The sequence below is a fragment of the Leptopilina heterotoma genome, unplaced genomic scaffold (genome assembly GCF_015476425.1).
Source record: "Leptopilina heterotoma isolate Lh14 unplaced genomic scaffold, ASM1547642v1 Lhet_108, whole genome shotgun sequence".
NCBI classification, from domain to species: Eukaryota; Metazoa; Arthropoda; class Insecta; order Hymenoptera; family Figitidae; genus Leptopilina; species Leptopilina heterotoma.
In genome coordinates, this window is record NW_025110825.1 from 1525576 (window position 1) to 1587891 (window position 62316).

Below are 62316 nucleotides of genomic sequence, written 5' to 3' on the forward strand. Positions count from 1 at the left end.
AAAAGCGATTTTTTATTTGTTAAAATTTTAAGTCAAATTAAATTTTCGGCTATTTTCCGGTTAGTAGCTTCTCAATTTTGATATCCTTTGGAAAACTCTGATATTATTTACTTGATAAAAAAATAATTAAAAAAATTAAATTATTATTCTTTGAAAAGTTATGCATCGATAGTTTTAATACTTTTAGCAGCAATTTTTAATTTTGTAAATTTTTCATTCGCGTGTATAGGAAATAAAATATCAAAAGTACTGTAAATTTGATAATGAAATATTTATATAATATACAAAATATATAACATTGTTTTATATATATACATGTGAAAAATATGATTGAGAGCCTCTTTTGATCATAAATATTTGAAAAGCCCGTGTATATTTTTATTGGTCGATAAAAAGTTGAGCACGCGAAGCCATCCGGGTTCGTTATTCGTCGATTCTTCTTTTTTCATTTTTATATATATATGTCTATATAAAGAAATATGAAAAAAATGTGTGTAATTTCTCCAAAAGCGTATTTTAGTCTGTTTCTTTTTCAATTATTGATGATAAACAATATGATAAATTTCTTATTACGTATCGGAGGAAACGCTTTAATAGACCGATTAAGTCATTTAAAATTCCAGGGAAGAAGAAGGATCTTGGAATCCTTGTCAGAAAAGTGAAAACCGAGAGAGGGATATATAGATATATATGTATATACATGTGGTTTGCACGTGTCCTGGGTCTTGTCCATATAGTCTCCATGGGATTCGACCTCCACAAAAACTTGAATGCCTCCACTCGTTTCTCATGCTATCTTTCTTCACATCTCTCTTGTCCCTATAACCATGTTCTTCTCCTTGCTTCTCTCAATAACACCATGTGCTTTGAATCCTCAAATAACGTTCTATATAATTACTGTACAATCTCTCTCTCCTTCTCTCTCCTTTTTTTTTCTCTCTCTCTCTCTCTCTCTCTTGTTGGACCCTATTTCCAGGAGTTTTTAAAACACATTTTGGTCCCACATTTTCACATTATTTTTACGTTTGCACATTTTTCGTATTTTTCACCTATATAAGGCGCATATATTTAAAATTATGTTTACGCATATTTATCACAAATTTTTCGGTTATACATGTTGTTCGCATTTAAGCATGGACCATATTTTAGGAATTCTTCACACTTTCACAAGTGTTTTTTCTTTCCCCTCCTCTGCTTTTGTTTATATACTTTATGGTAATCGAAAATCTGGAAAATTTACAATGTCATGAATATAGTTTTTAAGAGGTCAGGGAAAAAAGTAGCATTTAGGGGAGGAAGAATTTTTTGTGAAAGAAAAAATGTGGGAGCTACTTATGTGAGAGATTTAATGCTTCCTAAATTTGGATCAGTTGAAAATTGATTTAGCAAAACCTTACAGCTGACTTTTTGCTTTACTAATTATTGAAAAAATAACCGAAAATTGGAAAATGAACTCTAAATTTTGAATTAGTAAACTCGAAAGTATCAAATTGCATTGATACCAAAAATGTTGATCAAATTCTAATTTGATACAAATTTTTGGATTGCAGGACATAAAATCCAATCCAAAAAATCTAGACCGAAAAATTCAAGAAAAAAAGTACAAAGTACAAAAAAGAAAAAATAAATAATAAAATATGTGAAAAAGCCACATTTCTACTTTTTACGCTATAAAATCGGAATTAAAAATGTTAATATTAAAATCGCAGAATTTTAATTATTTACATAAATAATAAAATTCTTCACAAAAATTCAATTACTTTCATGAAAAAAAAAATTTCTAGAAAAATTCAATTATTTTCGTAAATAAAAAAATTTCCAAAAAAATTTCAGGCAATTTTGATAAAATTCTTTAAAAAAGATTCAATGATCTTTCTTAAATATAATTATTAAATATAATTATTTTCAAGAATTTTTAACTAAAATTCTTCTTTAAATCAACAATTTTTAATACTTTCCGAAAAAGTTCTTTGACAATTTTCAAATCCATTTATATTGTAATATGTATTCAATTTTACGAAATTTCAATTATTCGTAAATTGTTCAATTAAATATATATTAGAAAATAAAAACTTGAAATAATATAAAAAATTTCAATTAAACTTTCTCAAAAAAATGAATTTCATTTTGTTAATTTGTTAATATTCAAATGCTGAATGATTATAGTTAAATTGAAAATAAAAATTTTGTTTCAAGATAATATTAACTTTGCAGAATAAAAATTTAATTTAATGGAAAATTAATAGATTTTGTAGAATAAAAATTTTGTCTCATGAAAAATTAATGAATTTTAATTTAATTAATTAATTTTTAAAAAATATTTAATAATTAGTTGAATTGAAAATAAAAATTTTGTTTCAGGATAAAAATCAGAATAAAAATTTAGTTTTATGCAAAATTAATTAATTTTAGAGAAAAAATATTTAATTTTCACTGAATTATAAAAAAATCATAGTAATTTATAGAAATTTTGTTAATTTGTTAATATTTAAATATTTAATAATTAGTTGAATTGAAAATAAAAATTTTGTTTCAAGATAAAGTTAATTTTGCAAAATAAAAATTTAATTTCATGAAAAATTAATGGATTTTGCAGAAAAAAATATTTAATTTTCAATTAATTATAAAAAAAATTGTAGAAATTTATAGAAATTTTGTTAACTTGTTAATATTCAAATGCTCAATGATTATAGTTAAATTGAAAATAAAAATTTTGTTTCAAGATAATATTAACTTTGCAGAATAAAAATTTAATTTGATGGAAAATTAATAGATTTTGTAGAATAAAAATTTTGTCTCATGAAAAATTAATGAATTTTAATTTAATTAATTAATTTTAAAAAAATATTTAATAATTAGTTGAATTGATAATAAAAATTTTGTTTCAAGATAAAAATAATTTTGCAGAATAAAAATTTTGTTTCATGGAAAATTAATGCATTTTGCAGAAAAAATATTTAATTTTCACTGAATTATAAAAAAAAATCATAGCAATTTATAGAAATTTTGTTAATTTGTTAATATTTAAATATTTAATAATTAGTTGAATTGAAAATAAAATATTCAATTATTATCTAAAATTTAATTGAAATTCATTTTTAATTCAAATTTTTATTTATTTTATCAAAAATAAATAATTTATTGAATAATTGAATGTTTCTTAAATTATACTCTTGAAAATAATTGAATTTCTGCAATGAGTTTTATTATATTTATGATAATAATTGAATTCCTAAAAAGAATTTTATTATTTACGAAAATAATTGAATCCCTGTAAAAAATTTTATTATTTATGAAAATAATTGGATGATTGCGAAAAAATTTATAAAAAATTTGTAAAATAATTAAATTCCCTGTAAAATCATTAAATTGAGGAAAATTTTTGAAAATAATTGAAATTTTGTCAAGAATTTTATTGAAATTTATTTAAATAATTGAATTTATGTGAAGAGTTTAATTATTTCTTATAAGATAATTGAAATTTGGAAGAGATCTTAAAAAAATTTTTGAAAATAATTGAATTTCTGCAAAGAATTTTATTGTTAAAAAAATACTTTACATAGAAAAAATGACTAACACTGAAGTAAATTTTTTTGCAATTCGAGAAGTCTTCTTGGTACCGTATATAGAACAAGTTGCATCAAAGTAAGAATCTGCTGAAAAGGAGATTACACTTTTTAGCTGTATATAATTACGAACGTGACCCATTTTATTGTCAGGTGACAGATTAATTTTTATTTATTTATTTTATTTATTTAGTAATTTATTAAATTTATTTACTCAATTTATCAAATAGTAAATTTTAAAATATAGTTCCAATTATTCAACAAGTAAATTATCGTTAGATTTTTTCAAGCGCAGATGTTCTTTTAATACTTCTTTTTTCCGTATATGAAGAATATACAATTTTTTTTTGTATAAAATACAAAAAAGTCTTTCAAATGAATGGTGGAAAATTAATTATAAAGTCAAACTGATTCCTCAGTCAATTTGTTGTTAAAATGAACACATATAATTTTTTCCGTTTTTTATTAAATTGCATACTACTACTACTGGTTTGAACACGTTCACGATTTTTATATTTTATATGCTGACATTACACTCGACGAGAGAAGTTGGTTCAATTTATCTATATAAGTGAGTGTTTAATCAAAGAATGATAATATATTAAGATACTAAAATTGCAGGAAATGATACTGTCAAAGTTATATTAGTTAGAGTGATTTGCATTTGAAGTATATAAAATATTCACATTGCGCTTCTCTTCACTTTTATTTACAAAAAAAAAAGAAGGAAATTAATTGCAACTGCAATTTTAATGCAATATAGAGAATATTAATTATATATAGCAATATAATAATAAATATAGAAAAATAAATAAATTATGTAATTCAATGCCAAAATTTACCTGGGGGAAAAATTTAGAAAATCAATAAAAAAAAATCCTAAATTTAAATTATTATTATTTACTTCCTAGCCTAAAATAATTACTACAATATAAAAATTCCATAAACAAATTTCATTACACGGAAAAAAAAACTTTTACTTATAATGGCAATAATTTTCCTTAGAATAGTGAAAAATTTAATTTCATCAACTAAATATTTATAAATATAAATTTTATTTAATATCAATATTTATTACAATATTATATGAAGTATATTATATAATGTTATATAAATATTTATTTGTAATTTTATATATAAATTTTATAGTTTTTCCTTGGTGGACATTTTTTTTTTATATTTATTATCAATATTTATTACATTTATATTTATTTATATCTCATTCAGCTAATTAATTTTTTCCCCTCTATTTATAACAATATTATGTCAATCTAATTACCTCCCGGAGTTTTCATTATTATAAATTGATATATGCAAATTATATATTAATTTTTTTCTTTGTTTTTTCTACATATATCTAGTTCAAAAGAAATCGACATATAAATATATTACAATGATTGACTGACCATAATAACGAATTCGCGCTGTTTATGTTGATAAAAAAAAATGGAGGAGAAAAAAATATAGAAATAATTATAACAGGAGAATATTGCAGAGGAAAATATATATTTATTTTCATTTGATGAGATGTTGGTCAGCAGAAAAATACTATAAAGCAGGTGCTAATTAAACTATACTTGGTAACACGGTTACTCGGCTTTATATATATATAGCACTAATATATAGAAAATTGTGTATATATAGTTTATATATGCACAAAATAAGTTATGCACATATTGTATATATATATAAACTCTTTTCGTGTGTAGAATCGAGGCGAGATCATTACGCTTTTTCTTTAATTAGTAATAATAATTTATCAAACTCGCGTGATCTTCTGATAAGACCCGTCACACATTTTCCCTGTATATTTATATATATATAGTATTTAAATATATATAGTAAGAAAAATATAAATAATAAATTATTATATTAATATATTTAATATTAAATATAAAAAAAATATTTGAAAATTTTTTTATCAAAATGAAATATTTGTCACGTGTGTTCAAATGGAGTTGTGCCATACACTCCTAAAAAAACATCCATTTTAGTGAAAAATGTCCCAAGAATCGAATTTTACGGTAGATATTTTGCTCCCCTTTTTCCGAGATTAAAAGAAAAGATACCATGTGAGTGCTTGCTACTTTTTTTTTAGTTTCGTAATTCATACCGTACAAGACTCTAGCAGGAACAATTGCGTGTTTTTTTATCCGAGAACTTTCAAACTATGTATATCAATCGAATATATCGATTAAAATTATAATTATTCCCTTTTTTACGTTTACCATCTTTTTTTTGTTATTATTATTATTATTATTATTATTATTATTATTATTATTATTATTATTATTATTATTATTATTATTATTATTATTATTATTATTATTATTATTATTATTATTATTATTATTAATATATAAAGCAATAGTTTGAATTAAATTTATTTCATTTATTATTTATTTGTTTCATTATTATTTTTACTAGCAACAATTTGCGCGGCTATCTTTTTAGGATAAAATTAGAAATTTAAAAAATAATAGAATTTAAAAATTTGTAATTCAAATTTTTGTTGAAAATACTAAAAAAAATTCAATTTTGGAAAAATTACAAATAATTGCAGAAAATCAATTATTTTCAATAGTGATAAAATTCTTCTCATAAAATTCAATTATCTTTCAAATTTAAAAAAAATTCTCGTCAAAAATCACAATTATCTTTATAAATAACAAAATTCTTCCCCAAAGTTCAATTATTTTTCAAATCAATTTCAAATTTCCAAAAATAGTACGCAAACATTTAATTATTTTCATAAATAATAAAAAAATTTCTCTAGATTTCAATTATTTTCAAATTTTTTTATAAATTTCTTCGCAATAATTCAATTATTTCTATAAATAATAAAAATGTTCTCAGGAATTTAATTATTCTCATAAATAATAAAATTCATAGCAGGATTTTAATTATTTTTCATACAATTTTAATCAAATTCCTCGAAAAAATTAATTATTCTTAAAATTTTTATTAAAAGTCGTTAGAAAAATTCAATTACTTAAAAATTTGTTGATAAAATTCTTTATGAAAATTCAATTTTAACAAACATTCAATTATTCAATAAATTATTTTATTTTAAATTTAAATAATTGAATTTTCGTATAATTTTCTAAGAAAAGTTAATTAAAAATTTTCAAATCAATTTTAAATTCCCAAAAATAGTACGCAAACATTTAATTATTTTCATAAATAATAAAAATTTCTCAGAAATTCAATTATTTATAAATTTTTTTATAAATTCCTTCGCAATAATTCAATTATTTTTATAAATAATAAAAACTTTTTTTAAGGAATTCAATTATTTTCTTAAAAAATAATTACAAATTGTAGAAAATAATAATTGATTTGAAATGATGAAAATAATTTTGAAAAATTTACTGATCACTCCGAGTCTTCGACTCGAAGCAATCGCTATCTTCATGTTTTATAAAAATATTCGTATAAGTTATTGAATTTAAAAAGATTTGAATTTGAATGTTTTGAAAAATTTTAATTCCTACGGAAAAATAATATTTAAATATTTATTAAAAAAAAAGTTATTGATGTTTTCGAATAATTTTACAATTAAAGAAATTCGTAAATAAATGTAACAGAACATTTTTTTGAGTAAAATTTTTCCCTTTATTTTCTAAAAATTTAAAAAGTTTCAATTTAATTTTCAATTAAAATTTGTAATTGACAAATAGAATAGAATATGTAATGTTTCTTTTCCAAAAGAACAGAATTAGTTTCTGAACAATATTGTTATTAAGAAATATAAATTATGCATAAAATATTTCCTATTTCCTAATTATAATTTTTTAACAATTAACAATTTTCTCATATTTTTTATAAATAAAAAGGAGAAAAATTTGCATAATTTGATAATTTGATCAGTCAAACCAAATTTTGTTATAAAAAAAGCATATAATAAACAAAATTTATTTGTTAATCATAATTTTTTTATATTTTCTAATTTTAAATATTGTTTTATTATAAATCATGAAAAAATATCTGCATATTTTCGATCTGTCAAACAATATTTTTTAAAGAAAAAAAAACAAAAGAAAAAATTGATACATAATAATAAAACTTAACATTTTAAATTTCTCGAAATTAAATTAATCGAGTAATTTGATTGGAATTATATTGAAAAAAATAATTTAATTTTTGTAAAGAATTTTATAAAAAATTGTCGAAAATAATTGTGTTTCTTGGAATAGTTATTTTAAAAATTTTATAGAATTATTGAAATTTTTCTAGAAATTTTTTTATTTATGAAAATAAATGAATTTTTGTATAGAATTTTTTTTATGTAAATTTGTATATAATTTATGTAAATAATTAAAATAATGCGATTTTAACATTAACATTAATGTTTGTATTTATTTTGTATTTTTTGACTTTGGATATTTTTATTTTTTCTTTTTTGCACTTTGGACTTATTTTCTTGGATTTTTCGGTCTGGATGTTTTGAATTGGATTTTTTGTCCTGTAATTATTTTTATTATAGTAAATAAATAATTATAAATATATGGAACAAAAGTTTAAACAGTATTTAAGTATTTTTTACTTAATTTTTTATTTAATGCTAACTAACAATAAAATGAAATTCTTGTAAATTTTGTCATGTTTTTTGTTGTATAAAAAATTATTTTTTATATTGAAAAATTGATTCTCAACTATAAGTGAATATTTAATTTTAATTATTTTTATTTGTGCAGTAATTTTGACAAATATTTAAGTAGAAAAAAATGTTCGTTTATTTAAAAGTTCAAAACTGTAGGAAAATTATTTTTGATATTTTTCTGATACCAAAATAGTGTCAGACATATATAAAATCTAGAGAGTTTGACAATTAATATAGAATTTCAGTTTTTGATTCGTTTTAATTTGTCGAATTCTTAGGTTTATTTTTAGTCTTGGAACTCTTGGAGTTAATTTATTTGATTATTTAATTTTGACCCATCTGCCTAAATCTGAATTATTAGTGAAAATTGATCCTCTAATTCACATTAAGAAAAATATTTCACTAATTTTCAGAATAAAAAATTAAGTAGTTACAAATTTGGTTGTAGTTAAAAATTCTTATTATGAATGAGCGGCTCAATTTTCACTAACTTAGATTTGTATAATTACTAATTTTTTTTTCACCGAGCGAAAAACTTTATTTGAATTCGCAAATAAAATTTATTTGTAAGAAGTAAAATTTATTTGAACCAAATAAAATTTACTTGTTGCAAGTAAAATTTATCTAAGCCAAATAAAATTTATTTCTAAATCCTTACGTAACAAAAATATTTGATAAAAAAAATTACAAATAAAAGAAAAGCTCTCCGGACTCTTATTGTTGAATTCCTAATTCGGTTAATGCAAAGTAAATGTAGGGCAAAGTGAAAAAATTTTGACGCACAGTTTCACACTTCTTGTCACTTCTGGTATAATAATAATGGTGGTAATAATAATTGTAAAAATAATATTTATGAAATTTGAGGTATAACAAATGACTGTCTCGATTCTCTCGCTTATACATGTACAATGATATATTCTATTATAACTAATGTCAGCAATTTGAAGGTACAACTCAGAATTTCTTGAAGCGCATAATTTTTGCAAAATATCCGCGCATAAATAAATAGGAATTGAGTTGTATTTTTCCGGTATTGTTAAATCGGCAATGATTTCATATATAATGCTATAAATAAACTTTGTTCGGTATGCGCGTGGGTAGAAATGCTTGGGTGCGTGAAAACAAATACCCAGGACTGTTTCTAATCTCCTTAGAACCTGAGGTTATAAATATACACGTAGAAAATTAATATTAATTAATATTACTCATTATTAATTCATTTTAATTAATATCAACTAATATTACTCAGTTTTAACTAATATCAACTAATATTTCTCAATTTAAATTAATATTAATTAATATTGCTCAATATTAATTAATTTTCATTAATATTTATTAATTATTAATTAATAAAATTAATAAATGAAAAATTACTTTGTCAATATAATAATAATAATAATAATAATAATTATCGCAGTGAACTTGTGTAACAAAATTTTGAGATTTTCTTTCTCTATTTGATATATAATATTTTATCTTAGACTTGTCTATTGATTTATTTCTTATCATCATTATATATTTGAAAGAAAACGACTACTCTAATTTCTTAGACCAAAAATTTGATTAATGACACTTTATAAATACTGTGTGCAAAAATTTATCTCGGTGAGAAAAAAAAATTTCCATCATCATCTTTCACGTTATGCTATCACGAATGCTTTAATAAAGTTCCTAATTAAAAATGGAAATGAAGGAAAAAACATATATTGTATAAAAAAAAAATATTCACAGATAGGGAAATCTCTGTTTGGCGAATCGAAACCCGTAAGTTTTGAGGTCAATGAAGATAACGTCTTTAACTTAAATAATAAATTCTCAAAGAAGAAATTTTTATTCCTATGGGCTTTTTGAAATATTCTCAATATCAATCTTTTTTTAATTAGTTTACTATTAATTATTTATTATAAATTGTTCACAAGTTCTGAACCTTCAAATCAACGAATTTTTTTCTAATAATAATAAATTTTGGAAATTTTTCAATTCTATTGTTTCAAAATAAATGAATTTTTACAAACAAATAATTGAAAATTTTTTAAATAATTAAAATTTCTTTACATTTTATTAAAAATAATAAAATTCTTTTAAAGAATTTTATTTAAATTTTTCGAAAATAATCAAGAGAAGTTAGTCGCCATAATTATAATTTTATTTTTAAAAATTTCTTCACAATATATTCAATTATTTTCATAAATAGTAAAGCTCATTGCAGAATTTCAATTATTTTTAATATATTTTTAATCGAATTTCTCGAAAAATGTTATTATTCTTAAAAATTTTATTAAAATTCGTCGAAAAAATTTAATTATTTTTAGAAACTGAAAAAAAATCTTCTCAAGAATTCAATTATTTCGATAAATAGCAAAATTCTTCAAATTTACTAAATTCTTTTAAATATTATTTAAATAATAAATTCTTCACAAGAATTCAATTATTTTCAAAAATTTTCATGCAATTCTAAAGAAGAATTTAATTATTTTCAAAAGTAATAAAATTCATCGCAGAAATTCAATTATGTTAAAAATTTTTTTTAAATTCTCCTCAAAATTTCAATTATCTTTATAAATAATTAAATTATTGTTCTCCACAATTAAATTATTTTCAAAACTTTTAATAAAATTCATTGCAAAATTCAATTATTTTTATAAATAACAATATTCTTCACAATTTAATTATTTTTAAAATTAAAAAAATTCGTCGCAGAAATTCAATTATTTTCTAAAAATCTAAAAAAATCGTCAACACTTCAATTATCTTTATAAATTAATAGCAAAATTCTTCGACAAAATTCAATTATTGTCAGGAATTTTAATAAAATTCTAAAAAGCAATTTAATTATTTTCAAAAGTACAGTAAAATTCTTCGCAGAAATTCAATTATGTTCAAAAATTTGTTTTAATTCTCCTCAAAATTGCAATTATCTTTAGAAATAATTAAATTGTTATCCACAATTCAATTATTTTCAAAAATTTTAATAAAATTCTACACAAACATTATAAATAGTAAAATTTTTTGCAGAAATTCAATTAGTATCAATACATTTTAATAAAATTGAATTAATCAAATTTTCAATTATAATTCTGAACAGAAAAAATTATTTAAAAAAATTGAAAAAATTCTTTGTTTAATTTAATTATTTTCCAAATTTTTAATTAAAATTATTGAAAAAAAATAATTTTAAAAAATTTAAATAAAATTATTATTTTTTTTATTTTTTTTATTTATATTATTATTTAATTATTATTTTCAAAAAATTTAAAGAAACTCGTCAAAAGAATTTAATTACGAAAATAGTAGACACCCTGGACTAACATTAACATTTTAATTTGGAGAAGAAATAAATAAATTTCGATCATTTGAACGTACAGAAATTTAGGGACATTATTATAATAAAAAATTTAACTCAAATTTAAAAATTAAGAAATTAAGGAATTCAAGTAAACATTTACTGGTAATAGGAAAGTAATTGGTAATTTGAATCAAATAAACTTTTTCACAGTGTAAAAAAATTAGTAAAGAGAAAAATATACAGAGAGAAATTTTTTTCCTTTTTTCTTTCTTTTTAAAAAAAATTTCTTTCTCTCTATCTTATAGAGGAGAAAAATAAAATACTTAAAATGTTTTCAAATAATCACTAAAATTCGTATTTAGTATGAAATATTAATTTTTTAAATTAAGAATAAAATAAAATTTTTATTTATTATAATTTACTTGAATCAAAATTTTTCTAAGGATATCAAAATTGAGACGAAAAAACGAGTCAAAAGTTGCGAAGTAACACTTTTGATTTGTTTTTTCGTCTCAATTTGATATCCTTAGAAAAACAGTGAAGGAAAAAATCTTTATTTCTCGAAAAATAATTTTCGAAATTGTCTAAAAATAGAAGGTAAATGTTAAAAAAAAATAAATAAATGCATTGAAAATTTTAAATTTATGCAAAAATGTAGAAAACGAATTTTCAAAAGTGATTTGCATATCGAATTGAAGAAAGTATTATTGTATATATTATAATATTATCTCTTAGTTGAAAAACATAAAATGATATTCATACGCAGCCCCCAATGGTTAATTGACAGAGAATACGTCTATTGATATTAAATAGTGAGAGGGAAGAATATGAATAAGGTCTGAATGGCTTTTAATGTCATGTAATTAGCTCTGTGCTTGAAAATGTTTGAAGAGCAACTCAACTATACAATGGCTAAAAGGGAAAGAAGAGATGTATAAATACAAATGTAAAAATTATGAGAAGTCTCAAACTACAATAGAGAGCCGGAATTGATAATAAAGAGAAAAGAAAACGTCAAATTTGCTAACAAAAAAAAAATAGAAAAGTTAAAAAGAAAAATATTCTTTTTGTTAAACAAGAAAATTTTAGTTTTAGAAAAAAGAAAAACCCTTAGATACAGAATATTTGGGTATCCGAATATTTTTTCTTTCTAATGATAATTGTATTCTAATTTTTGTAACTAAATTTCGGGACTAAATTTGTTTTGTATTTTTTGTTTCAGAATTGAATATAGTTCGTTATAACTTCAAAGTTTTTTGAATAGAATCTACTGAAGTAAAAGTGAAAAATCAATATAATGAAGAAAGGAAAAATAGACGCAGACGAAATGTTTATGTGTTGCGTATGTGAAAAGGAAGAGAGAAGTAAAATTGAAATAAAGAAGGGAAGAAGAAAGGATGATGACGAGGATGGAGAACAGTGTGAAGTAAATGAAATAGACGAGGAGAGAAACAATCCAGGACGAGATCTGACAGGATGCGTTGCAGCTGCCTCGTTATTTTCAGGACTTTATGTCTACAGCATGACACCACTGATGTTCTCGGCTGCGGAATCTTTATTGCCGCCTTATTTGCAGAAGGACCGGATTCGTCTCTGAAATCGCACACCGCTATATATGCAAAGGTATTTACAGAAAACCGTTATTATTATTATAGTGGTATATATAAGACTTCTCTTCTAGCCTAGAGAAAATTCTTGTCTACCGTATATATACACGTATATATTTATTTATACATGTATTTATGTATATACATATTTAGATATATACACAATATCTATAAGACCCAACAATTTTTGGTCGCTATCATTAAAAAGATAAGAAAAACCACCAAAGCACTTCACTAAACACAACTCTTCAGAAACGACATGGTTTCACAAACAGAGATAAATGTTCGGTATCCATCTAAATCTTCTAAAAATGTTCTTTTGCTTTTTTTTCCCCTCTTATCTACTCTTGAGACAGCAAAAAAATATTACGGGCCACAAAAGTAACCTTTGATCCTGATGTGCTGCTCGAGAAAACGATTATCAAAATTATATAACGGGAAGATGAAGCAGCTTGTGAAATGATTTGATAGCGAAAATTTAGTTTGGTTTGGAAAGAGGGGAAAATTTTTTTGCTGGTATTGTTGGATGGGGTGTTAAAATAGTGATGGAACTTGTAAATTGTTTGTAATTCTTTATTTCGAAAATATTACAAAAGATTTCGTAAATTTTAGAGATGTTTTGCCTTCTGTTTCTTTGATATCTGCATATAGATGATTTTGATTTTTATGGATATTTTCGCTGATGCTTCTATGAATATTTTAGATGATTTTGTAAATTTTACGGATGATTGTCTCAATTTTACGGATTCAGATATCTTTTTTTTTAAATAAAAGATTTAAAAAAATAAAAGATGTTTCTGTCAATATTACAGACACATTTGCAAAATTTATGGAAGTTGCTGTAAATTTCACAAATAAGCTTCTGTGAAATCTACTGATGTTTATTCAAAATTTATATGTCCTCTTAAACATTTTGCTGATGATATTGTAAATTTTTCAGATGCTTTTGTAAATGTTTTAAATGATTTTATAAATTCTACAAATGATTTTGTAAATACTGCAAAAGTTTGTATAAATTCTGCAAATGATTTTGCAAATGTTGCAAAAGAATTTGTAAAATTTGCACATGATTTTGTAAATGTTGCAAAAGATTTTGTAAATTTTCTAAATCATACAAATATTTTCATAAAGTTTCAAGATGTTCCTGTAAATGTTGCAAATGATTTTTTTAATGTTGCAGATGCTTTTGTAAATGTTGCAAATATTTTTGAAAATGTTACAAATGATTTTGTAAATGTTGCAAAAGAATTTGTAAATTTTGCAGATGCTTTTGTAAATGTTGTAAATGATTTTCTAAATTCTGCAAATGATGTAAATGTTGTAAATGATTTTCTAAATTCTGCAAATGATTTTGTTAATGTTGCATTTGCTTTTGTAAATGTTGTAAATGATTTTGTGAATTCTGCAAAAGATTGTGTAAATTCTGCAACTGATTTTGCAAATGTTACAAAAGAATTTGTAAAATCTCCACATATGATTTTTCAAATGTTACAAAAAATGTTGTAAATTTTGTAAGTTTCATAAAGTTTCAAGATGTTCCTGTGAATGTTGCAAATGATTTTGTTAATGTTGCAGATGCTTTTGTGAATGTTGCAAATAATTTTGAAAATGTTACAAATGATATTAAAAATGTTGCAAAAGAATTTGTAAAATCTGCAGAAGCTTTTGTAAATGTTGTAAATGATTTTGTAAATACTGCAAAAGTTTGTGTAAATTCTGCAAATGATTTTGTTAATGTTGAAGTTGCTTTTGTAAATGTTGTAAATGATTTTGTAAATTCTGCAAATGATTTTGAAAATGTTGCAAAAGAATTTGTAAAATCTGCACATGATTTTGTAAATGTTGCAAAAAAATTTAGTAAATTTTAGAAATGTTTCTTTTTGATATCTCTAGATGATTTTGTAAATTTTACAGATATTTAACTCATCTTTGTAAGAATATTTTAGATATTTTTGTAAATTTTACAAATGTCTGTTCCAATTTTATAGATTCTGATATAATTTTAGCAGATGTTTCTGTGAATATTAGAGATACAATTGCAAATTTTATAGAAGTTGCTATAAATTTTACAAATAAACTTCTGCGAAATCTACTGATGTTTGTTCAAAATTTATTAGATTCTTCTATAAATTTTGCAGATGTTCTTGTGAAAGCTACAGATGTTCTTGTCAGTGTTGCAAATGATTTTGTAAATGTTTCAAATGATTTTGTAAATGTTGACAACTATTTTGTAAATGCTGCAAATGATTTTGTAAATGTTGCAAATGATTCTGAAAATTTTACAGATGTTTCTCAAATTTTCCCAGATGTTAAGAATAATCAGTAGCTGCTGCTCTGCATTGAAATAGGATAATGTAAATTTTCTAAATCATACAAATATTTTCATAAAGTTTCAAAATATTCCTGTGAATGCTGCAAATGATTTTGTTAATGTTGCAGATTCTTTTATGAATGTTGTAGATGCTTTTGTGAATGTTGCGAATAATTTTGAAAATGTTACAAATGATTTTGAAAATTTTACAAATGTTTCTCGAATTTTTACAGATGTTAAGCATTATTAGTAGATGCTGCTTTGCATATGTATTAAAGATGATTATGTAAATTTTCTAAATCATGCAGATCCTTTTATAAATTTTCAAGATGTTCCTACGAATTTTGCAGATGATTTTCTTGATGTTGCAGATGATCTTGTAAATTTTATAAAAATTGCTGTAAATTTTTCGAGTGTTTCTGTAAATCTAACAGATCTTTTTCTAAATTTTTTCACTGCTTTCTTAATTTAACAGAAGCTTTTGCAAATTTCACAAACATTTCTATATTTAAATACTGCAGATATTTTTGTAAAATTTACAAATATTTTTTTTTGAGAATTTTACAGATGTTTTAAATTTAATATAACAGATGTTCTAAAAAAGTTGCTTTTTTCTTTCTTGGAATGTTTCTGTAACTAATAGAAAACTATCAGAACTATTAAAAATTTCTTAAACTTGAATACAAAAAACAGTTCACGAAAGATGATTTTCTCTCACTATTTTAATTCCTCGATTTAAACAATACAGCAATTATTTCTATCTAAAAATTTTGTTTCCACTCTTTAGTGATAAAGATTCTTTAAATAGTTCTTTAATTTTCCATTAAAATTCTTTTCCGTTCTTCTTTTCTCCAAAGTGCTACAGAATCGACTACAATAAAGTAATAAAAAAAATAGGAAATGCAGTAAAAATACAAAAAAAATAAAAGAAGTGGTTAATTTTCGGTTTTCTCGGTATTTTTTTAAAAGGTAGTATAAAAAAAGGCGATGCAATCAAAGAAACCCCACGTATTTAAAATTTTCTCACTCTCTAAATTTTCCTATGCAACCAAATTTAAATAATATACCAACGCCAAGTGTTGAACTGCGATAATCGCACGTAGATATTCAAAAGGAAAACGAGCCATAAACTTGGAAGCAAGAGCCATAAAGGTTATTTGATTTATTTATGAGTATACTGTTGAGCATGAAAATTTGTCTTGTAAAACATATTTTTGAAAAATTAATTCTCTAACAATGCGCGTTATTGTCCTAAATTTTTAATCAAATATGAAAATTATCTTTTTTTTTTGAAATTTATATAGTTATACACACATAAAGTAGTGTTTTTTTCCCTCTCCAAAAGATAGAAATAATTCTCGCAGTTAAAGAAAGGGAAGCGAATTTTATTAAAAATAGGATGAAGACTTAAAATTAAAATCGTTAGCAGAAGTTAGAAAGATAACAATACTTATAAAAAGGCGCAACTTATCAATTATTCGCCAAAACAGGAATGGACTTGTGTCAGTAATGTCATAAGTCCATTCCGGTGCGATAAGATACAATTTTTATCTCGCACGAGTAAGCAGACATTTACCAACATATATAGCAATCCTACGCATTTTTTTTTTATATTAAAATAATACAGTAATACCTCTGTCAAAATTATTTGGTTTTTAATCCTTAGTTTCTCATGCTGAAAAAAAATGTTTCCTGTAAAAAAATATTTTGTGAAAATTTATATGATTTTTTTTTTGTGAAACTAAGTTTTTTTGCGCAAATATAAAAATAGAAGTTTTCGCTTATTATTCTGCGACTAAGAAACGTAACAGATGTAAAATTTCGTTGGATTTTTTTTTAGCAGAAAATAAGATTTAGAGAAAGAGGAGTTTAAAATAGAAATTACGAGGAATTAAAAGAAAAATTCCCATAGAAATTTTGGAACACTTAGGTATTGCAATTAATACAATTTATTTAAAATTTATTACTATTTTTTTTTTTTTTTTTTTGAGGAAAACACAAAATTTTAGTGGAAAAATGATTGTTTGAAAGTAATTATAACGTAAAATTACGGTTTTCTTGTAAGAATAGGAAGATAATTAGGAAGTAGATAAATCATTTTAATTTTCTATTGAAATAAAAAAAGAAAAAAATGGCGAAGAAAATCTTCCTGGGCGATCCGGCCTCTTTAGCGCGTATCGTGCTTTTTTACTCAACCGTAGAACTAGAGTTAATTATAGATAGTCATCCCACCCGAGTGGGATGGAAGAACGAGAAAGAGGAGAAAAAGATGAAATCTTGGCGCGAGGGATTGGAATGGAACATGGCGAATGGCTTTAGAGCAGATGACGAAGAAAGAATGGGGAGAAAATTATAAGAGAAAAAATTCAACGCGAAGAAATACAATAAAAAAAGAAAAAAGGAAATGAAAATTAGTTTGTACAGTTTAACAATTGTTCAAAAATGACACCCATTTTTCTTCAAAATTCAAAATTATTTAATTACGACTGACATTATTTAATTTTGTTTATAAAATTATTTAATTACGGCTAAAATTATTTAATTTTACTAACAAAATTATTTAGTTTTAATTATTTAATTTTTAAAATTTATTTACTTTTAATTATTTAATTTTTTAATTTATTTATTCTATTTTTAATTTTATTTAATTTAAATTTGTGACGTGCTTCGAGGAAAGGTAGCAAAGAAGCAAAAAATTGTAGGTTATGTTTGTAATTTTTTTTAATGAAAATGCACAAAGGAGATCAACTCTCAATATAATTCTCTGGTGTTTAAATTTTTATTACACCTAAAAGAATTAATAAAAATTTATTTTTGTTCTAAATAATTAAGCAGAAACTTTTAATTAAGTTAAGATAACGCAAACATAACCTTCAAATGGTTTGCTGCTCTTCGGAGCGCGTCAAATTTAAGTTGAAAAAAATTTATTTTAATTAAAATAAATAAAATTTTTAAAAAATCTATTTCAAATAAAATACACAAAATGAACAAAATTAAAACAAAAATTCTTTTACTTAAAAATAAATAAAATAAAAAAACAATTTATTTGCATTAAAATACACTCAAAAAAATATTTTATCTGAAACAACTACAAATTTTATTTATATTAGCGAAATTTTTAGTTGTTTCAGTTAAGACTTTCGCTATTCTAGAGAAAATTATCGCTGTTCCAGATGAAATATTTTTTCCGTATAGATAAAATTGTGAAAAAATTATTTTTTAACAATTATTTTTGAAGTACATAAAACTGTGAAAAAATTATTTTTTAACAATTACTTTTTAAGTAAATAAAACTCGAAAAATATTGTATTTTAATGAGAATAAAATTTAATTTCACCTGTTTAGATTCTAAATAAATTAAAATTTAAAACAATAAATAAAATTTAAATACATAACAAAAAATTACTTTCGGATAAAAAAATGTTTCTTCTCGTAAATAAGAATTAAAAAATAAGAATTAAATATTTTCTACTAAAAAAAGAATTCCCGATTGTTGAGCGAATAGAGAAGTGGGGAAAATGAAATAAAACAATAAAGACAATAATGATTAACTGAAAGTAAAGTCCGAGTGACTATTAATAACATCCCTCGGCACGTCCATTAAAATACACTCAAAGAATATTGAAATGAAATTGTTTGCACGAGTCGATTAATAAATGATATATATATATATATATATATATATATATATATATATATTTTTTTTATTTTTTCTCTACAGCCAAGTGAACGCGATTTTCTTTTTAAATAATAATCCGTGACGCTACGAAAAAAAAATTTTTTTTTTCTTCTTCTTTATACTAAATCTATAATAGGTACATGTAGCAATTTAACACTCAATTTTTTTAAGCGACAAACCTTGATCATTTTTGCAGAGGGATTACATGTGTAAATGGACTTATATTCTATACACATATATATATGTATAACGACACAGCAGATCTCGTGTCATTAAATCAACAAGGAATTCAAATGAGATCTGTAATATAGGCTTTACTAGCATGTTGTTATCTTAATAGGTGTGCGTTGGATTTGCTTTAAAAAAAAATGTCTGGCACTAAGCTGTTAATTCCAATCGATCAACTTTAAATAGAAAATTCTATATATATTATTAACAGTTTTTAATTATCGAAAAAATTTTATGTCCCAAGTGGTTATCAAATACGTTCCTTTTATTATTTTTGTTACAATTATTATTATTTCTTCTTCTTTTGCTATTCTTTTTTTTTCTTTTACTATTTTTATTTTTTTCTTCTTTTACTATTCTTATTTTTTCTTCTTCTTTTATTATTTTTCTTTTTTATTCTTCTTCATTTATTATACTTTTTATTATTATTCTTTTTATTTTTCTCTATTTATTATTATTCCTCTTCTTTTATTATTTATCTGGTGTTCTGAAAAGAAAACAGTTATCGTTAAACTGTTTTTTTTTTCTTGTAACTTTCTTTATAAAATCTTGAGTTACTTCTCTTTATTCTGAAAGAGTGAAATTAATTACAGTGTTCCCTTCAGTGGTTCTAAGAAACAATACAATTAATAGTAGTAGCACATGCAGGTGGTTTCAATTAGCAAAAACTAGATTCAATAATAATTGTAAGTAGATTGTAATTTTAAGTAATTCCAGGTGCAATGTACTTACTGCAGTGTGCTTGCTGCAATTAGCGAGCAATTATTTGTTAAAGTTCAAATTTAGTGTTCTTGAACTTCAAAAATTTAGTTTTCGTTCATTATAAATTTCAAAAGTATTTCAGTGAAAAAATTTTCAGTTGGTTTGAATTTTATTTAAATTTCTTTCCATGGACCTAAATATAGGATTAAATTTAAGGATCAGGTCAAATAATAATTCGACGAAATAAAGATAAATAAATAAAAAATTAGCTTAAATAAAGTTTGGGTCAAAAAAGAATAAGTTTGCGAACTATAAGCTATAATGAAGAATTAGGACAAATAAGTGCCTAACGATAATGCCAATTATAAATTAGGTTAAAGAAAGATCAAGAGTAAAAAATAGGCAAAATAAGTACTAGGCCAAGTATCGATTAGGTCAAATAAAGAATAAACTATTGGAAAGTTAGGTCAAATATAAATTAAACCAAAGAAAAATGAGGATAAATGTTCCAAATTTAGGTCAAGTTGGTATTTTCATAAAATTTAAAATTAGAAATTAAAATCGACATTAAAATTACAGTTTTTCTGCAAATATCAAATTGAGACAAAAAATGTATCAAAATCGGTACGATTTTGATACATTTTTTTTTCTCAATTTGATATTTCTCTTTAGCTGTAATTTTTATTTTCGGGATCAAAAATAAAACCCAAAAGATTAAAAATATGGTGTTTGTTAAAGGGGGGAAATTGAGGAAAGATAAAGTGTGATGATACAGGGTTCGGATCCTATAAGATGAGAAAAAGAGCAAAGAAAGAAAGGAAGAGAGAGAGAGAGAGACCATAAAACTCGATGCCGCCGAGTTACCCGCTGAGTGAAGAAGAACTCTACCCGACCGTTTAACAATTTACGATCTACCGATAGTTCACTAACTCTATACCGAGCTAATAAGCCACTATTTCCTCCACCAATAATGTCTCAATGTATTGACTTTTCTGCGTGTATAAAAACGTTCATAAAAATTTTTTTACAGTACCTTCCTTTTATCTTTATTCTCCAAGTAATTGTGCTTTTTTTTTAACGGTATTGCAATTCAACAGATTATATAGAAGTGGAAGTAATCGTTAAAAACGTCGTTTCTTTATTATCATTACTATCATTTATATGGTGACAAATTCTTTTTTTCTTCATTAAAATTTCTTATCAGGTTTTCTTTAATTATATATTGATTAATGGAGAAGTTTTATTTTTCAAATCGAACAGAGAAGCATTCAGCGTGTTTTAGAATTCAATAGAGTCGAAGCTCATAGTTCATTCTTTGGAAATGAGTTCAAGAACAGCGTAGAAAAATGGTTTACTATCTATGATAATGCAAATTATTTTGCATATTTATTGCAATAACTTGAGAGAAATAGTTGTTTTTTTAAAAAAAAATGAAGGTTGTAGAAATATTCAAGTGGATTCGACTTAGAAAATGGGGGAAATTTTTTGTTTGTTTCTTTTCTGGAAAAGTTGGATGGTTGGTGAATTTTTTCTTAGTTCTTCGAAATTTTTCATTTGCTAAACATCTTGAAAACAGGGTTGAAAACAATTTGAAAATAACAGATTAGATGATGTTGTTTGTTAGAAGATGATTCTAATTTTTGGGGAATTCAGAAAGAAACATTTTCTTTTTAGGTCGTATTCTCTTTTACAGCATAAAGAATCTTTGCATCTTTTGCAACAGGAAGAATCTTTGCATCTTTTGTAGCAAGAAAGATCTTTGCATCTTTACATCTTTTGCTTCAAGAAACTTCTTTGCAACTTATGCTGCAAGAAAAATCTCTGCTTCTTTTGCTGCAAGAAAGATCTTTGTATCTTTAGCTACAAGAAAAATATTTACATCTTTAGTTCTAATATAGCAAAAGATGATCCGTTTTGGAAGATTTCCTTTTTTGCGAGAAATTAAGAGATCAAGACAAAATAAAACATTAGTACAATTCAGAACATCTATAATAAGATGATAGTCTAAAAATAATCTAGCATAGAGGGAAGTAAGAGCAAACAATTAGGTGAAAAACCGAATAATCCAGGAATAATTAGGTCAAATGAAAGCATAGACCCAAATAAAAATCAGTCATCTGCAATGTTGCACAAAGATTGTAGCATCATAAGAACTAAATGAAGGAGAGAAGAAGAATAAGATCGAATTCTTTTGGCAAATGATTTTTTGTATAATCAGCGTGAAACTGAAATGAGAAAAAGAAAAAATGAAGATCTGAATTGTTTTGCCATTAACGCCATCATATGGGTATACCTCTTTAATGTCCAATTACAATCGATTGTGTGGAATTGAGAGAGCGCCCTTCCTATAAATAATACTCTCGTATATAATCAGCATAACATGTTTTTAACATAAATTGCCCTTACGGGACTTGGTCTCGGGACGCAATAAATGTTACATCTATCCTGTGTGATGTATCTCGTTCCTTTTTCATGAGATTGTAATTGGCCCTGGAGGCCACCTATCCACAACGAACCAATACGAACTTTGTCGAGTTCTCTCTCTCTCTCTCTCTTTCTCTCTATTACTCACTCGCTCTCTATTACTAATTCTTTTTCTTTCTTTCTCTCTCACAAGTGGACTTTCTCAAAGGAGCGTTTCCCATTCGTTTCGGTAGCCGTACAATGACGCCATCCGATGGATTTTATATTTAGAAGGCATGCAGTTAACGCGTTCATAAATCAGCGACATGCTGTAGCAAAAGATAAGGTCGAGTTCTCGTCCCTACCCCAAAGAGTGAGGCTCGCAAGTGCTTTCTTCCACTGTCTCAAGTCTCTCTCTCTCTCTCTCTTTCGCTCTCTGAATTCTGATCTGAATAACAGTGTTGCCAAATCGTCTCAATACAATTTTATCTGATCTATCTTTCGCTTCAATCATTCTCAATTGTTTTTCTCTTTATCCTCTTCTTCCGAACAAATATCTTAATCGCTAAAAACATGATTTGAAATTCTGGTTCTAATCTCTAAATTTTATTTCAAATTTTAGTTCTAATCTCTAAATTTTATTTGGAACTTTAGTTCTAATCTCTGAATTTTACTTGGAATTTTAGTTCTAATCTCTAAATTTTATTTCTAATCTCTTAAATTTTAAATTTTGAATTAGTGATGAAGATATCTTACTTTAGACAAAATTTGGAAGAAAGTGTCTCTAACGGAAAGTAAAATTAAATGGACCTTCTGTTAATTAATATCAATAGCATTAAAGACCAAAAAAGTTAAAATCAAATACAGAAATGTTTATGAAAACAAGAAAAGAAAAGCCCGATTTCTCTAACAATGCATGACCCAACTGTTTCTCATCCATTTGATTAATTGTTACTTAAAAAAAAAACATTAATTTCTCTGTTAAAAGCCCCATAAACACACGCGCACCATATCTAATTTTATATGGGGGGATTTTTCAAAAAATGTTTTCACATATTGTCTGCTTGTGATCTTACATAATTTCTTGTTCCAAATGCCCGTAAAATACTTTTATTTCATGAAACAGTCTGCGGAGAGCAATAAAATTGTTTTTAAAAGAGAATTCTCTCTTAAGGACCATTAAATTTTTAAGAAAAGTCCAGGTTCTGCTTTTGAGAAAAAAAGAGGAAGAAGAAGAAGAAGAAGAACATAAACATACCGACTTCCAAAAACGGTTGTAAAGTGAAGCCAAGTAGGGGCAAAAGCTAAATAAGATAAATGTTTTGCTTTTTGGGGGCAACGACGAAAGATTCTCTAAGCAGAAAAAAGCAGGACCTCTCTTGTCCCGAGGGACTTTTAAGAGTTTCAGAGCGCAAGAGAATGAGAGAAAGAGAGTGAGAGAAAGACCCACGCATAGTGTATACGTATGCTTTTACGATCCGCATGGCATTCCTGACGCGCCTACTCACTCCCTGAGACATACAATTTTAATTTTGTTATCCAGATGCCTTCCATTGCGCTAGGCGCGCTGTCATACATACAACACTACACAATACACTTGACATTTGCATTCATGTCAACAGTTCGGACCATTTAGGCAACATGTTAAAAAAATTCAATTTGGCCTCGGCTCAAGGCACCGAAAAAAAAAAATTACCAGTCATTTCTCTGATCAAAATTCGACAGAGTTTTTAATTCGCTTCCTGTTTGAAGTTCGCTCATTTCGTCATCGTTGTCGACAAAAAAAATGTACCAAAAAGGAAGTACTTCTCTTCTTCAGTCTTCTTCAAACTGAATTCTGAATTGAAAATTTTGACTGACTGAACTGTCACAATAACTTGTGGGGCATTTCTAGCAACTTTTACTATCTTTTGAATAAATTTTGCTTGCTTTGAACTTAGTAAAAATTGCTAGAAATGTGCAAAAGTTGTTGACTTTTTGTAGTAAAAGATACTTTTTCGTTGTTGCTGTGCAAAAATTTTGAACCAGAATTTCTAATAGTTTTAAAACAGTTTTTTCTAACAGAAGTAACGGATTTAAATTCTAGTTAGAATAACTAGAGTTCTGTTACTTTAACATAGAGTTCTAGTTACCTTAACTAGACTTGTCGAATTGTGTCAAGTTGTAACAGAAGTTGGCAAACCCACATCATTTAATCCGAAGAAAAAAACAAGATGGCAATTTTCAACTTCTTGTTGGTAAAATAAAGTTTTGATAAGATAATTAATCATCAGATAAGAAGGTATATCAACTGTTACATCTGCAATTGCTCAACATTTATTGTTCTGAAAAAAATAAATTTTCCCCTGACGCCTGTAGAGTGATGAATTCGGAATCCTGACGACATCTTTACCTGACAGTATTAGAGGGTTCAAATTCAATCTAATGCTGCCCGGTAAGATGTGAACAGATAATCCGCTCGATGACGTTATCTTCTTCCCGGTTGTGAAATCTCTTCTTCTTCTTCTTGTTTTTCTTCGTTTTCTTCTTCGTCAATTCCTGTTTTCCCCCCTGAAAAACTGATTAATAATCAGTTGGTAAAAGAAAAAAAAAATTGTTCGCTATATTTATATAGTCTGTAGAAGTATTTTAGATGAATAGATGTGACAGTTAACAGGGTCCATTGCGGTTGGAGATAAGATCCCGTCTGAGAGGCGTGGAGAGGGGTTTTTAACTGGAATCAGATGAGGGGGGAATTAAAAGTGAGGGAGAGGGCAAAACAACTTGTAGTGCTGAGGAAATGAGGAGGTAAGCAAGTTTTATGTAATCACCCCAAGACACCGACTCCTCTTCTCGGGGGCTTGGTATTAATACCGGCAATAAATAAACTCGCAGAGAGCTAAAGGAAGGTAATATAAGAGAAAAGAAAAGATTCGATACTTTAGCATCTCTCTCTCGCTCTCACTCTACCGTTCGTGTATTTTAACTTCCAATTTGCCCTCTTCAAAATCCACCTAAAAAAAATAATAAGCAACTCTTTAATTTCGTTTCGAAAATATCTTACAAGCTGAAGTCGCGATTCGGGATTTTGGAATTTTAAAACTGGACCTGATTTAAAAAAAATTCCTTATCTTGATTCCGAATTAGCTAGAAAAGGACGGAGACATGTCTATCCTTTTCGTACCAATGGAATTTTTGGAAGCTCTTCCGGATCTAGATGAAATTTTAGCTACAAAACCTCGACTTATTTTTCAGCTTATGTTCAAAAATAGCAGGTTTTCAAAAACAGCAAGTTTTAAGTAACTTCACGAACTTTTTAGTGAAAAAACAAGAACTAGAATGAATGAAGAAAAAACGAATGAATAAAGAATGAATTATTACGACAAAAGGAATAATTTAGGACACATCATAAGAATTACTTCTATGTAACCAAATCCGCACTAATTACAAACTTTTAGGCTACAATTCAGCAATAATTTAGCTTTTACACTACAATATTAGCTAGTGTTAATAATTAACAAGAAGCATATATACAGTTTCATTAAGTAACCCATCTAAAAGAGAAGCAAGTTTCACCTTTTGAAATTAACGGTATAAATGAAAATATTACAAAAATTGTGTGAGTTTAAAGTAATGAATGAAAGATGGAAGTGAGAAATAAGGCGGGAATAAGAAATGATTCGCCAGTTGAACGAGTCTTCCGTGCGTCCTTATCGCGGGAACTCCGCCTTTATGCAAATTTCTCAAGCCTAATATCCATAATGAACATTTAATCTGTTGTCTAAAGATGGCCGCTGCCTGATCCCGTTGGTCGAGGACAACCACCACTGACTTGTGCATTATTTTTCTGTTTTTTTTCTCTCTCTTTCTCTCCTTTTTTTTACAACTTGTTTCGAACTACATTAACTAATCCATTTAGATTCACCGCGAGATAAATTATTATCGCTTTCCACAAAAATTGTGAATTGCAAAAATTTCTTACATATATCTTAATTACAAATTCAATTCATGGAATGAAACAAGAGAAAATTATAGTTTCACTCATTTTTTTCACTTTTGAAAAATAATCAAATTTTTCCCCTTAAAAATCTAATTAATTAATTTAATCTAATAATCAAAAATTAAATTTGTTTCGGTTCTTTTTGGATCTTTCTTATGGTAAGTTTACAACAGTAAAAGAAAATTGAGTTTGAAAAAAACCGCGAGTTCCTACGACCACTACAGCAAAAGTTATGCTAACAAGTGTAAACTCAAAAATATTTTGAGTTTCATTTTTTTATTTTTGATTCCCTGTAACTCGGAAAGAAATTGGTCGATTCTTCTAAAATTTTATGGGTGTTATCACATCGACTGCAAGATAAGTTTCTGATAATTTAAAATAAAAAACGAAATAATTCGAATTCTGTTAAATTTTGTCTTTTACAATAAACGAAATATTTTTCAAAATGCGATTTATAATAAAAAAAGAATCAGAATTATATTTAAACTTTGAGTGAATGAGCGAGAAGAAGCATAGATGTAAAAATAATAAATATGCTATCTGAAGATTTTAAAATCTGTCTCAGGTTTTCGAATTCCATTTGCAAAAATAAAATTAGCATCCATCGCGTGAGCAGAATAGCGAAATGATGATCGGGAGGGAAATATTTTTCTCCGGCTGACTGCAAAATGCTAACAGACGCGCGGGTTTCTGCTGCTCTCTGGCATTTATATATATAATGCTAACGTTTTTTTAACGAGTTGCCGGTAAAAAAAAGAAGAAAAAAAAGAAAAAAGATCGTTATACATAAGCGAGTAGCAGCGAAAACTGGCAACGCACGTGTGTGTCTACCAGTCTGCAGACGAGCCGAGTCTTTTGCCTCGCTTGTGGGAGAGAGGGTTCAGGGCCGAAACCATGATCCTAAAGTAAGGAAAAAAGTTTTAGAATAAAATGAATAAATAATATCGTTTCATTTCTCTCCATAAGAATCTCAAAGTGACGTGATTTTTTTATTCTTCTTTTTATTCTTCTCTTAGGTAATTCTCGCAATATTTATACTTTTTCTTGCATTGTCAATTTTTCATAAAACTGTCAATCACTTTTTCATTTATTTTTAACTACTTTTTTTGTCTACTATTTCATTGGAAAATATATTTATTTATTCAACGAGTATATGGGACAAGTGTATTACATTTATGACTAGGTAAAAAGGCAAAAAAAATTTTTAGGTTATGTTTGTAATGTTTTGAATGAAAATACAGAAACAGAATCAACTCTCAATTATTTTATTTCTGTTCAAGTCTTTATTACATCAAAAATAATTAATAAAATCTGATTTTAGTTTTACATTAAAGATGAAAACCTTTTAATTAAGTTAAAAATAACGCAAACATAACCTTAAAATTCTTTGCTTCTTAGGTAGAGTCAGAGCGTTGCGTATTTATAAAATGAATTTGAAAAACATATTTGCAAAATGTGTTTGAAAAATATATTTAGAAAATGAATTTGTAAAGTATATTTGCAAAAAATATTTGTTTATATTTTAATAACAATTGTTTGTAGTACTTGAAAATTAAAACTGAAAAATTCATTTTTAAAAGTTATTTCAACAATATGATTGTGTTTATAATTATATTTAATTCCTTTTTTAAATTTGCAAAATAACATAATAATTTAAGTTACTTAATGAAAGTAAAATATTCTCAAAGAAAAATATAAGTGAAGTCCTATAGTAAACATAGCTGTCTGCAATGGTTTAAAAGGTAAATAGGTGCTTAACGCCCGTTTTCTCGTTAAAATTGATTTATGCATTGAAGCACCATCAAGACTATGCAATTTTTTTTCCCTCCGTTAAATAAAAATTATTTTCCAATGAATTTTTAATTTCTATTTACATTGCTCATGCGGTAATATTAAAATGAATATTTTACGTGCAGTTAAAAAAAAATTGACAAACGCAAAAAAAAATCCTTGCGACACTAATGAGAAATATTTATCATCGAATCAGATGCAAGAAAACAATAATGTAATTAATTGTTGTCCTCTGTAGGAGATTTAATAAATTTTCGTTCACTAAATAAAGTTAATAAATTTTTATTCATTAAATAAATTTAATGAACCTTCATTCATTAAATAAAATGAAAAATAGTCTGATGAATCCAAATTCATTAAACTATCTTTTAAATTGAATCAAATTTGTGAATATTTCAATGGAGAAAAATAATTTAATGAATGAAAAGAAGAAGGAGAAGAAAAAAATGTCACTTGCGGTCCTGAGAAGTGAAGAGAAATGTAAAAGCCTGTTTATTATTATTACACTTGGCAACGAAACGGTACAAGTGAGAAAGGGGCTTCTGCTATCCATTACGCACCTACACATGAATAAAAATAATGTCCGGAACATGTAGGTACCAGTATCTCAACAGGCTGCCAACTTAGTGACAAAGACAGCCAAAGCCAAATAGTTTAGTCTCACTTGAAGAAACAATGAAACCTTGATTAAAGGCCATCATTTGTCCAGAAACGTTTAACTAATTGTCAGTTGGTTGAAAATTAAAATTAAATTCATACACCCCCAAAAATACGCAATTTTTTTCTTTTATGTTCCGCCTAAATATTATATTTAGGCAAACATTTTTTTTGCTCTTTTTGAACACTTTAAAAAAGTATTTTTTTTTACTATCCGATCTAAGGAATAAGAATGAATGATGTACCTATTGGAGTGGGTTGAAATCGATTAAAGAAAATTGCAGTGTAAACTTTGACCCTCAACTAAAGAGATGGGATCAAACTGATACCCTTGTTTCTGATGAAATTTCATTTAATCGCCTAATAGCTTGGTACAATATTTATGGGGAAACTTGTTAAGTATTTCCTGGTTTCAATATCGGGGATATATTGATTCTTTCTTCACATTCGAAATTCAGAATGAAAAAAGGTTTTCTGCCCCGATCCTCCAAGTTAGGTAGTTTCGTACTACAGAAAAATTGTTTTTGGAGAAAAATTTTCTCCAAACACAATTTTTCTATAGTACGAAACGATTCTACTCTGAATTCTATTAACGTAGAAAAAAGTCCCATATCTCTAGGACTTTTTGAGCAGAAGTTATGCTCGAAAACGTAAACTCAAAATAATTTTGAGTTCGAATTTTTTTATTTTGGATTTTGTATAACTCGAAAACGGTTCGATCGATTTGGTTGAAATTTGGTGAGTGTTCTCACATGGGTTGCAAGATTCAATCTGTGTATTTTCTGAGAAAAAGGACAAAGTTTAAAAAAATTTTTTTTTTATTTTTCATGTAGTACGTAAGAGAGGAAGTCTGGATTTGCCAGACGGGGATATAGAATATCCCATGAGAAACGATGAAGGCGGAAAGAGGGTGGGTAGCTGATGTTTGTCGCCGACCAAATAAGGCTCGATGAGGACGACCTTACGAAACCATGGCGTGAAGCTTTCATTTAATTGGGCCTGGCAATGCGACCATCAACGATCAAGAAGACCAAACTTTATCGGACGGACGACGAGACGACGACGGTTCCCAATATCGCAGGCACTTAACTGCGTCCTCTCCTCTGGCCTCATGACACAGGAATTTTTTTTCGCCATAGTTAAAAGTCTCTCACTCTTTCCTTCTCTCTTTCTCACAAGTAAAAGGCCTTAAAGACCAGATGCCAAAAAGGAGTATTCTCTTTCCATGGGGCCTCTCGGAGAAATAAAAATTCTAAAGTATGAGGGTTTTGTATTTGAATATCAATTTCGGTTGGTCCCTGCCATATAGCTAAGAGAAGATTTATTTAAATGAGTCCTAAGTGAAAATGTCTGGCTGTTTGTGAGAGCCGGTTTTTTTTCTTCTCTTTCTCTCTCTACAATTTCTAATCGCAAATTTATATTCCCTAGAAGCTATTTGAACCTTTTTAGTTTATATTAAACAAATAATTAAATCTATTTTTTATTTCTCTCTTTCTCTATATTATTTTTTTCTATTTCTAAATTTTATAGAATATAGAAACTATAGAAAAAGATAGTACAGCTAATATAGAAAATGTAGAGAATACAGAAAAATATTGTACAATATAGAAAATTCTTTATAGAGTATGAAAAAAATTTAATTTCAGGGAATTTTGCATGTCCGCGTAATTTAGTAGCTGATAAGTTCGTGAATGAACAAAAGACTTTATAATCATTTGAACTTCGATCTCAATATTATCTCTTTGCACTGAAGTCATATCATGACTGGACTAAATAGTTTATTAGCAAAATACTATTTCATACGTGTATGTGTGTGTGCTTCTAGAAAAAAAAGGAAAAAAAATTGTTTCACATTGCAGCGTCGTTCTCTTGCGATTAGCGGTATGCCTGATAGGCAGGTGCAAATACAAAAGGTCGCTTTTATAATCATGATGGCACATTTTTATCCTCTTTTTCCTTCTCGCTTACCTCGACAATGCCGAGAGACCTTTTCCTTTAAAGATCGTCTCAAATTGTTCAACATTTATAACCTTATCGACATAAAGCATTGCCACTAAAAAAAATACAACCAGTACAAATTTTTCAAAACTAATTCCTATTAGAATTCATTTCTTATAATAGAAAATAGAGTTTTTTTTAAAAAAAAAGTAGAAAAAGAAGCAGAAAGTCTTTTATACTATCAGAATAAAAATATATTTGTTTAGGAGTTTACTATTTTTTACAATTTAAAAGAAAAGTTTTATTTGCGCCAAAAAATATTTTACTTTTGCCAAAAATACGTTTCTACTTAAAACAAATATTTTGAGCTAATAACTTTCTAACTTCGAATTTTATTTAATCGAAGTAAACTGCGAAATAAATTTTATGATTCAAAATTTTTTCTGATTGATTGAATAAAGTTTTGTTTAAAAAAAATTATTGAAAAATATTAGAAATAAATAATATTTGAACCGAAATAAACTTTATTTAGTATAAATGAATTTTCTTTGATTCAAATAAAACATTCCAAATACATAGTAGAGATAAAATAAAATATAAAAATTCAGAAATTAGATTAATAAATTTTCTTTTAATATTAAAAAAAGGAAAAAAGTTGAAATTTCGAGAAAACGACCATTAGGAATGGAACATAACCTCTTAAAATTAGCTTTGCGAAATAAAATTTGAAAATAATTTCTCGAAAGAAGAAAAAAAGCAGACTGAAAATTACCTCTTTTAAATCATGTGTGAAGAGGGAAAAAACCGCAAGCTCCCGAAAAATGGAGGCTTCAATCTTCAAGTTTGGAATGTTAAAGAAATTGCCCATTTCTCACGCCACTTCACCGCGCTTGGTCGGTAAAATCACTCGAGCACATTTTTTTTTCTCTTCTTTTTTTGCGTACCGTCTTAATAGTACGTTCGTTAAGGGGGATATACAGAAGTACATTTGGTTAGCAACTAGATTCAAAAATAAAAATTCCAGTTACAATTAAATCGAGAATAGAAATAATATTAAATATTAATATAAAATAAAAAAAATAATAATTGAAAAATACATTTCAGAAAACTAACTTCCGCCAACGTAATATAACTTCCGGCGGGTTGCACGCCCTTAAATTTTTATTCTCTCTTTTTTCCAAGCAAAAAAAAAAATGAACCGAACCACTTTTTTTGTTAAACGCCTGTTTTTTTTTAAATTTCAAACGCGATTTTTATTAAAATTTTAGAATTAAAATTATTTAAATTTAAAGCCGAGGGGGAAAAAAGGGAAAAAAAAATATTGAATTAAAATTTGATGTGACGCGAACAGATTTACAAGTAGAACTGTGTGTTTTAAAAAAAAAGACTTGACGAAAGAAGCGAGGAAACCAAACTAAACTACGCGGAGGCTGACATGTACTAAGAACCAATGCGCTCCGTGAACGCGCCGAAGGAACCGGTCGACGCTACTAAAGAAAATGGTGGGGGAAACCCCATGGCGTCGAGAGGGGTGGTTGAAGTTTCGGGGATGATGGTTGGCGATGGTGGGGGGCAGAGGGGGAATTTTTTTTCCAAGGGGGGAAGAAGTCACATATGACGATGCATATTCTCCTTCTATGTTCGCATCTTCCTTCTTTTTTCTAAGCTAAATTTAAGAGGGGTGTTCTTTTTGGAATTTCTTTCTTTCATCCCCTCCTTTAAGAAAAAAAAAAAACTTCTCAAGTTCAGTGTGTATGACAATTTTTTTTAAATTTTCATTTTAAATTTTAAATTTTCTTTTTGTTACAGGTGTTTCCGGCTTTTTACTTCAGCAACAAGTGTACTTCAATTCAAGGTCAGGATGTTGCAGTGCCATTTCGAATACTTCGAGTACCAATCGGATACTTAAGAGGACTTCAGCATTTTTTTAAGGTATGTTCTTTTTTTTAACTTGAAACTTCAAGATAAATTTTAAACTTAAGTAACTTGAAAGTATTCTTAAATTATAAACTTCAAGTGTTCTTCAATAATTGAGGTATGCGTTCTTCAGCATACTCGGTCAAACTTCAAAGTATTTCCGAATATCTAGAATTTTTGTTATAGATACAGAAGTATTTTATCAATTTCATAGTAATTTAAAATTCTTTGATGTACTTTTTTGAAGACTACTTTTAACTAGTTTGAAGTACAATAAATGTTAAAGTACTTTAAAATACTTTAAGGCTTTTAAGATAAGTTAAAAGAAACATAAAATGGTTAATACTCAAAAATAATTGAAAGTACTTCAAAGAATGTTAAATGTTCAAATAATTTTTAAAAAGTAGAATGTTACGTTTTTAAAATGTTCGGAATCGATTATAGAACCAAAGAAGTACTTCAAAATAGTTCAAATTAATTCAGAGTAGTTCAAATTACTTCTAAATAGTTTAAAATCAATTTAAAGTAGTTTAAAGCACTTCATAATAATTAAAATCAATTTAAAATAGATTAAAGTACTTCAGAATATTTAAAGTTAATTCAAAATTGTTTAAAGCACTAAAAATAAATTCGGTTAATTCAAAAAAGGATTTTAAAGTATTTTAAAGTGATCTAGAGTATTCTTCACTGTCCTCTGGTGTATTTTAAAGTGCTCTGAAGTATTTTAAAGTCCTCTAGATTATTCTGAAGTTTCTTAAAGTATTTTAAAGTTCTCTGGAGTATTTTTAAGTGCTTTGAAGTATTTTGAAGTTCTCTGGAAATTTTAAAGTCCTCCTGATCATTTTAAAGTGCTTTTAAGTATTTTTAAGTTCTCGAGAGTATTTTAAAGTCCTCTAGAGTATTTTAAAGTTCTCTTAGGTATTCTGAAGTCCTATAACGAATTTTAAAGTCCTCAATAGTATTTTGAAGTTTTTTAAAAATATTTTTTGGAGTATTTTAAAGTTCTCTAGTGTATTCTGAAGTCCCCTAAAGTATTTTAAGTCCTCTAGGGTATTCTGATGTGCTCTAGAGTTTTCTGAAGTCCCATAAAATATTTTAAAGTTCTCTATAGTATTTTAAAGTGCTTTGATGTATTTTTAAGTTCTCTAGAGTATTTAAAGTGCTTTTAAGAATTTTTAAGTTCTCTGGAGTATTTTAAAGTTCTCTAGAGTATTCTGAAGTGCTCTAGAGTATTTTAAAGTTTTCTTAGGTATTCTGAAGTGCTCTGGAGTATTCTGAAGTCCCATAAAGTATTTTAAAGTCCTCCATAGTATTTTGAAGTTTTCTAAAAATATTTTTTGGAGTATTTTAAATTTCTCTAGTGTATTCTGAAGTCCCCTAAAGTATTTTAAAGTCCTTTAGGGTTTTCTAATGTGCTCTAGAGTTTTCTGAAGTCCCATAAAATATTTTAATATTCTCTATAGTATTTTAAAGTGCTTTTAAATATTTTGAAGTTTTCTGGAGTATTTTAAAGTCCTCTAGAGTATTCTGAAGAGCTCTAAAGTATTTTAAAGTTCTCTTAGGTATTCTGAAGTGCTCTGGAATATTCTGAAGTCCTCTAAAGTATTTTAAAGTCCTTTAGAGTATTTTAAAGTCCTCTAGAATATTCTGAAGTCCCCTAAAGTATTTTAAAGTCCTGTAGAATATTTTAAAGTGCTTTTAAGTATTTTAAAGTCCGCTAAAGTATTTTGAAGTCCTCTAGAGTATTTTGAAGTTTTTTAAAAATATTTTTTGGAGTATTTTAAAATTCTCTAGTGTATTCTTCAGTGTCCTCTTGAGTATTTTAAAGTGCTCTGAAGTATTTTAAAGTCCTCTAGATTATTCTGTAGTTCCCTAAAGTATTTTAGAGCCCTCTAGAGTAGTTTAAAGTGCTTTTAAGTATTTTTAAGTTCTCTAGAGTATTTTAAAGTGCTTTTAAGAATTTTTAAGTTCTCTGGAGTATTTTACAGTTCTCTAGAGTATTTTAAAGTTTTCTTATGTATTCTGAAGTGCTTTGGAGTATTCTGAAGTCCCCTGAAATATTTTAAAGTCCTCTGGATTATTCTGAAGTCCCCTAAAGTATTTTATAGCCCTTTAGATTATTTAAAAGTCCTCTAGAGTATTCTGAAGTCCCCTTGAGTATTTTAAAATCCTCTAGAGTATTCTGAAGTGCTCTGAAGTATTTTAAAGTCACCTAAAGTTTTTTAAAGTCCTCTAGAGTATTCTGAAATCCCCTGGAGTATTTTAAAGTCATCTAGAGTATCCTGAAGATCTCTGGAGTATTTGAAAGTCCTTTAGTGTATTTGAAGTCTTTAAAAAATGTTTTCAAAGTTCTCTAGAGTATTCTGATGTCCTCTGGAGTACTTTAAAGTCCTCTAAATTATTTTGAAGTTCTCTTGAGTATTTTCAAGTCCCGTAAAGTATTTTAAAACCCCCCAAAATATATTTTTAAATCCTCGGAAAGTATTTAGAAATACATTTGTTTAAAAAAAGTAAAAAATAGAATGTTCATATCGTATATTGCAGAGATTTTTCAAATTTTAATTGAAACATTTTTTATAAAGAAGATAGTTTTGAAAGAATATTTTCTTTTGAAGCCTCGACTACTTTTTTTTCTACAAGTATAGTTACGCAGGAGTTAATTTATATTAAAAGAAAAAAAAACGAGTGTCCCTGTTTTAAAAGAATGAGTCAGGAATTACGAGTCCAGAGCGTTCGAAAACGTCACACTAAAAGCTTCGAAACAGTTATTTTAAGCTTGCTTTGTTCATCCACATTAACAGTTAGATATTGTACATGTGTATATCCTACCCCTGGAATATGAAACTATCAACTAAAGCTCATTAACTTGCCTCCTACAATTTCGCATTTTTATTTTAAAAACTTTCAGTTTCCCTTTTTTTCTCCATATCTGAAATTTTTTTTGAAAATTTTTAAATTAATTCTTTTTTTCAAATATGCACTTTTTATGAAGTGCATTAAGAGCATTAAGAGAAATTTATAGAAAACGGTAGATTCGTCTAGTTAAGAGATTGTTTATTTTTGAAGCAAATATTTTAAATATCCTTTTTTTTTAATTAATCTCGAGTCAATGCTTTTTGCATATATCTGCTAGCAGGATGGTCGAAACAGTATAAAGTCGACGACGACACAATGATGTAGATTACAAATACCAAAGGTCATTGAATTGCTCTTTCGATGTACATTGACCCTTTTGGACCAGTTTGGAACAATTGAGTCAACTAAGAGGGGACAATTCGTTAAAATTCAAAATTAAAACTGACCATCGAATCAATTAGAAACGTTCTAAACATATAATTCTTCTTTGCTTTTTTTACATTCCCTTTTGGATATTTATATCGTTTGCTAACAGTTTTTTAAAAATTTCAATCCAACATTAATTATAAATATAATTTTTATTTTGTTTACATCATTATACTATTACAATATTTTACTATTAAACTATTGTACTACTACACAAGAAAAAAAAATAAACATTAAATTTTAGTATTTTAAAATTTCCGGAGAAAATTCACATTTTCTCCCCAAATTTTAGTATTTTAAAATTTCCGGAGAAAATTCACATTTTCTCCCCAAATCGAGTTCCAAGTTGTAAAATACTTTTATGAAATTAAACATTTATTTTCTTTCCATATTATAATAGATATCTTATTGTAATACTATCACAATATAGTCTAAATAGTCTAAATTATTAATAAACTATAATTAATGTTATATTCAAATTCATATAAATGGAATATAATCACTTCAGTGATAAATAAATGAAATACTGATACATTTTTGATAACAGACAATAAACTTTCAGTGTTTTCTGCCTCTTTTTTTCTACTGTTTCATTAGTATTATCAACATAAAATTTTTTTTTTTTTTTTTAATGACTTAAAATGATTTTATACTGAGGGAAAAAATAAAGGAACATTATAAATACATTAAGTCATGTTTTTGTAATATATGCGTGGAATCAAACGTCTTGATATAGTACATTTTTTTTCTCTTTTTTTTAAATTAGGACATGAGAAAACACGGGGTCAAAGAGGTCTTGCTCCAGATAAGATAAATCATATTGGTCACAAAATAAACTGATTACGTAAACGATATAAATAAAACAAATATCCTGCAAAATTTTATGCAATAATCTATCATCTTTATATATACGTATATTAAAATAATAAGATTATTATTTGTGCTTCAAAATCTCGCTATCTGTTTTATATAAATATATATAGTATAAGAAGCTACTATATATACGGTAGTAATTAATTTTATTTGATTTCAAGAATGTGAAATTCTTAATTCAGAATCGTTAAAATTGACACAATTTATATACTATTTGTGATTAAGATAAATTTTAATTATAATATGAGAAATTGATAAGGGGATGACGTAATTATTAAAGTGTATTTGTAATAATTTTGATAATTAGAAGAATTATTGTGAAGTAATTTAAAATATGTGAAGATATTTTTAAATTTTCTGGGGTGTTAATTTTTAATAGTTGCTTTTATTCGAAGAACTTTTTTTTAAAGTACCTGTTTTTTTTTGCAGATATCAAATTGAGACAAAAAAACGAATCAAAACAACAATTTTAATTCGTTTTTTGTCTCAATTTGATATCTGCAGAAAAACTCTAATAAAGTGGTTTAAAATCATAAGAATACTTTAAAATATATTAAAATTTTAAATATCCATTTTGAAATACCAATCGGTATCATGGATTTATTCTAAAGTATTTTAAATTATTTTTAAGCACTTTAAAATATTTTAGATTTTCAAAAATCTCTTGGTTCCTTTAAATTTTCACGAAGAACTTTAAATTCTTTATAAATACTTTGAAAGAACTTCTGAAGTTTTATTTCTTATTCTGAAGTATTTATTTATTTAATTTAGTTATTTAATTTATTCTGAAGTACTATTTAATACTCAGAATTATTTCAACATAATCTGTAATAGTTAAAAATTTACTAAAACATTAAAAAAAATCTAAGTAGTATATCAAAGTATGTATTTTAAAATAGTGAAAAGTGTTTTTAAATAGTTGAAAGTATTTTTAAAGGATTCAAGGTATTTTTAAAGAATTTAAAATATTTTAAAATTGATAGCAGCATTTTTAAACACTTTTTTAAATCGTTAAAAGCATTTCAAAATACTTTTAACGTTTTAACTGTTTAAAAATGCTGACAACTATTTAAAAATATACTTTAAACTATTTAAAAATGCTATCAACTATTTAAAAAATACTTTAAAATATTTCACAATTTTTCTAAGGATATCAAAATTGAGACAAAAAACAAATCAAAAATGTTGCTTTGCAACACTTTTGACTCGTTTTTTGTCTCAATTTTGATATTCTTAGAAAAACTTTGTTAAAAATGCTAAAAAGTATTTAAAAATACTTTGAACTTTTGTAAATTACTTCAACTGTTTTAAAATGTTATTAATGATTTAAAAAAGAGTTTAAAAATGATATTAAAAATTTTGATTGAATGATTTGATTTGATTTGAATGATATTTAAATAATTTAGATTATTTAAAAATGCTAATAAATATTTTAAATTACTTCAACTATTTTAAATTGAATGTTAAATATTATCAAAGTAGGATAGTTAAAAGTGTTTTTTAATAGTTGACATTACTTTAAAATAGTTCTTAGCATTTTTTAATAGTTGAAAGTATTTTAAAGTGTTCTTAATGATTTGAGAAAGCATCTAAAAATGCTATTAACAATTTAAAAATAATTCAAGGCATATTTAAAGAATTGAAAGTATTTTAAAATTGTTAATTAGTATTTTTAAATGCTTTTCTAAATGGTTGAAAAAATTTTCAAATAGTTGAAGTAAGTTAAAATAGTTAAAAGTATTTTTAAATAAATGAAAATATTTTTAAATAACTGAAAGTAGTTTAAAATAGTTATTAGTATTTTTAAATAGTTGAAAGTATTTAAAAATATTTATTAGCATTTTTAAATAGCTGAAGGAATTTTAAAATTGTTATTAGCATTTTAAAATAGTAATTTAGCATTTTTAAATAGTTGAAAGTATTTTAAAATAGTTAAAAGTATTTTAAAATATTTATTAGCATTTTTAAATAGCTGAAAGAATTTTAAAATTGTTATTAGCATTTTAAAATAGTAATTTAGCATTTTTAAATAGTTGAAAGTATTTTGAATTAATTGAAAATCTTTTTAAATAATTTAAAACACTACCAAGTTGTTTGGTAGTATTTAAACTCTTAAAAATTTTAGAATGAAAGAAAAAACTTTCAAAATTTTCCTTATAGCGTTTTATGATAATTAAAAATTATCTGTAATATTTTATACTACTTCAAAATACATGTAAGTACTTAAAAATAGTACAAATTCCCTTTGAAAACTTAATAGTTTATTTATTATTTATTAACTTTTAGTGTTGAAAAAAAATAAATTACATTAAAAATTGTATTACAAAATATTGAAAAGTACTTTCCAATATTTAAGATTTGTTTGAAATAGTTAATCCTATCAAAAAGTACTTAAAAGTATTCTTTACTTTGCCACTTCGAAATACTTTACAGTACTTAAAAAAACTTTACAAAACAAAAAACTTAGAGAACTTTAAAATATTTTTATTTATTTTAAATGCCAATTTAAATACCAAAATTTTATTTAAATAGTTGAAAGCACCTAAAAGTACTTTCGTTTGCTTTAAATATCGATTTGAATACAAAAAATTAATTTTATTTGTTGAAAGTACCTAAAAATACTTTAGTTTGGTTTGAATACCAAAAATTCATTTAAATAGTTGAAAACACCTAAAATTTTTATTTCTTTTAAATGCCAATTTAAATACCAAAATTTTATTTAAATATTTGAAAGCACCTAAAAGTACTTTAATTTTTTGTATACACCAAAAAAATTAGCAAAAAAAATCCTTTAAATATCTGAAAGCACCTAAAAGTACTTTCGATTGCTTTAAATGCTAACAACATAGAAAAAAATCCTGCAAATAGCCGAAAGCACCTAAAAGTACCTTTGTTTGTTTTAACGACCAAAAAATTAACAAAAAAATCCTTTAAATAGTTGAAAGCACCTAAAAGTACTTTAATTTTTTGTAAATACCAAAAATTATCAAAAAAAAAATCCTTTAAATATCTGAAAGCATTTAGATGCTTTCAGATATTTAAAGGATTTTTTTTAAATACTTTTTTTTAAGTACTTTAGTTTTCTGTAAATACCAAAAAATTAGCAAAAAATCCTTTAAATAATTGAAAGCGCCTAAAAGTATTTTAATTCGCTTTAGATACCAAAAGATAATTAAAAAATTCCTTTAAATAGTTGAAAACATCTAAAAGTACTTTAGTTTGCTTTAAGTACCGATTTAAATACCAAAAATTCATTTAAATTTTTGAAATCGCCTAAAAGTGCATTAGATTGTTTTAAATACCAAAAAATCATCAACAAAATCCTTTAAAACAGTTGAATGCCCACAAAAGCACTTTAGGGAACCTAAAAACCATGTGAAGTGTTTGAAAGTAATCTGAGAAGCTACTGTGTTGGTTCATCAATAAAATGGTTACAGAAGTTTTTATATTAGAAGATTCGTATAGATATTATTTAGAAAGAGAAATTGGTTTTAGAAGCCAATACGGTTGAGGTTCGAGGACGACATACCTCCGTAGTCACGTCAGACTCGGCCATTGGGGAGAATTTGCGGAGTATATTAGTAGGCCATGAATACCAGCCAGGGCGACTTAATAGTAATGGCAAAGATATTATATACGGCATCGACTTCATACCAGACGGCATTGACCGTTGTTCGGTCATTCGCACTCTTTCTCTCTCTCTCTCTCTCTCTCTCTTTTTCTCTTCATATATATCACCATTTCATCTCTTTACGAAAACCCTAAAAATTATCAACTTTTTAAATTCATATTCACATTTATATGTACGTACGAAAAATTAGAAACATCCAAATAATTATACCAGTCCAGGTAAAATCTAATATCTAAGCAAAATTTGGTCTGACAAAGATTTTCGAATACCTGTGTGAGCACACACAAAAATGTTAGACTCTCCTCTTTTGCCTTTTTCTACAAAGTCCTTCTTCTCTAAGGTCTAAACTGGTCAAAATGAAACCTTTCTAGATTCCTGCATTCACTTAATAAAAGAAATTTTCCTCTTGACATTGAGATGACGATCTTTTAAAAGTTAGGTCAATATGTGCCTCCTTCTAACCCATAAGTTTTGGAGAATATTATTGAAAAAATTTTCTATATATGTATAGAAAGATGTACATAAGAATTTTCAAAGAAATCGCGCTAAAATTTATAGACAGGACAAAATGTATATAATTTTTGGGGACAAGAAGAAAATTTTGGTAAATTTTATTAACACTGTGATTTATAAACTTGAATTTTCAGACAGGTAAACAATTGTTTGACGCAATTTGTAGTACGTTCAAAAATAGTTTCTTGCTCGAGTATCAAAATTTTTGTGCAGTAAATCTTTTGCGTTCTTGTAAAAATATCAAATTTTTTAGAGAATTAAATTTTTTGTGTAAACGAGATATTTTTTTTTTTTTTTGTATTTTTAATTAAATTCTGCACCAGAGAGTAATTAATTTAATTTGTTAATTAGGTTTTTATTTGTCAATGTAAACGAAATTATACTGAAACTCTTTGTTCATTTAATAAGTTTTTTTTAATTTTTTAATTTTAATTTCTTTTTACCTTTCATTTTTCGTAAGAAATGAAATTTGCACTTTTAACTGGTATAGGCTTTTTTTGAAAATATTTTTAATAATTAATTGAAATAATTTAATTATTAATTATTAAAATAATTATTTCGACTTTTAGTGAATAATTTCAAATATTTTCAATTTCTTTTTATCAACTTTTTTTTTGCAAGAACGTATAGAAAATTTTATTTCTGGATTGAAAGAAGTAAATGAATTTTATTTATTAATTTAATTTTTAGTTTTTAATGTAAATTAAAATATTATTTAATTTTAATTAAAAATTTAAAAAATAATATTAATTAAAATAAAATTCTTGTTGCGCTTTTTTCAATTAGGTTAATTATTTTATTTATTTTTTCATCAGAAATTAAATTCGCAAATTTAAATAGTTTTAATTGGTTTAAATTCCTGTTTTAAATTATCATTAATAAATTAATTAATAAATAATTAGTTGTGATAATTTTATTGTTAATAATTGTCATAATTTTATTATTAATAATTAATTGTCATAATTTTATTATTAATAATTAATAGTTACTTGTGATAATTTAATTATTAATTGTTAAAATAATTATTATGACTGGTGGATAATTTCAAAAAAATTCAAGTTTCTTTATTTTTTTTTTAATTTGCAAAACGAAAGAAAATTTTACTTATAGGCTAACAATAGTTAATTGATTTTATTTAATAATTAAATTTTTATTTATCAATCTAAGTGAAATTATACAGAAATTCTTGTTGAATTTTTTTTCAATTAAAATAATTTTTTACCTAAAAGTTTTTGTAGGAAATTAAATTTTCATATTTAAATACTTTTAACTGGTACAAATTTTCTTTTTAATTATTATTAATAATAATTCATTATGATAATTTAAATAATAATCATTAAAATAATTAAAGTAATTACTTTTTTTGGTGAATAATTTCGAAAATATTCGAGTTTCTTTTGTTAATGTTTCTCTTAAATTTGAAAAAACAAAAAAACTTTATTTGTAGGTTAACGATAGTTAATTAAATTTATTTATTAATTAAATTGAATTAAATTTTTATTTGGCAATCTAAGTAAAATATTATACTAAAAAACTCATATATTTTTTTTCAATTAAATTAATTTTTACCCAAAACTTTTCGTTCGAAATTAAATTTGCATATTTAAATACTTTTAACTTTTACAAATTTTTCTTTAAATTATTAATAATTAATTACGAAAATTTATTATAATTTATAATTAAAATAATTATTTTTGCGTTTTTGTGGCTAATTTCAAAAATATTCGTTTTTTTCTTAATTTTTTTTTTAATGGGAAGTACATAAAGGGGAAATTTTTTTTATGGGTTGTCGCGACCATGCCACTTTGTGATCAACGTTTATTGATGAATCGTGAACGTTGAGCAAGGTGGAGCAATGTGAGTAATCAGATGGAGTACCTCCGATGAAAATATTTGCATTTGGTCGTTGATTTTGCTCAATATTTATTTTTCTAAATTTATTCTCTTTACAAAACATGAAAGAATATTTCTACAAAATAATTATTTACAAAATTAAATAACAATAAATAATATTCGATTTTTATTACTAAATAAATACTAAATAAATTAATAAATTGTCACAATATTCACTAGAATTTTTTATTTCATACAATTTTTAATTTTAATTATTTATTACATTAATTGATTAAACATTCATTTTATTTTTTATTAATAATAAAAATATTAATTTTTAGTGATCTCAATAAAATAAAAAAAAATTTTCTTATTTGGAAAAGAAAATAATTTTTGTACTGATCTTTTTTTCAGTAAAAAGAAATATTTTTTATTATTAATAAAAAGTTTTATTTATTTTATGGAAAAAAAATATTATTAATAAAAGGTGTTAATTTTCTTAATAAAAAAATAATCTTTTTCTTAATGCGAAACTTTAAAAACATAGAAATTTAAAAAATGGAATTATTTATTTATTCAAATATAAGAGATGAAAAAATAAAATAGTGGAAAATTTCTGTGGAGCAAACGAAAGACTAAACAGTAAGTTAAGCGACTAAATAATTTAAATTAATCAAAAGAAGTAGTAAATTAATTTATCGGTAAAAATTAATAATTAAAAACAATTTTAAATTAAAAATGAAATAACTTTTTTTCTCTCTCTCTCTCTCTCTATTTTTAAATCGATCGTAAAATATATAAACAAACAATGATTTTACAGTAGATCAATTAAAAGAAGAGTAACTCGTGGTTTTATTACCGATGCACTTTTTAACTCTAATTTAATTGAATCCCCTGAAACTTCATTTCGTCTCAAGATATCGAAAAAAAAGAAAGCCTGACCCTGAAACCGGTTTCTCCCAAGTCTAAAAGAGAATAATCGTTATGTCAGGTATAATATAATAATAAGTATATTGTGAAGGAGGAAAAGAAAAATTTTTTTTACCAAACTTATATAAATACTTACTCGCGATCTTAAGAAAAATAAAGAAAACTTAAAGATCAATAACGAACAGTTCTTTCGCACATATTCTATAATCTATCCAAAATTAGAATTTTTTTTTTAAATAAGAAAAAAAAACCCACAAAATTATGAACACCGTTAAAAATAATTATTTTTCACTTTCGAGAACATTAAAAAAAAAAGAAGACTGCTTTACTTTACTTTCACCATAAGCGAGTTTCCAAACTTATTTCCTTTCTTGTCATTCGAAATTCATCAACAGGCAATAAGGAAATTATAATGAAAGTCGATTGCGGATAAGTTCACATACCAGAAGGTATTTTTCAATACTTGTAAGTTTTTTTTCCCTTTTTTTTTATTACGTTATCAAAAATAACTTGATGAGATTATAGTCGAAAAAAATGATAAGATTCATACATATATGTATATGATTCATATCAAACAGTGTATATAATAAACGAAAAATATATGAACACTTTTTCTGAAATCTCACGAAGAAAAAGATAATCTAATGTCTTGAATTATAAAAAAAAAAAGGAAAAAGAATAACTCTTCTAAGCAAAATATTTTAATCCAATGAAAATAAATTCAAAAATGGAATAATTTACGAAGAGGAAAGAAAAGTACAAAAAAAAATATGGAATTTCTAATAATATTTTAATGATATTAAATATTTCGACTGCCTTCAATTTACTGATTTTTTTAAACAATTATTTAATTATTATTTTAAACAATTCTTTACGGAAATTTTTTTACTGACAATTATTTATTATTTAAATTAATTACAATTAATTATTTAATTGTAATTTACGAATTTTCTTTACAATTAAATAATTGTCCAAAAAAATCGTTATTAATTATTAATTATTTTTAATATTTTTTATAATGGAAATTAGAATTTTTCTTTTACAATTTTTCAAAATTAATATAATTCGTTTCGATAAATATTTTTGGAATTTCTTTCATTTTTTTTTCTTCTTAGAATCGTTAAATTATTCACTTTCTTTATAGAGATTTCTTTATAATACAGAAATTGAATTTTTATTATCGAATTTACTGTCCTTTTTTCAAATATAAGTACAAAAAAATTTGTGAAAGTGCTGAATTATAATTTTTTTTTCAAAAAGATTTTATAAATTAAGGGGAAAAATTGGTAGTCATTTTTCAAAATTTTTAAAAAGAACCGTAAAATTGGAAAATGATAATGAAAAATAAGAAAAAAATAAATAACTTAAGGGTCAGATAACCCGATTAGAACTCGAGTGGCAACCGTCGGACCGTTATATCGAAATGATTACAGGGACGAACCCATAGCGATAATTCTCTCATTATCACTTGTGAAATTTTAAATGAAAAGAGATTTTTTAAAATTAATATTTTTGATAAAAATTTACATTTTTGTTAAAAATATTTTCTATTTTTTAATAAAATCAGAAAAAACATTTTTCAAACTGGTGATAATAATAATGAAAATAATAAAATCAATAAAAATATAATAATAATTATAATAACAATAATAATGAAAATAATAGCATTAATTATTTTTATATTATTTAATAATTATTATGTGATTATAATAATTATAATAACTAATAAGAATAATAAATTTAAAAAATTGGTTCTTTACGAAATATAAAGAATGAAAATATCAATATTTAAATACAAATACACATTTAAAAACTCGAAGCTAATTGACTAATAAAGACATTTCATTTTTTTTCTCATTATTTTGACATCTGGTTCTTCAATATTAGTTGTTAATTTTTTAATTCGATACAATAAACTTTTCATAAATTATCATTTGAATATGAAAGTTTTGAAAAGATAAAATTTTATGTTTAAATCGAAAAGGAATTTATGTTAATTTATTCATATTCAATGATAATAAGTATAATTTTTATAAAACGATTTCGAAAATTATTCCGAATTTTTTTCTTTTATTATTTTTGAAATAATGAAAAGAATTGGAATAAAAATTTTTTGGGGGGAATAATTATTTTCTTTTTTTACCTATCGATAGAAATTATATCCGCATATATTCTCTAGGATAGTTTATGATAAAAAAAATACATCTGCAACTTTTGTTTACTTTCAATTTCAATCAGAAGAGAGAGAGAGAAAAAAAAAGTTCTAATCATGGTCAAACTTACTAGTCATCTTCCTGGATGAATGATGACAGATGACTGCATAATATAAAAAAAAAGAGAAACATAAGATACTAATTCATTGCAAGAAAATAAATTGACAGTTAAAAAAAAATTTGTTTTGTAAAGAAAGTATTTTTAGAAAAAAAATTCTCTTTAGAATTCTAAAAGTAAATTTTCTTATAAAACTAGTGTGAATTTTGTGGCAGTTTATTTGGAAAAAATTTTAAAAGAAAATAATTAACTACAAAAGAGTAAATAAATTAAATAAATTATTAATCAATTTATTGTTGATAATTTAATTTATTTTTGTACGAATTTTATTATTATTAATATTAACTAAGTAATTAATTAAAATCAATTATTGTATGAATATTATTTTTTATTATTACTAATTAAATAATTGTCATTAATATTAATAATTATTGTCGTTAATCATTAATATTTAATTTATTTAAATAATAATTAATAATTAATAATTAATAAAATGTAACGTATTTTAGGACATAGAAGTTTCGAAGAGAAAATATTTTTTGAAAAATTCGAAATTCTTTTGAGACGAAAAAAAAAATTGATTGATTCCCAATAGTTGGAAGTATTGTGTTGAAAAAAAATTTCCCTTTTCTTGGCATAAATGACAAAACGAACCTTCACCATTGACATCGTAAGGTCAGCGCATCCGCTTTCGTCACAATTCTAATGACACCCCGGTGACCCTATCGAACTCTTTGGCTAACTTAATTATCATAACGATTTACAAATGTGCAAATATTCAACTTTTATAATCATTTTTCCCATTATTTCGAATTGGAAACAATCTTTTATAAACATAGTATACTGATAAAATCATTTCTTTAATTCAGTCAGGAATTAAGAATAATAGAAAAAAAAACCGAAAAACTAAACATAAAAGAATAGAATTGAAAAATTGAATAATTAATTATTAATTATTATTAAATAATAATAAATAATAAATTAATAATACGTTTATTAATGACAATATTAGTAACAATTTCTAATACTTTTTACAAATTTTACTATTTCTTCCTTAGAGAAAATTAAATTTATTCTTAATGGTATTTACAATAAATAAAATTTAACTAACAATTACAACAAATTTTTCTAAATTAATTAAAACACATTTTCTATTAATCTATTAATTATTAACATACTTTCTAAATAAAAAAAAGGATTTTATGAAAATTTTCACAGAATATTTTCATAAAAACCATTTAGATTAAATAATAGCTTAGAATAATGTGAAATATAAATAATGCTAATTGGAAAAACCATAAACAGTATTTATATTTAGTATTACTGAAAATTTTATAATTAAATAATCATTATTTATTGGAAAATTAATTTTAAAGATAAATAGGGAACTAAAAAACTGAACAGTGCTGACACTCTTCAGAGAAATCGGCAATTAAGTACAAAACTTCTTTACCGATGAATTAATTTATTTCTAAATTAAATTTAAATTAAAATTTCTAATAATTAGAAAAAATTTGATTTTTTGCTCATTTTAAAATTAGTGAAAACGAAATTGAGTTAAATATTTTCTTTTTTTGGGGGGGAATTCAAAAAAAGATGTTAAAATGAAAATTATTGGATTGTACAATATTGTCGTGGAATATTAATCATCGAAATTATAAAAGAATTTGATTGTAAATTCGAATTACTGTCTATGATTTTTCTTTCTTGGGGAAAATTTTCTAATGTACTGGTCGAATTTTTAAGAATTTTTTTCACGTTTGGTTTTTGAGAAGATTTCTCTTTTTTATTGGTATTCTCGAGAGTTTTTTTCACGTTTGGTTTTTGAGAAGATTTTTCTTTTTTATTGGTATTGTCGAGAGTTTTTTTCACGTTTTGTTTTTGAGAAGAATTTTCTTTTCTATCTGTCGAATTTTCGAGATTCTTTTTCACGTTATTTTGATTTTGAGAAGAATTTTCTTTTCTATCGGTCGAAATTTCGAGATTTTTTTTCACGTTATTTTCTTTTATATTTGAGGAAACGTATTTTACATTTTCTTTTCTTCTCTTGGGTATATTATTTGATTTCAATAAATCATCGATTCGAAGCGAAATACTGTATTTCTTTAATCTTTTTTCATTGTCTAGGGTTAGTGCCAATTTCGCTATTTCCAAAGATTGACATAATGATACCGATTGACTATTCTGTAATAACTATTGAATTTCGAAAAATTAGATAAATTTGTATTTTTAATTATTGTTTAGAATTTCAAGGCAGGGTAATTTTGATGTTTAGAAAATGTAAAACTTACCTTCGCTTTCTTTGGCTGATTACCATCATCTTCCTTGTATGGTTTAATTTTATCAGACTTTATCCACTGACAATGATTTTCCTTTTCTTCTAAAAAAGTCACGTGATATCTAAGCTGAAAAAATGTTCCAATTTAGTAAAAATTATTTAGAAAATAAGAAGAATTTTAGTTTTTATACTCATGTAAGAGAAAATAGAATATTGAAAAATATATTTTATTTGAGATATTTGTCATTTTTACCGGAATTTCGGAAGATCCAAGTTCATAGAAAGTTTTTTTCACTGGACAATTGTCAATTATTGCTGGCCACCATGGATAGCCGGTAATTTTAGCCCAAACAATATTTCCGGGAACATATTCGCTTTCTACGAGATCGTCGTCGGCTTTTTCTTCCGGAATATCGCAGGATGCAAATTTCTTGTCTATAAAAGAGAAATAATTTTAAATAGTAATAGAAATGTATTTTAGAAAAATACTGTAGTAATTTTAGTCACTACTTTAGTAATTTTAATTAATCTATTTTCAATTATTAATATTTTAATTATTATTATTAGAGAAAATTGCAAATTCATTAATTACCGAAATTTTCTGAACAGAACCATTTCTCTGGTACCGAAAGCGGATCCTTATATTCCTTTACGAACCTCCATTTTTTACAATTTTCATCACAACATTGAATCCATAATCCCTTTTTTTCGTTTGAAAGCGATCGTTTTTTCCGCTGAGTCATATTTTCTCCCAATTTCTGAAATTAATTTTCAGTGTAGTAGGACTAGAAAAAATGTCTGAAGAAAAAATCTGAAGAATATTACAAATTCTTTTTATCCAATTAGTTATTTATTATTTATACTTCTTAGCTTGTACAAATTAAAAAAATTTATTTAAAACACTTGTTTATTAACATTTTAATAGAAGAAATCATGAAAATTGCTTTGGAACATAAGTTTCGAATAATTATTTCCATTATTTCCAACAAAGAAAACTAATGAAATTTGACAGTTAACTGCAGTGAATATTTTCGAACTGATAAAAATTGTATTTTTCGCTTTGAATATAAAATATTTGTGTTAAAATTTATTAAGGAAAACTAAAAAAGAAATTAATTTTCAAACACTTTGCAAGCTTTGCAGGCTTTGCAGTAACAAAACTAACCTAAAAATTGTGCAACGTGTGAATTTCGTTCGCTTAAAGTGTATGTAACTTTTTAATTTAAATGTTAATTTATTTAACAGATTCAAATATTTAAATGAAACTTATTTACCTTAATTACAACTGTAAATCAGCTCTGCAACAAGAAATAATTTATAAATTAATCACCAAGCACGAGGCTTCCTGCTAACCGCTTTTTTTGAGTAGAACAAGAAGTTATTGATTTTACCGACCGATAGAAAGGAAATGCCGTTGAAATTAGCGGGAAAGTTTCGAATATTTAAATTAATTATTCTTGTTTTGAATTTAAAATTCTCAAATAATATTGGCTGCGATAAAATATTATTTGAAAAGATTAAATAATAAATATTTAAAATTATTGATTAATAAATATTATTTAAAATTATTAATACTAAAATAATCTAAACTTATTTAAAATAATAAAAATACCGAACGATAGTTTGTCAATAAAAATCAAGTATTATGAAAAAATATCTATGCTTTATTTTAGCAACATTAAAATTTTTATATTTTTAATTAAAAATTGATTCTGATTACATAGACATTTCTATTTCAGAACCAATTTAATTAATAATACTTTTTACAACTTAAAGTAGAAAAATAATCTTTTTTAAATTCTTTAACATTAATATATAGAAAAAGAATATTTATTAGAGACACAAAATTGTCTGCGTTTGCACTATCATCACAGCAAAAATTTATAAACAAAAAATATTTAAAATTTAAAAAAATAGAAAAATATGTTTACAAATATTACAATTTTTTGTAACAACGAAATAAAAACCTTTTCAATTTTTCTTTAACTTCCATCGATGGTGATGGAGATTTAACAATTTTTTTTAAATCACAGCAAAAATTTATAAAAAAAATATTGAAAATTTAAAAAAAAAGGAAAATATGTTTACAAATATTACAATTTTCCTTCGTAATTAACAGCGAAATAAAAACGTTTTCAATTCTTCAACTTCCATCGGTGTTGATGGAGATTTAACGAGTTTTTTAAAATTTATAGAAAAATATTAATTAAATTAAAATTTAAAAAACAAAAGAAATAGGTGGCAATTTTCTTTTGTATTTAACGGCGAAACAGAAATTTTTTCAATTTTGCTTTAACTTCCGGCGGTGGTGATGGGGGCTTAACGCGAGTTTTATTTATTTCCTCTAACGCTTTTCCCAAAAATTCGTCAAAATTCTCAATTCTTTTTTTGACGATTTTCGGTGATTTATTGCCAGTTTTCGATAATGGCACATCGCTGTCACTTGAATCGGAATTACTTCCATTATCTGATTCAAAAGTATAAAACCATTTGCTCTCTTCCTCTTCGTCCGAGTCGGTTGATGAATCTTCATCAAAATTACAACTTTTCTTTAATTCTTCAAGATCCATTTCAGCCAATTTTGCAGGATCAAAAGAATTGTAAAGTTCTGTGAGCTCAACCATTAGACGATTCACCTCTTTTCCACCACAGCACACTGGTGATGATGAACTTCGACTTTCATCGCTGTCATCATTTTCCTTTTCGTCATCAGCATTTAATGATAATTGCGATAATTCTTTTTCAATTGGTGAATCAGCGGCCGATTCTGTTGGTAGTGAAGCAGGTTGACCTATCGATAAAAATGATTCCCCGGAACATGATTCAAAAGAAAGTTCAGAACTTTCTTCTAATAGGGGTAAATTTTTTTTACTTGGTGTCGAAATTAATGAAGTGGGTGATGTGAATTTTGACGAATCGAATAGAATTGGACCAGATGGTGTGTTTGTAATTTTTCTCGTTAATGGCGATTCAGAAGGTGAATTTAAATTTAATTTTGGAAGTGGTTTTACAAACTCAAAAGGAACCAAAGGTGATTTCGATGATGTCGATGGTAATTGCGTGTCATTTTGAAAATTTGTCTTCGAACAAGAAGCCACAGGGGAATCGAAATTTTTAGGCGAATCAATTTCCGATTTTATTTTCAAGGCAGGTGGTATTGAATCCAATTTTTCGAAATTAATAATCTCTTTTTCCGGCGATATTTCGGTATTTGTTGATTTAGTGGGAAATTTTCGTTTCTTCGCCGATTTGAATACTCCAATGCGGCATGGTGTCTTTTTGCGAGGTGTGCTTCTCGAAACTGGAGTTATTATTTTTCCGGTATAACGTGAGACGAAACTAAATTTTTCCAGTCTGTCTGTTATTGAAATTGGTAATGCTGATTTTGCAAGTGCCAAATATTTTTTCACGTCTTCTGCATAATTTTTTCCTTTGAAAACAAGCTGAAAAGGAAAATTTTATTTATTTTAAAAACATTAATTATTAGTATTAATGATAATTGAAAGAAAATTACAAAAAGTTCTTTTTTTCTTTTAATTAATTAAACTTTCTGAATTTCTATTTTCATAAAACTTATTATACCTGTTGTTTTTTTGTCGGTTGTATTGCATCATCTTCTTTCAAAGGTTTTATTCTTTTCTCAGTGAGCCACGAACGCGAGACATCTTTTTCAAAAAATGTAACATGATACCTTACCTAAAAATATTAAATATTTTCGTACTGAAAAAAATTTAATTTTTAGAATTCATAAGAAAATTCTGAATTTTTGTGTCTTTTTTTGTTTGCCTCATAATTTTTTTAAATATCTTAATTTTTGAAGAACTATTGTAAAATTATTATACTTATAATATAATTATTATTATATTATAATTTCAATTTTGAATGAATTTAAGAAAATATTTTAAAGAACTTAGATTTTTGAAAAATTTTAATAATTCAAATTCTTCTGAAATTTCTTCGCAATAATTCAATTATTTTAATAAATAATAAAACTTTTTACAGCGATTCAATTATTGTCATTAATAAGTATGAATATATATTCTTGAAAATTTTATTAAAATTCGTCAAAAAAATTCAATAATTATTAAGAAATTTTTTAATAAAATTCTTTATGAGAATTTAATTTTGAGAAACATTCAATTATTTACTAAATAATTTATTTTTGTGTATAAATAATTGAATTCTGGTAGAATTTTCTAATAAAAATTGAATTAAAAATGAATTTCAGTTAAAATTGTAGATAGTAATTGAATATTAAAAGCATTATAGGTAGCATAATTTTTTAGAAATAATTGAATTTTGAAAAGGTTTCAAATTAAAATATTGGAAAATTTGAATTTTTCTTATTTTTAACTAACAATTCTGTAGAATTATTTTTTTTTAAAAGTTTAATAATTGGTTTTTTTTAAATTATTTCAAATTTTTATTTTCTAACTAAATAATTAAAGAATTTCCGAATATTAGAATTTTTGTAAAATTGAATTGAAAACAAATGTATTTAAAAATTCTGAAGGAACTTTTGCAAAAATTATGAAATATAATTGATAATTGAAATCTTGTGAAGAATTTTATTATTTAGGAAAATAATTGAATTCTTGTAACAAATTTTTATTACATATTTTTTAAATAATTGAATTCTTTTGAGAAATTTTATTAAAATATTAGATTTTTAAAATATTTTAATTTCGAAGAAGAATTTTATTATTTTTGAACATAATTGAATTTCTGAAAAGAATGTTATTACTCTTGGAAATAATTGAATTCTTCTAACGAATTTTATTCAAGTTTATAAAAATAACTGAATTTCTGTGAAAATTATTATTATTTTTATAAATAATTGAATTTATTTTAAATTGTTTTAAAAATAATTGAAATCATGTGAAGAAAATTTTCTGCTTAATTTTCAAATTATTGTTACTAATATTACTATAATTACTATTGTAATGATTCTAGGAAAAGTTAAAGAAAATTTTTCTTACCGGAATTGAGGATGAACCTTTGAGTTCATAATATTTTAATGTTTCGGGACAATCGTCGACAATTCCTGGCCACCATGGATAACCGTTAATTTTTCCCCACACAATGCTTCCTGCATTATATTTATTTAGTATAAGATCGTCTTCGCATTTATTATAATTCGAATCCTGAGGAGCGTCACACGATGAGAAATTTTGATCTACATTGAAAATTTATTTTTTAAAACTTAAATTAATGCCTTGGTAGATTTATTTCTTTTTCTAACTATGAAATTTAAGAAAAAAAAATTGTTACCAGAATTCATGGAACAAATCCACTTTTCAGGCACTTGAGTTGGATCGTGATATTCTTCGACGTATCTCCATTTTTTACACTTTTTATTACAGCATTCAATCCAAAGACCAATGTCTCTTCGTTTTTGAAGCCAAATAACTTTTCCTCTCATATTTAATTCTTCACTTGGTGGTGTTAGTGGTAAACCCATTGAATTAAAATCTAGAAAAATATTCAGATATTAATACTAATAATTTATAGTAATTTAAAAATTGGTTTTTTTATTAGGAAACGAATACATACTTTTTAGATGTTTTAAACTGCGAACAATTGGTGAAAATTAGTTCCTTGTAAAAAAAATCATTTACCTTTGAAAATAATAATCAAAATAGAAGTTTTTTTAATTTGTAAACAAAGTGAAAAAAATAAAATAAAAATCGTATTATGAAATTTAAATACGTTTAAATTTTATAAATTTAACTTAAAAATTAAGAGTGAAATACACAAACAAATTAATTATTGGTGGAAACAAATATATTGAAGGAAAGGTTTCAGTTTACAGTGGTTTTCATATTATTTAGGATAAAGTAGAAAAAAAAGGATAAACAGGATTGATCATTGATTGGAGAACGTTTTTTTTTATATTCTTAGGTGATTGAAATTTCCTCGGCAACTGGAATTAGAATCCTCTCGGCTCAGGGAATTTAGGATATTAGGATTGGATCTTGAGGATGTAATAGAAAATATTTCATTACCACTGGTGCTGGGATTTTCTAATTGAACATTTTCCTTATCCACAATTTTCTTCTGCGTCGATTTTTTTTTTAATTCCTGCTTTGAATTTTTATTTCTTCGTCGAAAATTATAGGAATGTTCAAATTGTCCTTCTCCCTCAGCTTCATTATCCAATTCATTTTGTTCAATGTGCTTTGTAAAGTCATTCATCTCTTCCTTCTTTCCCGATATTTTCAATTTCTCCTCAATTGCCATCGAATCCTTGACTAATGTTTCAACAGAATCATTCTCATTATCCGGATCATTGTACAGCAATTTTTTCGGTCGAATATCCAATTTATTGAGTTGCTTATTTTTACTTGATTTCGTCGGTGCCATTGGTTGTGAAACTGAATTTATTGTTGGCGGAGTATTCATTCGAATCTAGTGGAAAAAGAATTAAAAAACTTTGTGTAAAAAATAGAGAAATAGTTAAAAAAAAAATTTTATCATAACCTCTAATTAATACAAGTATGAAAATATTAACTTACTAATTATTCTGCAAATCTACAAAAAAAAAGTTCTCGATGTAATAAAACTCGCGAAACTTTGGAAAAAGATAGAAAGTGAATCTAAATAAACACTGACGCGAAAATATTGAAAAAATCGTAGAAAAAAAACGATGTTGCGAAATGTGCGTCTATTGGCGTCTATGTAAAAAAACAATAGAAGAAAAACATTTGAAACTTACTCATTATAAATAAATGGAGTTTACCTGTACTTGCGTAGTGGGGAAAGTTTCTTTCAAACCATTTGGCACTTTGAATTTTTAAACAAATTTCTAATACGAAAAATCTATGATAAAATTGTTTACCTTCCTTCCCGGCATCCATTAGGTATTAATAGCTCTTTAAATAATAAAAAACGGAAATAACGGATATGCAACCAGATTTTCAAATTAGGGGTTCACATAAAGTCATCCAGGGGTTTCCGGTTAAAAATTTCAAAATGTTATAAACAAAATTAATAATTATAATTTAAAAATAAGTAATTTTAATCAACAGTAAATCTGCAGTAAAGTAAAAATTATTTTCGACAAAATAGAATAATATTTTTAAAGAGAAAATTGATTTTAAAGGAGGAAATTTGTAATTATTTTTTTTAAATTTTCGCAGATCTCTTGAAGTAAGGCGCGGTTACGAAGTTTGGCGGAAACTAACGACACGCGCTCGGCTTCCGCAAGCAAATATGGAGAATGGAGTCGAAATCGAGGAAGCACAGCAGCAATTCGCCATCGTCAATGCTAAAGAAAAGGGTGTTCTAACTTGAACTGGTGAATAGTGTTGTCATTAGTGGATTCTTTTTGTATTTAACGCACCTAAAAGGTACAGCAGGTGGCAAGGAAAGACGCCGTGGATCTAAATTCAGGTGAGTTTGTTCACATTGGTTAAAAATTCAAGGGGAAAAAAACTTTATGAAAAAGATTAGTTTTGTTCACCATCCGTTTTCCAAATGCACATAAACTATTCTTGAAGCGCATGCGTGTTTGCGGGAATGATAAAATTTACGCGCTATCTTCGATCATTTTGTTGCTCTTTAAAAGGCCAATATTTTTCATCGATTCCCTTCAAATCTATGGTAATGACCCATTTTTTATTAATATAATTTATTACTTTTTAGATGCACTGGTTAAATAATTTTGTCACTTTTATGTCATTAATAAAGAATTCAATTTTTAATTTACGTTTGTCAGACGTTATTTTGGGGTTAGAATTTTTAATATACAAAATTTAATATAGATAATAGTATTTAGAGACCTTTTACGGTTAAAGATGTTCGTTTATTACAAAAATTGTATAAATTGCTACAAGTTTCGACTTTGATTAAGTTGAATTATTAAATTAATTATTAATTATTAATTAATAAATTTAATATATTGATATTAAAAAAATTGTTTATTTTTAATTTCAAAGAATTTGAAATATTCTATTTTTTTTAGAGAAAATTATTTCATTTTGAAAAATATTTTCGCCTGTTAGATTTTCAAAAAGAATAATTATTACAGAAAAAATACTAAAAATTCGTTTTTTTCAGATTTATCAAAATGTCATCGGCACAAGTGGATCGTGCAACAAAATTGAACAACTCAAATAAAAAGGAAAACGAGAAGGCACGTAAACCTTTTAATCCAACGCATAAAAAATATAAGCACGAGGACAATCGACATTTTAAATTTGGCCGTAAACGTTTACAAACATTTCCTGGGAATGGAAAATTTTTCCCTCCACATAAACGTCGTAAGAAGGAGGACGCAATTATTCCACCAACAAAATTTCTTCTAGGCGGTAATATTTGTGATCCATTAAATTTAAATAGTATGCAGGATGAGGAGATAAATCGAGCAATGAATGCAGTTACACCAAAATCATCACCACTACCCATTCCAAAACATAGAAAAGAAGCAATCGAAGTGATAATACCACCGAATATTTGCGATCCATTAAATCTCAGTAATTGTAATGACAATGAGGAATATGAAAAGCAATTAATTTCACCAACAAAGAAGAATTCGAAAAAACGAAATAGAAATAAAAAGAAGAGAGCACTGTCGTTTTCTGGTAATAGTGAGGCAATAGTAGAAACTGGAGAACAAGTGATTACCGTGGAAAATAAAGATGTCACAATGGAAAAGGTTGTTGAGGTTGAAGATAAAATTCCAGTGGAAAGTAGTTCTTCGCCAACAAAGGAGGTGGCGAAAGAACCAAAAGTCGAGAGTCCCGTGAAGGATAAGGCGAAATTACGATTAAAAGTATTAGAGGAGTCGAAGGATAAGAGATTAAGGAAACTTGACGCCAAGGATAAAATTGTAAGTCCCGTTATTCCACAACCTGGAGCTTGGAAGCCAAGATTGACCCACAGGCCGAGTCAAGATAAAAAGAAGAAACCTCAACAAATGCCAAAATTCAAACCCCAGGACGCTAAATTCCAGTATGGAAATTATAACAGGTTTGAAAGTTCACTACCTTTTATTTAGGAAGAAAATAATAAATTATTTTATGTATTTTATTAATTATTAAGGAAATAAAAATAAAATTACAATTTTTTCAGGTATTATGGATATCGAAATTTAAACTTGGAAGTCGATCCAAGATTGAAGGCTTTCATTCAACGTAAGGAGATGTTCTTCGATAAGGATATTCTTGATATTGGTTGTAATATTGGTCACATCACATTGTCAGTGGGTCGTGATTTATCGCCACGCAGTGTCACCGGTATCGATATTGATAAAGATTTAGTAACAATTGCAAGAAAAAATATCAAACATTACGTTAATTTTATTCAATCGCCAGCGAGTACCGAGGATGGTTCGAATAATAAGGAAACGGATCCAAATTTTTTTCCATTGTCAATGCCAATTAGTTATGGTCCTATCGATATTCCCGGATTCATCAAGGACAAAAGTCACAAGGGCTTCCCCTATAATGTCTCCTTCGTTCAGGTAATTCTCTTCTTTTCAATTTAAAATAAGTAGAAAATTTTCAAAATATATTTTTTAGTTAGACTTGTTTTTTCATTTTATGCATTTTGACAATATCAGAGTTGTCGCATTTTAGGAAAATTAGAGAAGTTAGGAAATTTTATCCAATGTATTGGGAAAATATCAAATTTCTAGAAATGCTACAAAGACTCTGGTTTTTTGTGTCCTTCTAAAAATACTAAAAAACGTGAATTTTTCTTAGATTCTTTTCTTAAAAATTTATTTAGAAAAATTGTTACAGTTTGAAACTTTCATAAACAATTGATTTCTTGAATAAATTTCTAAAAATTATTAAAAACAATAAATTTCGAGGAGAAGTTCAGTTAAAAATTCTCGCAAATAATCTAATATTAGTCGTAGCAATTTTTTTGTAAAGAATTAAATTTCAAAGGTTTTAATTAAAAATTTTTTAAAAACTAAATTTTCAGTAACTAATTAAAAATTCTAAAGAACTGATTTTTTTGAAAAATTTTAGTTTTAATTTTTTTGAAAATAGTTTAAATTTTGAATATAAATTATTTAATTAAAAAAAATTCAACTATTACAAGTTTCGTGATATTGAATTGAAAACATTAAATTTTAAACGAAAAAACTTATAATTTAGTAATTATTTTATTATGTTTTATATTAAATAATTTTGTAAAATAAATTCTATAAAGTAATTTTTTCTCGTTTTCAGGGTAACTATGTACTGGAAGATGACTCGCTACTTTCCTTAGAGCAACCGCAGTTTGATTTAATTCTCTGCCTCTCGACAACAAAATGGATACATTTGAATTTCGGTGATAATGGACTAAAACAAAGTTTCAAGCGTATGTTCGCTCAATTGAGGCCTGGCGGAGTTTTAATATTGGAGTCTCAAAATTGGAATAGTTATGGAAAAAAGAAAAGTCGTACAGTAAGCAATTTGAATTTCCAGTTTTTCTCTTCATTTTAATAATAATAAATCAATAATTCAATTTTAGTTGTAACCATTTTTGCATTTTATTGATTTACTATTTATCTTATTATTACAATAGGGTAAGTGCGGGTATAGTCGGACAGTACTAGTAGTCGGACACTTTCGTGTTTTTTGACAAATAAATAATAATGCATTGTGATAATTGCTTTAAAAAGTATACTAGACGAATGTGTGAAGTTTATATTTTATTAAAATAGTGTTATTTTCGAAAATAATTAAACAAGAAATATTTTATTTAATGTTTTAAAAATCATGGTGTCCGACTATAGATACAACCATTTTCGAGTAGCGCGATGAGTGGCACAAAGTTTTGTTGATAATTAATCATAAATATTAAAACTTATAGGGTTTAAATATTATATTAATAACTTCTAATATGCTTTAATTCCATTTTCCAGCAGATAGCAATTAAAAAATTATCTTTTTTACTTTATAAATTCTAAATATCTGACAGATGTCCGACTATAGAAACAAGGGGAAAAAGTGTCCGACTATTAAAGCATTCGCAATTTTTTATTAAAATGTTTATATTTTATTAAATACTCAACTATTTGTAACAAATTTATATGATTTTTAATCCTGAAGAACTCCTTTAATTAATAATGTGCTTATAAACACAGTAGATATTTGCTATTTCTAGAAAAAAAGCATAATTTAAGATTGTATCCTTAAGTGTCCGACTACTAGTGCATTTACCCTATTATCTCATATATAAATATAGATATAATATTCAATATTCATTTAATATTTACTACTAATTTTCATTAAAACATTTAAATTAACAAATAAATTAATATTTAATATTAAAATATTTACAATAAATAATTCTCATCAATATTATTTTCTTTTTTTAAAAAAACAGGAGCGAATATTCAGAAATTATGAAAACATCAGATTCTTTCCAAATCAATTCACGCAATATTTACTCTCGGCTGAAGTTGGATTCTGTAAATGTGAAGTCATATCAATGCCATCGCACTCGTCGAAAGGTTTTCAACGGCCTTTACATCTTTTCACAAAAGCAGATTTATTCGAGAGTCCACCAGTAAGAACGGCGTGTGCAACAAATGATTCTCAAAATGAAGGACTTGTAAATTTTGAGCAACAAGTATTTGATGTCGATCTCTTCCCAGCGGACACACCAATTCCAGGCGGCAGTCAACGTAGCAACGGTTCAATGAGCACTTACGAGCAACTTGAAAATATTTATTGTCCCACTGGAACGCCACTTTATCTTCAAGGAACGCCAGCTCATTTAAACGACAGTCAATCAACTTCTGACAATAATAAACATTATTACGCCGAAATTGAAATTGAACGTTCACCAATTCCAGCGAGTCCCGATGATAATGATAAGGTGAGTGATAAACTACAAGATAATAATTCAAATGTTGATGATGAATGCGCGGAAAAAAATGAAGAGGAAACGAGTAATCTCGAATCGACAATTAATAAAACGTGAATCGAAAGAATTTCTCAAGGTGAATGAGAATGTTGAGAGAGAGAGAGAGAAAGAAAACAAACGAGTCTGTAATTAGACATTATAACCTGCTTCGGTTGTTACTCTTTTCTTTTTTTAAATTCGCATAGAAAATAATAGAGGTTACTTTTTCAATAATCATACAGATTTTTCATTTAAGGAAATTTCTTTCAATTTTGGTGATTCTTTTAACTTCTTTTCTACCTGAAATTTTCTAATTTAGTAATTTGGTAAATTTAGTAATTTACTAAATTACTAATTTAATAGTTTGGTAAATTTAGTAATTTAGTAAATTTACTAATTTAATAATTTGGTAAATTTAGTAATTTAGTAAATTTACTAATTTAGTAATTCGGTAAATTTACTAATTTAGTAATTTGGTAAATTTACTAATTTTAGTCATTTAGTAAATTTACGAATTTAGTTTTAAAAAAGATTAAGTAAAGAAAAGAAAGTAGGAATCATTGAAAAAATTTCCTTGTTTTTTCTTTTTTGACTACATAAATTCTGTTGGACTAAATTGATATTTAGTGACGCATTAATTAATTTATAATAATGACAGTATGAGCTTCCCTTTTGAAACTGAACATTTATACTTTGCATTTTTAATTGAAAAATGTATAAATGTTGAGTTTAATTCGAAAAAGAAAATATAAAATCTACGAAAAGAAATTTTTAAATGTTAATAAAATAAAAAGGCAGATATCAATCTTGCTGCACAAGTGACAAAAATGCTTTAAAACGTACAAAATCTTATTGCAAAATTAACTAATTAAATTCTTGCTACGAAATAATGATTTTTACTATATATACAAAATGAAAGTTTGTATTTCTAGACTCTCGCCTAGAATCAAAAAATTTTGATGAGAAAAAAAAACTTTTTCTCGCAATGAAAAACATTTTAAAATGTTTCATTTTTGGATATTTTAATCTTTATTTCTTTTTTTTTCAATAGTGGGAGGTATTTTTATATACAAGCAAATCTTTTTCAAACCCCCAAAAAAAATCAAAAATCTGGGTATTTTTTATTTGTTTTTTTTTTTAATTAACATTCTTTTAGCGATCTCTAAATTTCTAAAATCTCTAAATAAATTAACAGATGCAATTAAATGAGTGAAAAATAATTTATTTTGAAGAAAACGAGTAGTAAAACATTTTGTATTTGAAATTAAAGAAAAAAAATAGTTTACTGACAGTGACAAAGTATAAAATGACAATTTGATTGATGATTGAAAAAAAATCTATTAGATAAGAATTTCGTTGAGGAATTTTTCTTTTTTTACTTTAATGGATTTGTCGAAGTTTTTGTTTGGAATTGCAATGATGCGATGCTTATTGTGATTGAGAATAAAAAGCTTCGGTTTGGTCCAGTTTACAAGACGCAAGCGCAGCATTTCAGTGCAAAAACTCTCTCAGTTGCTTGTTATGTATACGTTTTATTTTACGTATGAGATAACCGAGTGAGTGCAAATATTGTACATGTATGTCAGTGTTAAATGCAAATTTTAATGAAAACAAAAAAAAATTATTTGTAAACGAAACTTTGATTTATGTTGTACGCGAATCGACCGATTCGAAGACTGATTTCTTTATTGTTGTATTACAAAAAAAAATGAAGAAACAGAAAAAAAAAACAGTAAATGAATTGAGCAAAATCATATAAAGGGGCTGATAAAATAATTTATTTTTTTAAATATTTTGAATATTGAATTTGAATTTGAATTTTTTATTGTACATAATATTTTTATTATTATGTGTAAATAAAGAAGTTGGAAATATCTTTTAGCTTTGTTGTTAAAAAGTAAACTCTTAAATCGTTGATGCATTCTTAGCAAGTATAAAAGTTTGTTTTATATTTTGTATTGTTTTCTGATTTTTTAAATTAAAAACTAATTTTTAAATTGTAAAGAAAAGAAATATTTTTCAAAGCTCGAATCTTATCAGTCTCTTTAATGCATACAAAAATAGAAAAAAAAAAGTTTGCTTTGAGAGAAAAAAAGTAATACTTTAATATATTTAAAAACAAAATCAAGATTTTTTATTTATACAGATTTTTCAAGGCACATCAGAGAGAGTGAGCTTATTTCAAAAATTT

The 62316-nt window shown here is 25.3% G+C and overlaps 3 protein-coding genes across 9 annotated transcripts; 1 reads left to right on the forward strand and 2 right to left on the reverse strand.

Annotated features, from left to right (window-relative positions):
• Positions 1-46015: 46015 nt before the first annotated feature.
• LOC122502721 (zinc finger CW-type PWWP domain protein 1-like) lies at positions 46016-49660 on the reverse strand. Its single transcript, XM_043612895.1, has 6 exons — positions 49553-49660; positions 48871-49036; positions 48532-48713; positions 48292-48405; positions 47759-48193; positions 46016-46045 (listed from the first exon to the last, which is right to left on the reverse strand). The coding sequence occupies exons 2-6, from the start codon at positions 49019-49021 to the stop codon at positions 46016-46018; spliced, it is 912 nt and encodes a 303-aa protein (XP_043468830.1). The 5' UTR covers positions 49022-49036; positions 49553-49660.
• Positions 49661-50311: 651 nt separating this feature from the next.
• Positions 50312-55207, reverse strand: LOC122502463 (zinc finger CW-type PWWP domain protein 1-like). Of its 7 annotated transcripts, none has more exons than XM_043612539.1 (7): positions 55018-55139; positions 54794-54809; positions 54284-54686; positions 53550-53750; positions 53258-53454; positions 51861-51974; positions 50312-51721 (listed from the first exon to the last, which is right to left on the reverse strand). In XM_043612539.1, exons 3-7 carry the CDS (start codon positions 54678-54680, stop codon positions 50537-50539), a joined length of 2094 nt encoding a protein of 697 aa, XP_043468474.1. In that variant the 5' UTR covers positions 54681-54686; positions 54794-54809; positions 55018-55139; the 3' UTR covers positions 50312-50536. The 7 variants fall into 7 exon arrangements, with proteins under 7 accessions (XP_043468474.1, XP_043468508.1, XP_043468498.1 ...); XM_043612573.1 differs by having other exon boundaries at positions 54284-54709; XM_043612563.1 differs by having other exon boundaries at positions 54994-55139.
• A 269-nt stretch (positions 55208-55476) lies between these two features.
• On the forward strand, positions 55477-60255 carry LOC122502495 (7SK snRNA methylphosphate capping enzyme bin3-like). The gene is made up of 5 exons (XM_043612596.1): positions 55477-55670; positions 56337-57248; positions 57351-57741; positions 58460-58678; positions 59604-60255. Exons 2-5 carry the CDS (start codon positions 56347-56349, stop codon positions 60201-60203), a joined length of 2112 nt encoding a protein of 703 aa, XP_043468531.1. The 5' UTR covers positions 55477-55670; positions 56337-56346; the 3' UTR covers positions 60204-60255.
• Positions 60256-62316: the final 2061 nt, after the last annotated feature.

Excerpts from the sequence above, each read along its gene's own strand:
- LOC122502721 (XM_043612895.1), bottom strand. The coding sequence starts at position 49,021 with ATGACTCAGCGGAAAAAACGATCGCTTTCAAACGAAAAAAAGGGATTA. Across the intron at positions 48,714-48,870 it reads GTTCTGTTCAGAAAATTTCG|ACAAGAAATTTGCATCCTGC; the intron begins GTAATTAATGAA and ends TCTCTTTTATAG. Across the intron at positions 46,046-47,758 it reads AATCTTCTCAAAAACCAAAC|TCATCTGTCATCATTCATCC; the intron begins GTGAAAAAAATT and ends TATATTATGCAG.
- LOC122502463 (XM_043612532.1), bottom strand. Across the intron at positions 53,751-54,283 it reads AGAAAATCCCAGCACCAGTG|ATTTTAATTCAATGGGTTTA; the intron begins GTAATGAAATAT and ends ATATTTTTCTAG. Across the intron at positions 51,975-53,257 it reads AAGGTTCATCCTCAATTCCG|GTAAGGTATCATGTTACATT; the intron begins GTAAGAAAAATT and ends TAATATTTTTAG.
- LOC122502495 (XM_043612596.1), top strand. The coding sequence starts at position 56,347 with ATGTCATCGGCACAAGTGGATCGTGCAACAAAATTGAACAACTCAAAT. Across the intron at positions 57,249-57,350 it reads CAGTATGGAAATTATAACAG|GTATTATGGATATCGAAATT; the intron begins GTTTGAAAGTTC and ends CAATTTTTTCAG. Across the intron at positions 57,742-58,459 it reads ATAATGTCTCCTTCGTTCAG|GGTAACTATGTACTGGAAGA; the intron begins GTAATTCTCTTC and ends TCTCGTTTTCAG.